Source organism: Pinus tabuliformis, chromosome 7 (assembly GCF_031772625.1).
Source record: "Pinus tabuliformis cultivar Carrire ecotype Pingquan chromosome 7, CPIR1, whole genome shotgun sequence".
In the NCBI taxonomy this organism is placed as follows: Eukaryota; Viridiplantae; Streptophyta; class Pinopsida; order Pinales; family Pinaceae; genus Pinus; species Pinus tabuliformis.
In genome coordinates this window covers 558,708,103-558,780,191 of record NC_142293.1, presented here as the reverse complement: position 1 = coordinate 558,780,191, position 72,089 = coordinate 558,708,103, and the positions used below count along the sequence as shown (strand labels likewise).

The 72,089-nt window shown below is 35.2% G+C and overlaps 1 protein-coding gene across 1 annotated transcript; it reads left to right on the top strand.

The window, feature by feature from the left end:
• Positions 1-48,001: 48,001 nt before the first annotated feature.
• On the top strand, positions 48,002-50,328 carry LOC149248608 (uncharacterized). Its single transcript, XM_089450596.1, has 4 exons — positions 48,002-48,296; positions 48,516-48,757; positions 48,881-49,475; positions 49,832-50,328. The coding sequence occupies exons 1-4, from the start codon at positions 48,002-48,004 to the stop codon at positions 50,326-50,328; spliced, it is 1,629 nt and encodes a 542-aa protein (XP_089306722.1).
• Positions 50,329-72,089: the final 21,761 nt, after the last annotated feature.

Here is a 72,089-nt window from a genome sequence, read left to right as displayed (position 1 = left end):
TTTGAAAAACCACTAAGAAAATTATATATATATATATATATATATATATATATATATATATATATCTATATATATATATATATATATATATATATATATATATATATATATATATATATATATATAATTGAAACATTTTATTTATGATTCACATTCTATACATGAAAAATGTTAATACATGCCTTAATCATATTTGGAAGTAGAATACATATATCTATATCACACACTCTCTCTATATAATTATTTTTGTTATGAATATTTTTTAAAATGCTACATGTTCATTTATTTGTCTCTCTCTCTATATTATTTTTTATTAATATTTAAAATGTTACAACTCAATTGCATATTAAAAAAATGAATTAATTAGAAATCTTCCCCCACAAAAAAACTATTTCCATATTAAACTTTTTTAACTAATAAAACTCTCTCTCTCTCTCTCTCTCTCTCTCTCTCTCTCTATATATATATATATATATATATATATATATAGATATATATATATATATATAAAGTTTTATTAGTTAAAAAAGTTTAATATGGAATTAATTTTTTTTTTGGGGGGGGGCAGATTTCTAATAGATAGATAGATAGATAGTTGACATTGAAATATTTCATTCATAATTAACATTTTACACATTAAAATATTAATACATGTCTCAATGGAAGTAGAAAACTTATAGCCATAGGACTCTCTCTGTATAAAAAAAATATTTTCGTTATAAATATATTTTAAAATGTTATATGTTCATTTATTTGTCTATCATTAATATTTAAAATGTTACATGTCAACTCCATAATAAAAAAATAAATTAATTACAAATGGAAACTATTTTATGGAATAAGAATTCTTATATATGTTAGATATGAGACTTTTGTGATCCATATTGTAGATAAATGTCTTTAGGATTAATCACATCATTAGGATTTGGTCGACGTTTCGAACCAATTAATGTGGTTCATTCTCAATCACATCATTAGAATTTGGTCGACGTTTTGAACCAACTAGTGTGGTTCATCCTGAGGATGAACCACATTAGTTGGTTTGAAATGTCAACCAAATCTTAATGATGTGATTAATCCGAAAGACATATATATATATATATATATATATATATATATAGATAGATATAATATACTAGCCTTTAAAGCTCATGTATTTACATATGGTAAAACATTATTAATTTATTAGATTGTTCCATCAAGAATTCTTGCAAAATTAATTAACATCTGTAAAACTGATATATATATATATATATATATATATATATGTGTGTGTGTGTAATATACTAACCTTTAAAGTTCATGTATTTACATATGGTAAAACATTATTAATTTATTAGATTGTTCCATCAAGAATTCATTGCAAAATTAGTTAACATCTGTAAAACTGAAATGGCTAAAGTACAAGATTTAGATGAGGCAAAGGGTCCACTTTTTCGTAGGAGAAATTTTCTTTGGGTTTTTTAGGAAATGAACAAAATACCCTTCCCACAAGTTGGCAAGAAAAACGCATGCGGGACTTGGAGGATCCACAAGCGTTGTACTGTTAAAATGAACAGAAGACTGCGACATGCAAAACAAAACTGTTAAAGATGAATGTAAATGAGAGAAAGTGCAAATGAATTTGCAAAGACACCATTGACATAGAACTGAATATGGAGGTAGAAGCTAAGGGGAGCAAGACTAGATTCTTCAAGGAAACGATAAGTGATATGTGATTTGAATTCTTGAAATATTTCATGGCTATATTAATGGTGTTAATTCCATGGTTTTGTGTATAAACATTAAGCTAACCTTATTATTGTTAAAAAAAAAATATTTGCCTAGTTCTTATGCATAACAATATGGATTAACTATGACATTTTCTTGAAAAAGAATGCATGGGAACATTGAACGTAAAAGATAAAGAAGCTATCATATTATTTGGGAAAAGAATGCATGTGAAGTATGCACATAAAGGATAGAAATACATGTCATATCTTAGAAAAAAAAATGTGTTTGTATAAATAAAAAGAATAGCTAATATGTAGTTGCATGCAATAATAATAATTATTATGTTAGTTTCTTTTAGAAATGATTATGTGTTCATATGCAGAAGAATAATCACTATGGTGTTAAATTCCTCAAAGAGGAATATGTGTTTATTTTTTGATAAATTTCTTGAGGAAGAATGAGGTATTGCATGGAAATAATAACTATTATGTTTAGTCTTTCCTTTTAAGAACAATAACATGTTTTGGCATGAATGAAAATAATAAGTATTGAGTTAGATTACTTCAAAAGCATATGTTATTATTTTTATAGTTTCTTGAAAATGACCATGTGCTTATACGCATATAGATAATAGTTATTTTGCTAATTTTCTTGGAAAATATATGTGTTTAGGTGCATAAAATCAATAACCATCATGTTAGTTTTCGTGAAGAGAATATGTATTTATGCACATAAAAATATTAGCTAATGTGTTAGTGTTCTTGGAAAAGAACATGTGTTTATGCATAGAAGTAACTGCTATTGTGTTAAATTTATTGAGAAAGAAATGTGTATTGTATGCACAAGAGAATCACTATTGAGAGATAAGTATTTATGTGCACAACGATAATGGTTGTGAGGCTAACATATCAAGAAAATAATATAAATTTACATGCATAAAGATCATAGTTAATGTGCTAGTTTCTTTTAAAATGCGACAGTTGCAATAGTTTTTCTTTTGAAAAAAATGTATTGTGCAAGAAATAATAGTTAATGTGGTGTTTAAGTTTCAAAATACTTCCCTCTTATTATGTGAAGAGGTGGTGATTACCATGGAAGTTCTTTTAAATATTACAATATTCTTGGATATAAAAGTAGAATGTAATTTTTTCCCTTTCTCAAGATACATGTGAAGTAGGGACGAGTGAGCATGTTTTGGTAATATTTATGTATTTTACCTTATGCACGTAAGATAATGGGCGGACATGTGTCATAATCATACATGCGTATAGATAAAAAAACATGTTTTTGGTAGTTATCTACTTTTAATTAATGCATTTTCAATGTTAATAAAGAGACATGTCTCAATACTTTGTATTCATTTTATTTATGCACATGAAAAGATGCTTGGAGAATAACTAGTAAAAGATTTATTATTTGGATGTGATAGTTTGCTAACACTAGTAATTGCTGGAAAGGATTGTAACTCTTGAGAAGGGTGAATTATATTTAACATTATGGAAGACAAAGATCTAGTAGTCCATGCAAATTGAAGGAATAACCACTATAGGATAATCCACTGATGGAAATAACCAAGCCACAAAGACATAATGTTTGAGGATTTGTGGGTAAATGATATCATAATCAATATAATAGCTTTTAGCTAGTTATGTTGTATTTAATATGATATTTATTTGTAATATTTTGTGATAATGGTCAAGGGATGGGCTCCCTTACATCCATTGAGTGTGGAGTGAACACCGTCATGAGATGTTTAATAAAATTGAATGTTTGTTATTTTTCCCCTACGAGGTTTCCATGGTATATCGGTGTCTAATGATGTGTTTTTCATTCTAATGATGTTGCTTCCTTGCTTGAAAACTGGCACTTACATCATCAAATATGTAAATAACTAGTCTATGTATATGAATGATGAAAATGATGTAAGATTACAATAGAGAGCTTTATATTAATATGTTGCCATAATGGATGTTTGTTATTTAACTTGCTATTCCATCTATAAACTTATTTTATGTAATGAAAATAATTTTATTTAAGGGTTAGTGAAGGACTATGGATTAAGTAATTCAGAATGTTACATGCTAGTAAATTATGTGAAACTTTTATAATCATATGTGTTTTTACACGAGATTTACCAGGGGATGTTACAAGTGGTATCATAGCAAAAGGTTGCAGCACTAGTGCCTTTTCGGAATCTATACGCGAAAACCAAGTAGAGGTATGATACTAATGAGCATTAGCTCAGGTATGATTCTAAGAAATTACATAACGATATATGCAGTAGACTATTTAACATGAGATGCATGATGCATGTTAATAACTGCATTGAAGAATAGTAAGTGATAATGATGGTTTAAAACTATGATCATGACATTTTAATCTTTATGTGAATAAAAGAAAATAAAAATTATGTTGCATTTATGGACAATATTGAGCACTCACTAGTGATAGTGTGGATTAACTACGCACCTTTGCAAGCATACTCCTATAATAATGCTTAATGGTGCATTTTGAGAAAAGTTACTAAAGGTACAATGAAATACTTATAAAGAATGAATGCATGTATCGTTCTGTGTGATAACGAAAAAATGAAAAGGTGGGGAGTTGCCCTTGAACGAGACAATAGAATGTTTTAAAAAACATCAAAAGAACAACTTTGGATGTTAAAAACAAACAACGAGTCGAGTGGTAGGACTTGAATTTAGTGACTAATTGATGATTGAGTCTTGTCATGGATTTGGATTGAATTACGATGGTTGGTTTGACTAATTATTAAACTTATATGCATGAATTAGTTTTGATTGAAGATTATTAGAAATTGTAAATAAGGTGAATATGGTAGTTCACTTCTTGTTATTGGTCTAATGGTGGCACTACACTATTGGACTTAAGGTTGATTGGATTGTTACCATAATTGTCATTTAAAATTACTTAATAATGATAAATCAATGTTTTTGTATGATTAAAGCTATGCAGAAGCTTTCACACATAATAGTATTGTATTTAATCAACTGGAATAATTACGAAAATTGATACTTGTTTAAAAATGTATACATATGACTACAAGTTCTTGAATGATACAAAGAACTTAGATCATGTTACAGTAGTGTTTTTAAAGTGGATGATTTAATGCATTTTTATTCCGTTAATAAAATAGAATGAAAAAATGGCATGGCTTTTCATATGAACATAATAAATAATAATTGGTAGGATGAGACAAGCCAAGATTATTTGATAGTATTATAATGTCTTGGGATGAATGAATTGAAATAGATTATGTATGTTCTACCAACTTAATGATATAACTAGAAGTAATCTGACGTTGATGATTACATTGCTTGTTCAAACTTCAAAATTTTACAAATTGATGATTCAATGATAATGTTAGTTGGTATTCATTCTACATCTAACAAATATGTTAATTTCATCCTTTACAAACTCACCCAATGTGTGTGAGTACTACAATGACATTAAATTAAATCTAATAAGCTAATTCTATTATGTTTTGAACATGTGGTGTCTTCGTTCTCATCACTAAACAAAAATCAGGATGACATTTCGAACCCATCAACATTATTGATTTGTTTAACCAAGAAAGGTATGTGTGATTGACTTGAATTTGATAATGTTGCATAATCACTATTGATTAGATACATATGCGTAAATGAAGTGTCATTTTAGTGGCTATGGTATTTTTGAAGGTCCTATTCCCTTAATTGTTGTTGGGAAAACAACTTCATGAAAACTTTGTTTTAAAGTTCCTTGGATGTAGCATCTAGAAGATGTATCCTTATTGTTATGGTTATTTTTAATGCATAAAAGTGGTTTATGAAATTTGGATAAGGCAACACCTTTCTACATTGTTGAAATATTGAATTGACAATATATTTTGTAAATAATAGTATTTTGTTGAAGGTATGCTTTTATCAAAAGAAATGATGACTAATGTTGCTAGTGTGATTAAGCTGGGGTAGCTTAATGATAGCATAACAATGTTCCAGTAACATGGAACATAAGAACTTGTGAAAGGTAAAACATTGCAATGTAATTTGCAACTATAATTGAGAAGGTATAATGTTATGATATGCAAGATATGGTAATGTTTTCTAAAATTCATGATGGTTATTATGTGAAAAATTTGGAATGAATATCACCTGTATGATATGATATGTTAGTTATGAATTTGTTGGGCCTCAAATATGCCCATTTTTCTACCGAACAATATCACCATTCATAACCTAAATTCTTATATTTTTAGAACTTTTCATACCATAATTTCATAACTTCCCGCCAATTCATATCTTACACTTCGTGGTTTATTACCATTAGTTTTCTTAAAATTTTAATGGTTAGATATAACTTTTCTATGATTTTCTAATGATGGTTTTGCCAAGTTTATTTACTGCAAGGATCTATTGTTGAAATTCTTCATAAGTTAATTAAAATAAATTCTACAAGATTAACTATAGAATGCAAAATTCCTGTAGGTGAAAATATAAAATTTGTAATCAAATGGGGAAGAATATCAGGATTCTAAGACGTAGGTTTTGTTCATATTACCCTCATTTAGGTAACCCAAAAATAGTTTGGAAAAATTCAACATCACGAAAAAGTTATGGTCAGGGGAGTATTAAGTATAGAATTAGTGCCGAAATTCTGGGTTAAGTAAAGAAAATCTAGGTTTGACGGTTTTGGATCAGCCACGTGTAGGACCATGATTGGGACAGTTTGTTGCACCTTCTAGAAATATTTTCATTCGATCCATTCTCCTTACTTGGCTTCAATTTGTTCCTTTACTCCATTTGCCAGCGAACATTTAGTCAAATCTTTGGCATTCCAGAGCTCATCTCCTTATGCCCAATAAGGAGTTGGTTTCATCAATCGTGTTATGAGCTTAACTGGGATTCATTTGAATTTGTTTGAGAAGATTGCATACAACTTAATTTTAGTCTTGGGTTATATGTTTACTTTTTTTAGTTAATTAGTTACATCTATTTTTCATCAGCTGAACCTTATATAAATCCTGATGTCTATTGTATGTAAGATAATAGGAAGTATCATTAAGTAATATTGTTGTAAGAAGCTATATGCTCAGGAAACATTGGAGACTGTGATGTATTTTTTATTTGAAATTATGGTCTGTTGAACCTTAATACATAATCTTTATTTGGCATCTAAATTCTTGTAAGTGTTATGATTTTCGGTTCTTAAAGCATTGGGTTAATTTAGACTTGCTCCTGGAAGTGGCAAAGGCTCACCACCACCTGGAAATAAGTCTTGTAATCATATAGATTGTAGGAAGTGTGTTTTACTTCGATTCATAAGTTTATATCTCGTTTTAGAGTTGCTTGCCAAATAGATCTTAGATTTACTATTTTCCATTCTGTACTTAAACCATTGCTCTATTTCTTTCTTGAATCTAGAAAAACGTATTGTCTTTAAGCCTTGGTGAACAGGACGACAATGTTAATTAGTATTTCTTGCTCATGAACGATTTCTAAATCATATTTTCACAATTAAGCATAATCGAAAAAATGCTCTCCAATTTCAAATGAATTACGAAAATGATAATTGTGTTATGAGCTCAACTTGTCGATTCAAATTGGATTTGGTCTTTATAATTTTAAATCATGTGCACTTATCAATGACACATAGTTCTATAGCATTTCATTTTATATAGAACACCAAGAAATATAAAAGGTGGAACGTTATTCATTAATGTATATCGTATGTTAATATATTAAGAGTGGTAGCATAGCTCTGAGATTCAACATAACTGTAGTGAAATCGTGTTTAGATCACATGTTACTTTTCTTTTCCATAGAATATTTTCTGAGTTTATTTAGATCGGTTTTGAATCAGAATATAATTTTTTATTTTTGAAGTCTTTCGAATCTAAATATGTTAAATTAAGTAGTATAAGAGCATTGATTGAAATTGTCATTTAATTCCCTTGAAGACTTTCAGAATTAAACTTGTGAATTAGGTATATTAGAAGGAATTCGTTTGAGTTATTATGAGTTTTCATTAGTTTACAAACCCCAAGGATTTCTTGAGCAAGTGATTGGTATTGTTCGTACAATAAACTTGTATCACCTGTGTACTAATTTGAATAGTGATTTGTATTTGTATCACTAGTATAGTGGTTTGTGTTACTAGTGCAGTGATGTATATTACCTATCCAATAATGTGGATACTGTGCATTAATTTTTTAGCAGCTCATGCAATAATTTTGAATTTGGATTACTGTTGGTTTGGTTTAGAAGCATTTGTAGTACTAGTTGTTTGTTTTATTTATAATGAGTTCTTGAGTTAAATAAATCATAGTTAAAATAGAATAGTGATTCAAATTTTGGAGATAGATTAGATTACAGTGAAATAGGTTTCTCCACTTCATCTTTTTTGGATGAGATAATTAGATATAGGAATTAGGTATTTTGTATTTCATGAAGTTATTTTAGGCTAGATGCTCTAATCCTGCGTTACCTGCGCTTGTGCCTCGAAGCTTATGAGTCTCAGAGTGATAATTTAACGTTGGAATTATAACACATATAATTTCCCTGACATTCTTCCAACAACATCTTGTCTATGAGAAATTTAGAGCTCAACAACTCACTCTTTGGGCCTCCTCCAACAAGCTCCAAAACTAATATATTTTCCTCAAGCTTTTTCCCCTCTCACTATCTTGGCCAACTCTTTTCCCTTACTGAGATCATGTATCTCTAGGGAGAGGAAATTCGAACAGGAAACCACCATTGGCCCATATCCTCCTTGGGTGTTTCACACTGTCCCATAAATTTCTAGCATGTGAAATTCTCTTTTAGCACCTTTTCCCACTATAATTTACATAACTAACCAAATGCACATGAACATTAAAATAGATGAACATTTATGTGCATCATGTATTCATAATTTACCATCAACATGGGTCCCATAATCTGTAAAAGTAAATTTGACAGGAATTCATAACTAACATATCATATCATACAGATGATATTCATTCCAATTTTTCCACATAATAAACATCATGCAATTTAGAAAAGCATTACCATATCTTGCATATCATAACATTATACCTTCTCATTTATAGTTACAAATCACATTGCAACATTTTACCTTTCACAAGTTCTTATGTTCGATGTTACTGGAAAGTCTTAAATTGTCTTAAAATTTGACTTCGTCCATGTCTTATTAGCTTTAGAAGACAAAACATTACACTGAATCATAATTATTATATCTAGTAGAAAAATTTCAATTATACAATGCCATATGCAAACATTATGAAGTGTTGGATCTTCTCAAAACAGATTATTAAATAGAATTGAAACAAGTATTTATCGTTGAAATAAAAAATTCCAAACTATAGCTAAGGATGCTTCAAGGATTGCATTTATTTTTAACTCAAATTTCTAATACTTCTCTTTTCACAAAAACTGTGATTTCCATAGAAAAGATTTCTAAATCCTACCCAAACACTAAGATTGAAATATTTTTGTCAGTACACATACAATCTCCCCAATGTATCCCTTTAACTCCATTCAAACAACTCAATTGCGAGAAGTAGTGCATACATATTGATCTTCCTCATTAATGAGCTTGACGATCACATCTAGACATACATCTACCACAACTAGTGCGTGGGTATATGGAATGATAGGGAGAATCATTAACCATAAGCATAATGAAAACAAGAGGCTCCACCAACTAAGGGCGATCATGTGAAATTAATATAGAACAACCTGACCAAGGATGAATTTAATGACTAACAACTTACTATAGATCTAAAAGACAAGAAAAGAAAGAAGTTAAATTGGAATATTACATAAAAATTTTGAAAACACTTCTCTAAACTTCGCAATGTATTAACTCATCAACTGAATAATGGACTCATGGGAAAAATGGGGTCAACTAATATAAATAATAGTTCTGGGTTTTTATAAAAAAATTCAGCTAACATGTTTTTTGTTGGATTCTTCTTCATCCTCAACAAATTCAGCTTTGAACTTCTCAGGATGCACATTCTTTAGAAGTGACAAACCCCTACTAAATTTTCTTCGCTGAAACCCCAATCCCTGAAAATTTCCCCCTAATGGATTTCCACCTCATCAGTCCTTGGTAGCAATGACATCCACCCTTGCAGAAAAGCCCATATGCATATGAGAAACCCTAACAACTTGTGAGAGCCTCTCTAAGAGTTCTTCCTTGGGCTGAGACTCCACTAGAAACCCCATATTGATGGTCACAAAAGTCACATACCCTAAATCCAAACTCATGTATGTGAAAAGTAGATAATGATTTTTTTGAACCTTGCTACCGCTAGCACTTGGAAACTATGCAAGCCATCAAGAAAATTTACAAAGTATGTTACACAATAAGTATAAAACAACTCACTGCCGCATGGGGATGATGTTCATCCTCGAAAATAGTAGTCGAGGATATGGAAACACACTGATGTCATGAGTTATAAAACTATAAAAACCCATGGTTAACTTCGAAAATTTGTAAAAATTTCATAATACGGTCTATATTAATAAGCAAGAAAAGATACTAGATGTCATTGCTGCCAACAGTGACATAACAATATTTTAAAATATTCTATACAAGTTGAATTTCTAAAATTCACTTAATAATTATTAATAATTAAATAAAACTCTAAAAACTTTATTTTGAAATAAACATACTATAGACGTAATCATCAATCTAATTATTAAATTTGATTTCAAAAATAAAATAAAATAAAATTTATTTTAAATATAATTATACCAACTAAAATTTCATCCTCTAATTTTAAAATTAATGCTGTGTAAAAATGAAAATTGTGGGCGTTGACTTGTTAGTTCTCTTTTACAAATGGATGACAACAATGGGGTTTGAAGGAATATGAGCATGGAGCCATGACATAAATTTTTTTAAAGGTATACACATGGAGCCACGACATAAAAATATTTTAAGAGTATAATCATTTCCATCCTTGCGGTGATCGTGCAAGGTGCTTCGATTATCGATTATCAAAATGGAATCAATTAATGTTTGTTCAGAGTATTTGGTGTAATGATACAATTTGCTTTTTAAACTTGCTAATTGGAAGAGATTTTTTTAAGGTGCTGAATATATACAATTAAAAAACCAGTTTAAATAATACAAATTAAAATTTTACTTTAAATTTTTCTATTAATTTTCGACACCATAAAATCTAAAATATCATACTAAAAACAACTCTGTAGAGAAAAATAAAAAACCACGGAATTAAATGCTTTTGACTGATTCACCAACACACGCTGTGAACTAATACATGTGTCACTCAAACAAACGGTCAAAATTGAACTTACCATAGATTTGGTTATAACCATATATTAAGTGCTAGGACGCATAAAAAAAACTTCGTGTTGTAAAAGGTGTAGATCCATGGGAATAAGATAACATAGTAAGGAATATATGGAATCTTATAATTTATCAAATTATCATTATTTATTATAAAAGTTGAAATTTTATTATTTTTGAGATGATAAAAATTGTTTGAGTTCAATATTTAAAAATTATTTGAATTATCTATTTAATGGTGAGATGTTGAAAGATATTTTCAAAAGATGTTTAAATTTATAAGAGTGATATAATGAAATAATAATGGATTTTTTTTCTTGGGTGATTATTTTACAATTAATATTGGAATAATTATTAGGTGTATTATGTCTCTATTTAAAGTAAATATAAGTTAATTAAGAAATGGAATCAAGTTAATTAAGAAATGGAATCATGGATGGAATTTAAGAAATGGATGTAAATGGAAATAATATTATTTTAATACTAAAATAATAATATTAATATTTTAATATTAAATAATACATTAATATATTAATTTAATCATTAATTTAGTTTATTGATATAATATTCACTTAATACATCATTAGTATATAACTATTTAGTGTTTAATATATTATTAATATTTAATTATGACATTAATATACTATTAAAAAACGGTAGAAAACACTATTAAAACATATAAATAGCTTTAATAATAGTTTAATATAATATCAATGCTACATTAATAATATATTACTCCACTCACTTAAAATGTCTTAAAACATTTTAATTATGTTTGATTATTGTTGAAATCGTTAACTATAGTCAACATGGTTATGGTTGACTATTGGTGGCATGGTCAATTATAGTCAATATGGGCATCATAGTCAATAATAGTTAACATGACCACTATGGTGAACTATACTTACCAAAGACACAATGACCTATCAGTCGCTGACCCATTGTCAACCATAGTTAACTATATTGAATTATGGTGGATGGACATTATTGACCATGGACACATATTGTGGATGGCTACGGTTAGCCATAGACAAACCATTGTTGAGCATCAACAACCACCATTTCAATGGTAACCATAATGAAATCATGGTCAACTATAGAGACACCATAGTTGAAATATGGTCAAGCACAATCAAACCATATTCAAATCATAGTCAACTATAGTCAATCATGTTTAAATCTAGTTGACAATAGTCAAACCTTGGTCAAATGATGGTGAGTCATATGCAAACCATGTTCAACCATAGTCGATCATGATCAATCATAGTCAACCATAGTAAAACCAAGGTCATGCATGGTCAACCATACTAAAAGCATGGTCAACCATAGTAAAAGCATGGCCAACCATGGTAATACATGATCTAATGTCACATTGTGACAAAGATTGTCTCAATATGAAAACCAATCATGGTCAACCATGGTCTAGCATCACATTTTCACAAAGATTGTCTCAATATGAATATCAATCATGGTCAAACATGGTCCAACGTCACATTATGACAAATATTGTCTCAATATGAAAATGCACCATGGTCAAATGGCCCAATGTTGCATTGTCACAATGATTGTATTAATATGAAAATCAACCATGATCAACCATATTTATTTTAGGGTTTATAATGCTAATCCCTTAGGTTTAATATTATTCCCTTGGGGTTTTAGTATTAATCCCTTGGGTTTATAATATCAATCCCTTTGGTTTTTTAATCTAAGTGATCATATTCTTAGGGTATAATATTATTCGTAAGGTTTATAATATTAATCCTCGGGTTTAATATAAATCCATTGGGTTTATAATGATGGTCAAGCATGGTCAAGCATGGTCAACCATCGTCAACCATCCTCAACCATGGTCAATCATGGTTAACCATGGTCTGATGTCACATTGTGACAAACATTGTCTCAATATGAAAACCAACCATGGGAAAGCATGGTCCAATGTTGCATTGTGATAAAGATTGTCTCAATATGAAATCAATCATGGTCAACCATGGTCCAACATCGCATTATGACAAAGATTGTCTCAATATGAAAATCAACCATGTTTATTTCACCGTTTATAATATTTATGAGAGGGTTTATCATAGGATTTTCTCAATATGAAAATCAATCATGGTCAAAATTGGTCAAACATGGTTGATCATGTTTAACCATAGTCAACAATGGTCCAATGTCACTTTGTGACAAATTTTGTCTCAATATGAAAATCAACCATGGTTAACCTTGGTCAACCTTGGTCAAGCATGGTTAATGTTGGTCAAGCATGGTCAAGCATGGTCCAACTTCACATTGTGACAAAGATAGTCTCAATATGGTTAACCTTGGTCAAGCATTGCCCAACATCGCATCGTGATAAAGATTGTCTCAATATGAAAATTAATCATGGTCAACCATGGTCCAATGTTACATTGTGACAAAGATTGTCTCAATACAAAAATCAACCGTGGTCAACCATGTTAATTTTACCATTAATAATATTCATCATAGGGTTTATCATAGGATTCTCTAAATATAAAAACCAATCATGGTCAACCATGGTCAACATTGGTCAAACATGGTTGACCTTGGTAGATTATGGTCAATCATGGTTAAACATGGTCAACAATAGTCCAACGTCACTTTGTGAGAAATATTGTCACAATATGAAAATCAACCATGGTTAACCATGGTCAACCATGGTTAACCATGGTCAACCATGGTCCAATGTTGCATTGTGACAAAGATTGTCTCAATATGATAGTCAACCATGGTCAATAATCATAGTCACATTGTAACAAAGATTGTCTCTTGGTCTAACACCACATTGTGACAACCATGGCCATCCATGGTCAACCATGGTCCAACGTTGCATTGTGACAAAGATTGCCTCAATATGAAAGTCAACCATGGTCCTATGTTGCATTGTGACAAATATTGTCTCAATTTGAAAATCAACCATTTTCAACCATGGTTGAATGTCGCGTTGTGACAAAGAACATGTCAATTTGAAAATCAACCATTTTCAACCATTGTGAAGCATGCTTATTTTAGGGCTTATAATAATTATCTTAGTGTTTATATAGCTTGGATCTATAATAGTATTCCCTTGGGTTTAATATTATTTCCTTGAATTTATAATCCCTTGGCATTTTAGTATTAATCCCTAGGGTTTATTAGTCCCTTAGGTTTATAATATCAATCCCTTGGTTTAATTAATCTAAGGGTTCATATTCCTAGGGTATAATATTATTCATAGCATTTATAATATTAATCCTAGGATTTAATATAAATTCCTTGGGTTTATAATCATGGTCTTCCATGATTTAATGTCACAATTTGACAAATATTTTATGAATATGAAAATCAACAATGTTCAACCATGTTCTACCATTGTCAACCATTGTCAACCATTGTAAATCATGGTCCAACACTACATTTTGACAAATGTTGTCTCAATATGAAAGCCAACCATAGTTAGTCATGCTCAATCATGGTCAACCATGGTCGACTATCGCATTGTGACAAAGATTGTCTCAATATGAAAATCAATCCTGGTCAACCATGGTTATCTCAATATGAAAATCAATCATGGTCAATATTAAAAGAAACCATGGTCAATCATGGTTAACCATGGTCCAAAATCACATTATGACAAAGATTATCTCAATATGAAAATCAACCATGATCAACCAAGGTCAACTATCGTTAATGTCGCTTTGTGACAAAGATTGTCTCAATACGAAAATGAATCATGGTCCAATGGTCCAATCTCACATTGTGACAAAGATTGTCTCAATATGAAACTCATTTATGGTCAACGATGGTCACCCGTGCTCCAACATCACATTGTGAAAATGATTGTCTCGATATGAAAATCAGTCATGGTAAACCATGGTCAACAATTTTTATTTTAGGGTTTATAGTATTAATCTTATGGTTTATAATATTAATACATTAGGTTTAATATTATTCCATTGGGTTTATAATCCCTTGAGTTTTTAGTATTAATATTTTGGGTTTATAAAATCAATATGTTGGGTTTATTAATCTAAGGGTTCATATTCCTAGGGTGTAATATTATTCATATGATTTATAGTATTAATCCATGGGTTTAATATAAATCCCTTGGGTTTATAATCATTGTCAACTATGGTCCAATGTCATATTAAGAAAAATATTTTCTCAATATGAAAATCAACCATGGTCCACCGTCACATTATGACATATATTCTCTTGATATGAAAATCAATCATGCTAAAACAAGGTCAATCATGGTTGAACGTCACACTATGACCAATATTATCTCAATATGAAAATGAACCATGGTTAACCATGTTTATTTTAGGGTTTATAATATTTATCTTAGGGTTATATACCTTGGGTTTATAATATTAATCCTTTGGGTTTAACATTATTTCCTTGGGTTTATAATACCATGAGGTTTTAGAATTAATCCCTTGGGTTTATTAATCTCAACATTCATTTTCCTAGGGTATAATATTATTCATAAGGTTAATAATATTAATCCTAGGGTTTAATATAAATCCCTTGGGTTTATAATCATGGTCAACCATGATCAACAATGGTCCAATGTCACATTGTGACAAATATTGTCTCAATATAAAATTAAACCATCATCAACCATGGTCCAATGTTACACTATGACAAATATTGCCTCAATATGAAAATCAACAATGGTTAGCCATGATAAACTATGGTCCAACGTCTCATTTTGACAAATATTGTCTTAATATGAAAATCAGCCATGGTCAACCATGTTTATTTTAGGGTTTATAATATTTATCTTAGGGTTTATAATATTTATCTTAGGGTTTATATACCTTGGGCTTATAATATTTATCCCTTGGGTTTAATATTATTCCCTTTGGTTTATAATCCCTTAGATTTTTAATATTTATCCCTTGGGTTTATTATTCCCTTTGGTTTATAATATCAATCTCTTGGGTTTATTAATCTAATGGTTCTTATTCCTAAGGTATAATATTATTCATATAGTTTATAATATTGATCCTTGGGTTTGATATAAATCCCTTAGGTTTATAATCATGGTCAACCATGGTCCAATGTCATATTGTGACAAAGATTTTCTCAATATGAAAATCAATGATGGTCCAACCTCGCATTGTGAAAATGATTGTCTCCATATGAAAATCAATCACGATCAACCATGGTCCAACATAACTTTGTGACAAATATTGTCACTATATGAAAATTAACCATGGTCAATCATGATTATTCTAGGGTTTATAGTATTTATCATAGGGTTTATATATCTTGGGCTTATAATATTTATCCCTTGGGTTTATTATTCCCTTTGGTTTATAATATCAATCCCTTAGGTTTATTAATCTCAGGGTTCTTATTCCCAGGGCATAATATTAATCATAACATTTATAATATTGATCCTGGGGTTTAATATAAATCCCTTAGGTTTATAATCATGGTCAACCATGGTCCAACGTCACATTATGACAAAGATTTTCTCAATATGAAAATCAACCATGGTCCAACATCGCATTGTGAAAAAGATTTTCTCCATATGAAAGTCAGTAACGGTCAACCATGGTCCAACGTCACTTTGTGACAAAGATTATATCTATATGAAACTTAACCATGGTAAACCATGGTCAATCATGATTTTTTTTTTTGCATGTGGTTCACGAGCACCCTGGTCAGTGAGTGATCGCTACGTCCACGGAAAAATATGGGCAATAGCTAGGCTAAATCGCCCCTCGGCCTATTGCAAGACCTGACCCCAAGGGCTTCAGGTGGATTCGACCCTGTGACCTCCCGATGGCGAGGCACGGTTTTTGACAACTGAGCTAACCCTTGGGGCTCCATGGTCAATCATGATTATTTTAGGGTTTATAATATTTATCATAGGGTTTACATACCTTGGGCTTATAATATTTATCCCTTGGGTTTAATGTTATTTCCTTGGGTTTATAATCCCTTGGGTTTATTATTCCCTTGGGTTTATAATATCAATCCCTTGGGTTTATTATCATGGTCGATTTTATGAACATAAATTATGTAAAAATAATGTAAATATAGATAATAACACTACATGAAAACAATGATTAATTAGTGATTAGTTTAGTGAAAAGGTGTGTCCCTAAAGGAAACAACCATTCATAAAGGGACACCCGCCTAGGAATATAAATCATGCCCTCATTGTAACATTAAAACATCACTTGTACATTTTATATATATAATAAATTATCATTAAAAATACCTCTTGTATATTTTTACGTTTAAGTCAACAAGCTACAGGTTTTGTTGCTTCAGTGGTATTAGAGCCATGGTGCACAATATAATCATGTGAGTCTTTGAACGTAGTTTGCTGCATAATATGCCACTACGTTTATGTCTTGAATGCGTTGAGGAATTTAGTAAAATTCAAGAAGCATTTCAATGATTAGAAATTTCATGTGCAGAAGTCACATCATGTCCAAAAAAAGGTTATGTAGAGGAAGAAAATAGTGATGGTGAAGAAACGAAACAAGGTGAAGTGGGAGAAGAATATTTTGATCAGAATGATGAGATGGATGCGGACTATCTTGAGAAATAAGAAGATGAAAAATATCATAACAATGAAGAAGAAAAAGAAGGACAAAATACTTTTGATGAAGAAACTAATATGAATATGGAAAATTTTGAAGAAGAGGTTACATCAAATATGGATTATGATAGTGAAGGTGAATATGTGGCCTTGCATGCTTTTTAGCATCTTAATACCTAGATGGAAAGATAAATTTTTTATCCTAGCCCGAAGAATTTTCTTAAGTATGAGGAGAAGCCTCCAGCAATGCTTGAATTTTTTACATCAAATTTTATAGAATATCGCCATAGGACATTTAATACTTCACCGCTTACAGCTATTCAATTGGTTGCTATGCATATTGTTGTTGTTACTAATGGAGTTGGGTTTGTTAGGAAGCACAAGCCTTGGCCTTTCACTTTGGTATCAAATGAACTAAGAGAGGAGAAATCCAGGTTAGACAAAAAGGTTGAAAGCTACTCTTTAAATTAAGAATTTGAGGAAAAAATGAAAATGAAAAAGTTCAAGATGATGCCTGAATCTAGGGCAACCCTTCCTATGACAGAATCAAAGACGTAATTGCTTGAATTGATGAGAAATAATGATGTTTTTTTGTTAGTGGCAATACTGAGTGTGGGAAAACTCAGGTTCCTTAGTATATATTAGATACCTAATTTTATTAGGGCAAGGGGGTTTTTGTAACATCATATGTACACAACCACAGATAATTGCAGAAAATTCTGTTGCAAAAAGAGTGGCAGATTAGCTATGTGAGCCGCCACCAAGATCTTATGGATATTTGGTTGGTGTAATGAAAATTATGACGGCTCCTCAAGTGAGGGTGCTGACAAATTTGGAAAACTTGGATGTTGAGTAGATGATGGGTGCAACGAAAGGAAAGTGTATTGTAGTCTTTCTAGATTGTGATGGGAAATGTTCTCCTATTGTAGAGGATCCTCAGCAGGCATATATGTTTGATACAATGCATTCCAGATTGCAGGAAGTTGCAAAATATTTTCCAATTGCAATAATTAGTGGGCGGTGTAGAGTTAAGGTATATGATTTTGTGCGACTCAGAATTTTTCGGGTTATCAATGGGCATTTGGGTTGGGTGATGTCTGTTGCTTTTGATCCTGGTAATGAGAGATTTTGTACTGGCTTTGCTGACTGGACAATAAATATTTGGGAAGCAGCCACAGGAAAAATCAATCTCACATTAATAGGGCATATTGAGTGAATACAAGGTTTGCCTATAAGTTCGCGGCATCCATATATGTTTTCTGCCGATGATGATAACTAGGTCAAATGTTAGTACCTGGAGTATAACAGGGCTATTTGCTCTTACCATGGACATTTAAGTGGAGTTTATTGTTTGGCACTTCATCTGACATTGGATATTCTTTGTACTGGTGGTCATGATTATGTCTGGCGAGTATGGGATATTTGCACCAAAGCTTAAATATTTGCACTCTCTGGCCATGAGAACATTGTGTGTTCAATTTTTACATAAGTAACATATCCTCAAGTGGTGATCGGGTCTCATGATACTACAATCAAGTTATGGGACCTTGCTGCAGGAAAAAAAATGTCTACTATCACGTATCCCAAGAGATTTGTTCGAGTAATAGAAAAACATCATTTCAAGCACAATCTTCTACACATTCTAACAAATATTTTCTCTTGACGATGAACCACACTAGTTGGTTCGAAACGCGTTGACAAAGGTCTTTCCTCATGTGATTTACACCGAAATTTTTCTTACAAATATTTTCTCAATATGAAAAGTAACCATGGTCCAACGTCGCATTGTGAAAAATATTGTCTCCATATGAAAATCAATCACAGTCAACCATGGTCCAACGTCACTTTGTGACAAAGATTGTCTCTATATGAAAATTAACCATGGTAGACCATGGTCATTGATGATTATTTTAGGGTTTATATACATTAGGTTTATAATATTAATCCCTTGCGTTTAATGTTATTTGCTTTGGTTTATAATTCCTTGGGTTTATTATTTCCTTGGGTTTATAATATCAATCCCTTGGGTTTATTATCATGGTCAACCGTGGTCAACCATAGTCCAATGTCACATTATGAAAAAGATTTTCTTAATGTGAAAATCAACCATTGTTAACCATGGTCCAACATTGCATTGTGACAAAGATTGCATGAATATGAAAATCAAACATGGTGAGCCATGGACCAACGTCACATTGTGACAAAGCTTGTCTCAATATGAAAATCAACCATGGTCAACCATTTTCAACCATCATCAACCATGGTTAATCATGTTCAACCATGGTCATCCATAGTCCAACGTTGCATTGTGACAAATATGATCTCAAAATGAAAATCAACCATAGTAAACCATAATCAACCATATTTATTTTAAGATTTATAGTATTTATCTTAAAATTTATATACTTAAATATTATGACTATCAGTGTAGAAACTTTACACAACCCTAAATTTACTCTAAAACTATTGGCTGAAATGTCACACTGGAAAGCCTACCATTGTCGCTCGGAGTGGCAAGGCATCACTTCTTATCTCAAGAAACGAAACTGCACGTAAATGACGCAGTTCAATGGTTAAAGATCTGGATTGAATTGGTCCAGCTAATTCTAGACATACAACAACATGAAAATATCTATTAAATTGATTGGATTTGACTAGTCCCAAAATTGTCCCTAATCTAAAGCAACCAGGTGCCTAAATTCATGCAAGAAAGATGATTTTAGGAATAATAATAGTAGTTAGTAAATAGAAAACTTACTATTTCGTCGACTTTAGGAATAATAGTAGTGAATAGTAAAGCTTTATTGAGAAATTTTGTATCAACACATCCGACAACAAGATTGTATCTAATTATAGTTTGGTACGACTGTATTTAATGTATTTGTTTTTAATAATTTTTATTTAAAAAATTTAGTAATCCATAAGACAATAGAAGAAAGTAATTAAGAGAGTCCTATTTAATTAAATAGTTAATAAATATTGATATCCATCCCATACACTTATGCACTATTTAATTTGTAGTTCCTTAATTATATTGAAAGTGTTTTTCTGAGGGCTTGGGGTTGGATAGATTTAGCCAATGAGATACTTCAATTTTCTTCTGCCTTAGTTTAATTATTTTTTACCACATTGCATTCTGGAATCTCGCGGCTCAGACCCACTGATACTCCCCAATCGCCTTACGCTTGAAACCAATGCCTTTCTCCTCGCCCTGCTCCTACTCCTTCGCTTCCGCTTCCATGGCTGCCGCTGCAACAGTAATTTTATTTGGGTGGATGGTTAAGGAGGTCATTGAAGTGTTGCCGATGAACACATTCCATGGTAGTAACCCCCAGAGAATAGTGATTCTGCATACATCAACAAAATGAACATTGGGGCTAGATGGTTGGGTGGAAAATCTTGTGGCAGGATTGATATACTTGATCCTGAGCATGAGATCGCAGGGTCTATACATATCGTACGAGCAGAAAACAAGCCTGGATCTGCAGAGAAGAAAACAATAATTTCTATGTCCTTACAGTCTGTGCAGATCAACCATTCATACATTTGTGCCAGTTTCATCCCATTGTTGATAGTGACCAGAAATCGACCAATAATTGTTTGCACCGAAGACAATAAATGTGCTTCTGGTTCTTGAGGTTGCTTGGTGTCTGAAACACCGTGTTGCACTTTAACATCTCTGTGTTGCTCATGAATTCTTTTAGGATGCAGGCCATAGAGATTGGTTTTGGGGTTTCACGCTACCCAGCAAATTGAATCAACCAGCGATTAAGCAATCAGATCTATCTATCCTCTCAGAGATTCAGATCCAAAGAGATGTGAGGCATGAGGTTGTCGCTTGCTGTGATAGTAGAGGTGAAGAGGATGACATATTTGGATATGCCATTTTTTTTGTAGCAAGAACATTTAGGTTCATTCCTGAAGTAGTGTGGACTAGACAGACCAGGAGAAGCACTACAAAGTCAATGATAACGCGTGGTGTAGAAAAATAGGACGAGAGAATCTTTGTGTGGCTATGTACTGCAATGTATACGCGCGGTCATGAACATAGAAAATCTGGAGCATGTTCCCTCACTCTCGGTTTTATTGGAACGGTAGGAAGAGTCGTCCGGATGATTTTTTCTTTGAAACAAGATTCGACCGATGACTGACGATTTCAAAAAGGTCAAGAAGCGCACGGAACGACTTTTATGGAAGGTCAAAATTCGTCGTTCACTGGGAAACCCACCACTGAATATGTATGAATCACTCTCATTCAATATGGTAACTCACGTTTATATACGGTAGCTGATTTTAACGGGATTGCAGATTTTAAGAATTTGAATGGTAATTCATGTTAATATTCATAACCTAACTAGGGAAACTCTCAACAGATGAGTGAATATTAATGACCAAAAATGTTACAATAGTGAATATTTATTTGAAGAATTTCGGCCTAAATTATATATACAAAGATTTTTGTTGACGCGTTTCGAATCAACTAGAGAGATCTCGCACATGACCAATATATATGCACAGATTACATTACACATTAACATCATCTTAAAAATATTTTATCTTTGGAATATCCCTCTCGTATAAAACCGTTGGTTTTTGTGGACCTAATTTTTATTTTTATTTTTTTTTATCTGGTAAATCTTTGTATGAATTGGTATTTTACATTAATATGAAATTATAAATAGAAAATTACTGAAGTTATCTAAATTATATGGATCTATCTATATAATCTATATATGTGCATTTTTCACCATTATATATATATATATATAGTTATTTGGTATTATATGGATCTATCTATATAATCTATATATGTTCATTTTTCACCTTTTTTATATAAATTAAATTCGCTATTATTTATTATTTATAATAAATAAATAAATAATATAATATAATGGAGAAAGGAAAAATAAATATATAAAAAATGATTTAGTTTTGAAAAACTAAAAAGCGATTATATATATATATATATATATATATATATATATATGAAAAATTATAAAATAGAAAATATTAAAATTTATAGCTTTTTGAGTAGTTATATAAGTTAAATGGTTGATAATGCACATAAGCATAAATCATGATAATAATTAAAACACTTTATGATATATCTAGCATTTTCTTAGATTAAAAAAACTATATGAAAATTACTAAATTATAATTTATTTTTATATTATTATCATTATTAACTATCAAAAAAATTAATATATGAATTAAATACACATATACACATATAATTAAAAATGTAACAAGTTTTTTCACTGTGGAAATTGACCCATTTAATTATAAATATTTTTAATTTGTAAACACGTTTTATTAGAATACCGTAAATTTATTCACATGATTTTTTTTAATTAATCAATTTTTTTTTTGTAAGCTAAGATGGTGCTCAATCTATAACTTATCAATCAGAACATTACAGCATTCATAAAACAGTTTCTGCCCGCCCTCTAGGGGAAACCGGGACATAGTTCCACCTATAGTTCTTAATAGCAGCCGAAAAAAAGTAGGTCCACAGTCTGATAGTCTTTGCTAGATAAACTATGCAATCCTATAATTTACTAAAACTATTGCTAAAACTACTGCTCTGTATTACATGCTTTTTCCTATCTTTGACAAATACAAAGCAATAACCAAAAAAATTGTTGCAAGTTCTAAACATATCTCGTATCAGTCATTGTCTCCCTCAGGTTGCTGGTTCGCTGCTTCCGCACGTTCTGGCTGGTCCCGAATCAGCATTTGCTGGATAGCATCCAGTTTCTCCTCCTGTTTCATCATGGCCTCCTCCTGTTTCATCATGGCTATACGAAGGAAGCTCAGTTCATGGCGAATGTCTAGATCCCCCTTAGCTAAATTAACCATTTCTTTCGCCACATGTGTCAACGCCTTAGCCATAATCCCCTTCATCACCCAGTAGATGTGAAGGGACTGTTTAAATAAGGACATACGCCCTCTGGTTTGTCCTGGGTCATGGAGGAGAAAAGTCCAATCTTCCATTTCCTCGTCGGATTGTTCCTGAAGCGCTTCCTCTTCAAGCCGCTGCATGACCTTGCGCACTGCCTGGTTGGAGTAACGGAGGAATGCCTGCTCGGCCCTTCGAACGCGGTGGTTAACCGTCTCCTTCAGTTTTCTGTTTTTCCCCTGACCACGCCTGGAAGTCTCCCCTTCCTCCTTCTCGTGCCCCTTCCGGCCTCTGACTCTCTTGCCATCCCGGTCCTTTTCCTTGTCAGGTGTAGCGCTGCGCTTCCTCAAACCGTAGCGACGGATCTTCATGTCCCGAGAACCAGAATGGTCCGCCTTCACCTGCTCGTTTCCTTCCTCAGCCAGGTGCTCATGGTGGCACCCACGATCCCTTACTGCGCCCGGGGTCACGTCTTCTTCCGAGTCATCCTCTACCTCCCACACTGAGAATGGAGGCTCCTTCTGCATAAGATTTTTGCCCTTTCGATTACTATTCTCCTCCCCTACACCCTGATGTTCCGTCGCTTGCCTCAGCTTCTGTCTGGTTTCCATAATGCCCGAGGGCCTGATACTCCTCGTTCTCTGATTGCCAAGACTGGTAGTTGTTCTCTTATGCCGTTCAATGGAACCCTCAACTCTTACCCAGATTATGAGCTCGCTCAATGCCCTCATAATCGACCCTCTTTGAATATATAGCAAATTCCTTGCCTCAGAGAAACAGCAGTGACCGGTTTTCGAATGCCGCCGGTCACTCTCCGGTGAACCACTCCTCCCAACCATCTTATCATTATTCATTCCCTCTGATGTGAAGTCAGGCGAACCGCCACCATCGCCATTCATAGTTCGGACATTAATAATCTTTCGTTGTGTGTACTTATGCCTAACCGCTCCTTCCGCCACCGCTGTACTGTCACCAAAATCCTGATCCTTCATCTTGTTGCCTGCTATGATGATTTTAACGAATCCTGATTGCACCATATTCTTACAACGGGGTCTCCACGACGCCCTGTTAATCCAACTCACTGGTCCGTGCATTGTCATTTGTGGCGTGATCATGATCAACCTTAATTAGGTCCGCCAACTCCTTCCACTCCCGGTTTCCTTCCACGGCTCTCCACTGGCTGTCAATTGAGCTGCCACGTCCACTGCAGCCCCAATTAGCCAACCAATCCGCTACCTGATTCCCTTTTCGATGAACATGGCTGATGATTCTGTAATCGATGCGTTTAATCAAGCCTGCAATTTCTTGAACAATGCTTGCAGTCCGCCAACTTTTGGTTACTTTCTCCCAACCCTGCCCATTATTGAGCCTCCTCAGCATGTCCACAGCAATCTTCGAGTCCCCTGTAATTTCCAGATTGGTATAGCCATTCCTGATGGCAATTCGTAATCCTTGATGCAGGGCCCAAAACTCGGCCTCGTTATTGGTCATCTGTCCCCCCCATTCTGCATAGATCCACCTTACTTGATTGTTGTTGTCTCTGAAAATCCCCCCAAAGCCAACTTCACCCGGGTTGCCCTTCGAGGCCCCATCGAAGTTAATTTTAACAAATTGATCTCTCGGGTAAGTGAACTTCTCTGGGCTCTGAGTTCTCATATCATGGCTGGCCGAACATTTAAAGTGAACCATCTCTAGTTTTAAATTTAGTTTGTTTAGGATTTCTTGTTCGTCTGGGGTAGTCTTCCAGTCATCACTCTCCCACTTATCGACTAGGATAGTCTCCCGCGTACTCTCAACCACCTGCTCCCAAATTACTTCTGGATCTTTAGCCGAATTCTGAAATATCCTCCTATTTCGCTCCTTCCAGACTATCCAAAGAATAAAGGTAGATATCAGATTCCAAGCCCTCTGGACAACCCTGCATTGAAAGGTTTCCTTGTTCCACTGGAAAACTACATCATTAAATTCTCTGATGTTAATTCCTGGTTTATTGAACAGTCGTTTGGTAATCATCCAGAGTTTCTCTGCATATGGACATCGGACCAACAAATGATCTCTAGTCTCATCATCATTGTTGCACAGGTAACATCGTGAAGGGCCGTTGAATCCCTTCTTTCGGATACGATCCCAGGTCATAATTTTGTTTTTTGAGGCTAGCCAAACAAAAATGGACACCTTTGGCCACCAGTTTCCTTCCCATATTGTTTTCCATTCCCAATTCCTGTCACCTTCGTTTTGAGACTCCATTAGAAAATAAGCCTCTTTGGTTGTAAATGTCCCCTTCATTGAGTTCCCCCACCGGTGGATGTCTTTCCCATGACGAACTCTGAGTTTCCTTGATCCCATTTCTTTCCGGTAAAGATCTTGGAGATCTGAGTTAAGTTCCCGATCCCATTCTGTCGGTTCCTCCCAGACTCTCCATCCCTCCGACAAGTCATTTACCTTCCAATAATCCTTTACCCTCGTTCTGTTACCTCTATCACGGACCTGGAGGAGGTTTTGAATGTTGTTCAGTCTTTCTCGTTGTTGCCAACTATCTTCCCAGAAGTTGGCCTCTGAGCCTCCCCAGATTTCCCAGAAAGTATGTTTGTCAATAAGATCTCTGTTTTGAGAGGCTAATTCCCAAATAGTGGAGCCTCTGGGGATTTCCTGTTGCCTTAAGATATCTACCGGAGAGTTTGGCATTCTGTATTTAGTCCTCCAAATAGATTTCCATAGATCATTTCCACCCCTGAGCCATCTCCACCACAGCTTGGCTCCCAGGACCTTGTTTAGAATTTCCGGGTCTCTCAAACCCAAACCTCCTTTCTCTTTTCTTTCGGTGAGCTGGCTCCACGAGACCAGCGCCCATTTTTTCTTTTTATCAGATCCACTCCATATGAATTTCCTTATGATTTCCCTGATTTTTGCACATACCCCTGTTGGGGCAGCCATAATCGATAATGGGTAGATAGGGATAGCCTGAAGGACCGACTTGGCAAGAACAACTCTGCCAGCAATGTTCAGAACTCTGAAGGCCCAATTTGCAACCTTGTTGTTAAGTTTATCCAGAACCCCTTGCCAGTTTTTCAGCTTTTTAGAAGTGAAGTCTAGAATATTACCCAGATATTTGGTAGGTAATTCCCCCCTTTTGAATCCTAAAATTCTGATTAGATGGGACTTAACCTGTTCCATTGTGTTGAAGATGAAGATGCAGGATTTATCTTTATTGATTTCTAACCCAGAGGCCTCTGTAAACAGATCAAGGATTCTCCTTAGATGTTGGACTTCTCTTACCGTTGGTTCCCCAAACAACATAATGTCATCAACAAATTGTTGATGAGTCAGGGGCAAGTTGTTTCCCCAAATTTGCAGTCCTTTGATTCTATTTGCTGCTCTTTCTTGTTTGATGAATCGCCCTAGTCCTTCAGCGGCAAGAATAAATAAAAATGGGGACAAAGGATCTCCTTGTCGAATCCCTCTAGAGGCGTTAAAAGTTTTTGAAGGGCTTCCATTAACCAAGATAGAGAAGTGAGGAGTGGAGATCAGGTTGTGGATCCATGCAATCCATCTTTGGTGAAAACCAAATCTTTCAAGGACAGTAGCTAAATACTTCCAGTTTAGTCTATCATATGCTTTGGATAAATCTAATTTTATCATCATTCCTTTTTGTTTTTTAACTTTTAAGGAGTGGATAACCTCCTGAGTTACAACAAGACCATCAAGAATCTGTCTGCCTTCCACAAAACCCGTTTGTTCAGCCGAGATTAAATTGTCCAAAAGGGGTTTTAATCTTTTGGCAATCAGGGAAGTGATCATTTTGTAAATGACATTACAAAGAGCTATAGGTCTGAAGCCACTAGCCTCTTCTAGGTTGTCTCCCTTAGGAATAAGAGCATAAAAGGTAGAATTAAGAGCTGGCCATACCTTTTGATTTATTCTTGATTCTTCCACAAGATCCAGAATCTCTCGACCCAAGAAGTGCCAGACTGCCTGGTAAAAGTCCACAGTGAAGCCGTCCGGCCCAGGAGCTGTCCCTTTCTTCATTGTCTTCACGACTTCCTCCAACTCTTCTAAGGTCACGGCCCTCATAAGCGCTTTATTTTGGTCCTCAGTGACCAGGCTGGGGATTGCAGAGCAAATCTCCTGTATGGCTCCTGTTCTATCGATTTGAGGTTCTGTTAATATCTCCCTGTGGTGATCCATCAAGACTTGTTCAATTTCGTTCTGCTCTACCACTCTTTCCCCGTTTTTGTCCTTGATCGATAGGATCCTGTTTCCCTGCCTGTGCTTGACCATAGCCTGGTGGAAGAATTTAGTGTTTCTTTCCCCCTCCCTAAGCCACTTTATCCTAGATTTTTGGCGCCATAGGATCTCCTCTTGCTTTCGTCTCTCTTCCAGTCTACCAAGGATTACCCCTTCCTTGTTGATGCTTTCCTTCGTTCTTCCTTCCAAAATTATCTTCTGTTGAAGATCTGCCATTTCCCCTTCTAGATTTTGTTTATCCTCCAGAATGTTGCCAAATTCCTCCTTGTTCCATTTTTTTATTTTTCCTTTCAGCTCTTTCAACTTTAGCTGGAACATGTGCATTCTACATCTGCCCTGACTAGTATTTTGTTTCCACCAGTTCTCAACTTTCTTGATGAACTCCGGGTCCCTTAACCAGAAGGCTTCAAATCGGAAAGGCCTTTTCCCCTGAATCCTCTTGATGTCAACCTCTAATTGGATCGGCCAGTGGTCAGATCCCAGAGATGGAATGATCTTGGCTTCCACAAAAACATCTTTGTTCATGATGGCTTCAGAAACTAAAAATCTATCCAATCTAGATGCAATTTGGTTTTTTCCTCCCCTTCTATTGTTCCACGTGTATGTCCCATTAATGGTCTGGATATCCACAAGCCTGAGCTCCTCTATCATCTCATTAAAACTGTCCATGAGGTGATCCCTCCTCCTAATCCCTCCTTTTTTCTCTGCCAAGGATCTAATCAAGTTGAAATCTCCACCAATAATCCAAGCAGCTTCAGGGTAAAGTTTACGGACTGATTTGAGACTGTGGATGAACTGCTCCTTTTTCCCAGGGGTAGGAGGACCATAAACCCCTGAAATAACCACCTGTTGCTTGGTTCCTACTATCCTCCCCAGCCCAGAAAGGATTCCACTCATACTGGCCCAGTTATCTATGATGATTTCATTTGGGTTCCACAGAACTGCAATTCCTCCTGCAAAGCCTATTGCATCTTGCCCAATCACTTGATATGGTAATCTGCTTTTTTCTATTATTTCTTCAAGCTGCTGAACCAAAATCTTTGTTTCCTGTAAGATCAGAATACTAGGTTTCTCTTTTTTCAACTTATCCTTCATATACCTTTGTTTACCTCTACTGTTCAAACCCCTAATATTCCAACTGATAACTATCATTTAAAACTTTTTGTATGAGGGGAAGAATACCTCCGACAGAGGTATCACCTTACCTGAGTTTATCAATATTTCTCCCACCGTCTGGATCGTTTCACTCATTGTTTTCCGGCCTCTTTTTCTGCTGTTTTTGCCAGAGCTGCCCATTCCTTTATCTTCATTCCCCTGCTCACTTTCTAACATTGCTGGTTTATCCGGGGGCTCTCCTTTTTTCTCTTTGTATTTCTGGAAAACTTCCTTATACAGCTGTTTTTGTTTTTCAGGTATGAACCTGCTATCCAAATACTTCCATTCCTGAAGTAGCCGTCTCATGATTTTCTCTTCTTCTGCTTCATTTTCAAGCGGGTTTTCCACTTCCATCTGAGATGCCAGTTCTGTTTCTGTTGACTTCTCCTCCGATTTTTCTCTATTGGTTTTGCTTATAGTTGTTCCTTTTCCTTTCTCCTCTCCAGCTATTTCCATTGGGGTATTTTCCGGATCCTCATCATCTTCCAGGTTTACTTCATATTCTTCATCTTCGCTCTGCAGTACCTGAAATTTGTTCTGATTTCTTGTTTGACTGGGTTGCTTTTGAGGTTGGGTCTTTGGTCCCTCTTTATTCTGTCTCCTCTTCCTCACTACCTGCTGAAATCCTCTCTCCGGATCCTCCATTCTCCCAGTGGTTCTTTGTTGATCCGCTTGACTTTTCTTGCTCTCTTCCTCTTTATTCAGTGGGCATTGCCTGTATAAGTGGCCATACTCATGACAGATTCGGCATCGGAAAGGGATGTGTTCGTAATCAATTGGCTGCTTCCAGATTTCATCATAATACTCTACCTCAACATTTTCCGGGAGGGGATCTGCCAGATTTATGTAAACACAGATTCTCGCATAAGCATTATATTTACCTCTTTTCGTAGCCTCTGCAATTTTGACAAAACTCCCAATCGTGTTGCCTATTCCCTCCAAAATTTCAGGGTCCCAGAACTCATCAGGAAGCCCAAACAATCTGACCCAGACTGGTGCATCAAGCATTTTTTCCTTTTCAGGGTTGTATCTCTCTTCCCAATATTTCATGAACAGGCCAGCATTGTTCAAGAAATATGGACCCTCCTCAAAGATCCTATTCTTGTCCTCCAGATTGGAAAAGATTGTTGTGAAGAAACCTTGAGCTCCAAGCTTGAGATCTACTTGCCCCTTAGGTCTCCATCTCTGGTCAATCCATCTGTAGAGTTCCCGCTCAGAAGGCCAATACCCAATGAATCGACATATTAGGGCATGGTCTCTCATGTAACAGTTGTATTCCTCCAATTTGTTGTGGGGAACAACATATCTTGGCTGTTTCTGAGCCCTCGGTAGGCATTTCCCTCTCATTCTTTTCTGCCACAGGTTGCCCATTACTGGGGCATGATTTTCCCTGTCAATGTGCTGCTCACCTCCCGTGCTTGTCTCTCCTATTACCACATTTTTGAAGGAGGGGATCTCTCCCCCCCCCTTGGCTCTCCCATTTCGCTCAGGGCGATATGAGATGTTTAGAATCTCTTTAGCCGTTGAGAACGTCTAAACCAACCCGTGCCTGCAATCTGGGATTCACTGTCCCAGCAGGTCTGCGCGCTCTAACCTCTGTCAATACCTGTCTGCACCTCTGTCACCGTTGCCTTTTTAATTAATCAATTTAATTAAAAAAGAAAATTTTAAATAATTGTTTTTCCAAAAAAATCTTAATCGGTTTCTAAAAATATTCTAAATTAAACACACTTATCTACTTAATTTAGATTAAAAAAAATCATACACTTTTATATATTAAAAAAATATCTTTATATATTAAAAAAATATCTTTATATATAAAAAACTTAATTACTTTTGCCTTTAGAACATCGTAGGAAATTAATAATTTTATACGTTAAAAGATTTATCCCTCATCAATATAAAACTTAATCCATCATAATAATAATAAAATATAGGAAGACATGACGATTAATAAAAAAATGTATGAAGAAATAACGATTTGAAAACAAAAGGACAAAGAAAAGCTCTATAGAATCAATGATAACTAGCTAGGCCGAGAATCTTTTTGGGTTTTGAATTGTAATTTTAAAAAAGGTTTGGTATTGGTTTTAGAGATAAGTTGTGGAGAGGCAGGGAAGAGATTGGAATCTTAACTGAATATTTATAAGTTTTTATAAGAAATTTAATGTTAAAATAAGTGAATATTTATAAGTTTTTATAAGAAATTTAATGTTAAAATCAAAATTAAAAAGGATTTTTCAAAATGTTTTGGTATTGCTATTGCGGTCAAGTAGGGGTGTTTCCTTTCTCTAATCTAATTGATCTATATATTGATAAGTTAGAATAATGGCTAAGCAACACCAGTGGAGAGGGTATTCAACTAGCTAGTTATGTGGTGAACTACTTTTGTATGTTGATGATTTTATCCTAATTGCAAAATCTATTCAAGGTTTCAGAGATCATTTGAAGGTTAGAGATCTTCTGTCAAGAGGTTGGGATGAAAGTGAACACTAGCAAAACCAAAGTCATGATCTTCTTATTAAAGCAGAAAAAGTAGCAGGTTAGCTTTATATTTGAGGAAAAATCCTTGGAGATAATGGAAGAATACAAGTAGCTAGGAATTGTTTTTCACAACAGGCTTAGTTGGGAGACATGCATAACTAAAAGGATACAAGGGGGATGGAGAGCTTCTTACCTCCTTCAGAATAGATGTAGGAAAGCAAAATTGTGGGACTGGAAAACCAAGAAAACTCTTTTTGGAGTGTTGGTTACCCCGGTTGTCCTCTATGGATGTGAAGTTTGGGGGATTAGCATGTCAAATCACAAGTAGAGACAACTAGAAAGAATTCAAAATCACTTAATCATTAGTAACTTCAAAGTCAAGTCAAGTGTCCCATATGAGATCTTGCTTACAGAAGGTGGAATATTTGCAATGGAGGCTTCAACAATTATTCGTTTGTTAAGTTATTTAAAAAATGTGGAAAGCATGGATGCACAGGGTTGGCCCAAGATGATTGCTGCAGAGGAGCTAAAGTTTAGGAAGAAAAATTGGAGGAAGCAAAATGACAAGTGGATGAGCAAATGGTGAATAAATTGGCAAAGACTATCTTAGTTCTAAAGTGGAGATAAAGAAGTGGGTACTTGAAAAATTCAGGATTGCCATGTGGGAGAAATAGGATGGCAGAAAAAAATCGATATATGCCAGAAATTTCAACCCATCATAGTCTCATGATGAAAAGACTTATTTGAGTGTCGTAATCAAGGGAAAGAATAAAATTGGGAAAGGCTAAAACTTTAGTAGTGCAGCTGAGGACTCGATCTCACCATTTTAGGTGTGAAATAGGTACATGGATAACTGCCAAGGCAGAGTTGGTAGCAAGAACTTGTATCTTTTGCAGGAAAAGAGCAATTGAAACTAAATGACACTTCATCATGAAAAATCCAGCTTATGAGGACATTAGTAATCAGTTTGAAAATAATCTAAAAATAGATAGTTTGAATACATTGTTTGAGGAAACATGAGTTTCACAAAAATGCTAATTTCTTTATTAAAATTCATGGGAAATAAGTTGTTTTAAAGAAAACTTGAGACGGTGTTGAGAGGGTGATGTTTTGTTTAGTTTAGAATATAGATCGCTTAGACAACTAGATCTCATAGATGTCATTAAAATTCATTCAATTTCATGCAAATCTGATATCTATGAAGGACTACGCTCCCTCATTGTTGATTTTATTAGAAGGCTAGAATGAGTCATTTGAATGTCTTTCTGTTTAAAACACTCAACACATAACCGCGGATATTCTGCAGATGAATGGTGATGGTTGACAATTTCAAAATGCACAAGATGCGAAACGAAACGAATTTACTTGACCTTCAAATGAAACCAAATTCATGTTTTCACATGTAACCTATAATTCACTGTCCGTTCAACATGGTACATTAGGCAATACATGACACTGCGGCTACCTAGAAACCAGAAGATTACATGGCAATTTATGACACTGCCATAATCCCCAAAACCCCACCGTTACAGGTTGGCCCGGAACAACGAGATAAGGCATTCACATTAATTACATTTTTTCCTCTGAAATTGCAGCTTTGACCTTCAATTTGAGGCCGTGCTCGCTCTTTCAGATTGTGATCTCTGCTTTATGAAAAGTCAATGCCATCATGCTTGGTCACCTAATTTTTCATATAAAAAGCTGCTTCAGTCGCGAATTGGTCAAACCGTGCTTGTTCTTCAAGATTAGAGTCTATTTATTCTGGGAAATCAACTCCGACACACGATCAATCTCCTCTTAAATTTCCCTCTGCTTAACTGAATCCCGTGCTCTAATCGGAAATATTCGCTCTCACCATGATTCAATCGGCGTACATTTCTTTATCTCACGCTCCAGCGTTTCATGCTAGAAATCCCAGACATATCTGGTTTTGGAATACAAGCGAAATTCCGGCTGCTGCTTCTGGTGACTGCACTCTTTTCCCTGTGAAATCGATAGTGCCCAAGACTCTCGTCTGTTAGTCATCTCTAAATCCATGGAACCCTTCCAAAAAACGTCCGTTCGCAAAACAGAAGCGGTGTTCGCCTATTCTCGTACGGGTGGTGGAGAAACCCTAACAGAACGTGTGCAACTCTGGTGTTTGTAAGACCGCCCAGCCACCTGATTTGTCTCAGCTGATAGGTTTTGGAGGGTAATAATAGTGAGATGAGGTGTTCGAGGGGTGCATGACAGTAGTAGAAGGTGTAGTGAAGGTAAACATCACCCAAGGCCAAAGTTAACACCTCAAGGAGGTCGGATTTGCCTAAGGTAGCTTGCTCATGGTGGCTAGAAAACAAAGGTTCAGACTATGCTCTAGTATGCCTTGATTGAAGGTGGAGAAGACTTAGGTGAAGCTGGTTGGAGGAGTCCCTTGCTGCAGATCAACAATCCCTGCAATAAAACCTATTTTTGTTTTCATTTATAAATCACTACATGTCCACATGGAAAAGATGAGTTGAATTTGAGGACGTTGATCTATCTACTGTTAAGGACTAGATCTATGAAATTGATTTCCTTTTAAGCTACATAAGCCTTAAGAAAACAAGATAACAAATTCATATTCTTCCAAGAAATCATAAACGATAATCTAGCTAAGAATGAAACTTAATATATGCAATAAACAAAAGACAAACTTTGCTTTTGGGGCTGTGAGAGTGGGGTACTCTAATCATGATCCCATGAGGGAGATGAGATAGGGACCACTGTCACAATTTTTTCTAGTATAATTTCCTTCACCAAAATGCAATACTAATTTACCTCCTTAAACTAATGGAAACAAGACGCAACAATTTAAGTAACTTGCTAAGCTAAAAAGAAAAACATAAACAAACTTCAATAGCTAAATATCATTCTAAGCTAAGAATACGGCTACAAAAGAGGAACTTCTGCTGCTAGGGTTGGTCCCTAACCCAAGGGCTTCAACCCTCTGAGTCAACTCAATGCTTGATCAAAACATAATTTCTCATTATGATAAAAATATCAAGTACATCATAACAATAACAATCATAATGTTTTATCTCAAAATGGCCTCTTGGCTACAACAAAAAATCGAATCCTAATGAGTCCCTTGGCTCTCTTATTTATACAAAATTGGAGCTACTAACAACTCCCTAGAAAATAGGGATACTTGGCTCCCTAACTCGAGAATAACTCTTCCTTGACTTTTACAGGCTTGGCTGCCAATGAACTCAGCTTGCTTGGCTGTTAGTGACACCGAGTTGATGAGATAGAGTGGAGGAATCATCGAATGATTTGAGGAGTTAAGGAGGGATACCAACTCCTAAAATCTCTCTTGTTTACCTACTCTGAATTCCTGCACTTAAGTCACCCCAAAACTGCTCCAATTCTTGCATTTAACACACATTAGGCCACATGACATAGTAGATCACCTTTACCCTTCTCACTAAGAAAAATATAACAAAATATGTAAATAAATGTGAGAAAAGTCAATTTAATAAGATGGAGAGGGGCATTGTGACCCATATAGCTTACTTATTGATAAGCCTCATCACTTACATCATTTTTCGTTGTTTATTTACTTAGGATGGTTATTCACATATTTGATTATGTAAGTGTCAATCGCCATGAAATAAAACAACATCATTAGAATGGAACATAAGAAAACATATAATTGGACATTGATATACCTTGGAAACCCCGTAGATAAAAACCACTAAATGTTTAATTTTATTAAACGTCTCGTGAGGGTGTTCACCCCGCACTCAATGGTTGTAAGGAAGTCCATCCATTGACCATTGTTACAAACTATTATAAGAAATATCATCTTAAATGCAACATAACTAGCTAGAAGCTATTACATTAATCATGATGTCATTTACTCGTAAATCCTCGAACATTATGTCTTTGTTGTCTGGATGTTTCCATAAGTGGATTATCCTGCAGTTGAAATTCCTTTAATCTAGATGGACCACTAGTTTTTTCCCTTCTATAATGTTAAATATAGCTCGTATTTTGCAAGAGTTACAATCCTTTCCCACAATTACTAGTGTCAGCAAACTATGACATCCAAATAATAAATATTTTACTTATGCTTCAAGCATATTTTCATGTGCATAATTAAAATGCATACAAAGTATTGAGACATGCCTCTTTATTAACACTGCACATGCATTAATTAAAAGTACATAACTACCAAAATATTTATGTTTATATTTACACATGTATGCTTATTACACATGCTCGTCCATTCATATCTTACCTGCATAAGGTAAAATACATAAATATTACCAAGGCATGCTCAACTATCCCTACTTCACATGTATCTTGAGAAAGGGAAATAATTACATTCTACTTCTATGTCCAAGAACACAGTAATATTTAAAAGAACTTCCATGGTTATCCCCATCTCTTCACACAAGAAAATGGAATTATTTTTAGAGTTAAATGCCACATTAACTATTATTTCTTGCACAGGACACATTCTTTTCAAAAGAGAAACCATTGCTACTATCGTATTTTAAAAGAAACTAGCACATTAACTATGAACTTTGTGCATGTAAATTCATATTCTTTTCAAAAGAGACTAGCCTCACAACCATTATCCTTATGCATATAAATACTTATCTCTCAATAGTGATTCTCTTGTGCATGCAATACACATTTCTTTCCTAGGAAATTTAACACAACAACCATTACTTCTATGCATAAGCACATGTTATTTTCCAAGAAATCTAACACATTAGCTAATCATTTTATATACATAAACACATATTCTCTTCAAGAACAACAAACATAATCACTATTGTTTATATGCACCTCAACACATATTATTTTCCAAGAAAATTAGCAAAATAAGTATTATTTATGCATATAAACACATGTTATTTTTCAAGAAACTATAAAAATAATCACATATTCTTTTCAAGAAATCAAACTCAATACTTATTATTTTCGTGCATGCAAAAGCATGTTCTTGTTCTTAAAAGGAAAAAACTAAACATAATAGTTATTGTTTCCATGTAATACCTATTTCTTCCTCAATAAGTCTATAAAAAGTAAATGCATATTCCACTTTGAGGTGTTTAACACCATAGCTATTATTCTTCTGCATATCAACAAATAATATTTTCCAAAAGAAACTAACATAATAGCTATTAATTTTGCATGCAACTACACATTTGATATTCTTTTTGTTTATACAATGACAATTTTTTTCCAAGATATGACACGAATTTTTGTCTTTTATGTGCATAGTTCACATGCATTATTTTTAAAAGGAATATGATGGCTTCTTTATATTTTACATGAAAGTTTCTCATAAATTCTCTTTTCAAGAAAATTTCATAATTAAGCCATCTTTTTATGCATAAGAACCAGGAAAACCCTTTTTTTAAACAATAATAAGGTTAACTTAACTTTCACACACAAAACCATGCAATTAACACCATTAATTTAGCCATGAAATATTTCAAGAATTCAAGTCACATATCGCTTATGTTTTCCTTGAAGAATACACCCTTTGTTCCCTTATCTTCCACTTCTATATTTAGTTATGTGTAGATGTTGTCTTTGTAAATTCATGTTATGCAATCAACTCACAAAACAAAAGAAAAGATAGGTCTATGACTTAAAAATTATCCTCTTCGAGGGGGAAACCTTTTTTACATTACACAAATGAAAAATCCTTGAATGATACAAATTATAAGACCTCCTTGGTATATATAGGAATCTAAAGGGTCACAATATAATTAGAGCCTGCATAGAAATAATAATGTAAGGGAAAAACAATAAAAATAGTGGGCTTCTATAGGGCACGACAATAACAATATGGGGGATACATGGGCATAACAATAACAATAGGGGCCTACACTAACAATAAAAATAAGGGGGATACACTAGTATTATAGGGACCTAACTTGCCCCTCTCCTTCAGTGTTGTCCTCAATGTTTGAGTAGTTCAGGATGCTTCTGTATAAAATTATCATCCTCCCATGTGAAACCTTCAATAGGTAAGCTTTTCCACTTAATGAGATACTCTGAAATTATTCTATTTAGTAGTTGTTGGGTTCTTGTTTTTGTGACTTCTTTATGCTCAAATATGATTTTTCCTTCTTTGTCAAGTTCTGGAAACATTGTTTGAATTGGGAGCTTGTCACCGATAACCTTTTTTAAGCATGAAACATGGAAAATAGGGTGTACTCAGGAAGATGCAGACAACTCCAATTTGTATGCCATAGTACCAATCTTTTTGCAACACCTTGTAAGGACCATAGGACTTGGGTGATAATTTATTATCCTTCTTAGCTTGCTTGAGGGAAATTGTTTGTATTGTTGTAGCTGTAAAAATACCTAGTTGCCTACATCAAAACTTATTTCAATGTGATGTTGATCTGCTTATTGTTTCATTCGATTATACACCAAAGTGAAGTTATCATTTAAGAGTTGGAGAACTTGTTGTGATGCTTGATGTGATCTTCCACTGCTTGAACCTTAGAATTTTCTCTTAAAGATGATGTGATGGATGGTGGATGATATCCAAAAAGTTCCGTTAAATGAGGTTATTTTTGTTGCAGTATGGAAGGAAGTGTTATAGCACCATTTAGCTAGAGGTAACCACTTGACCCTTTATGTTTGTTTATCAGATACAAAGTAACGAAGATATCCTTCCAAAAAATTTGTTCGCTATCTTAGTTTCCTAATCAGATTGAGGATGATAAGATGAGTTATGAGCTAATTGAGTACCAGGACAAGAAAATAATTTCATCCAAAAATTTCTAGTGAAAATGTTATCTTTGTTACTTACAATAATATTTGGGTTTCCAAGTAGCTTTTGAATTGTTTCCATAAATGCAGTAACAACTGTGCTGGATTTAAAAGGATGAGATAATGCACAAAAATGTGCATACTTGGTAAGTCTATCAACAACCACTATGATTACACTATTTCCTTCAGACTTGGGTAAATCCACAATAAAATCCATTGAGACCTCCTCCCAATGCTGACTTGGAATGGATAAAGGTTGTAATAGACCTAGGTCTTAATTGTCTCAACTTTATTTTTCTATAAAACAAAACATTCTGCCACAAACTTTTGAATATCAGATTTAAGGCCATCCCAACAAAAATTCCCTCTTGACCTTGTGGTAAGTTTCAAAAATCTTGAGTGCCCTCCTAACGAGGAGGTACGTAATTCCAAAATAACACTTTGCTTGAGTTGGGAATTATTACAAAGATATAAGCGATATTTGTACCACAATGAATCATTTTTCCAACTAAATGTATTAGATGTACAAGGATATTGCATCAACTTTTGAATGAGTGTCCACACCTCTTCATCATTCTTCCATTCATCCATTGCTTTGGTTATCCAATTAGGTTAGATAATAGAAATGTCACAAATCAATGCTTCCACATCATCATCCTTTCTTGATAATGCATCTGCAACAACATTTTACTTCCCTTTTTTGTAGATGATTTCAAAGTCATAACCCACCATCTTTGTGGCCCATTTTGGATGCACTTTTGAAGATAATCTTTGTTCCAAAAAGTATTTAAGACTATCATAATCTGTTTTTACCTTGAAGTGTCTTCCCATTAGGTAAGGCCATCCTTGCTTTAGTGCATGTATTGTTTCCAGCAATTCCTTCTCATAAATCAGTTTGTGTAAATACTTTCATTTCATTGGATGACTTTCAAAAGCAACGGGTCTTCCTTCTTGCATTAAAACAACACCAATTCCATTTCTTGAGACATCAAATTCCATAATAAAGGTTTTTTGAAGTCTCGTGTAGCTAAGCTCGGTATTTGACACATTTCCTCTTTAAGATGTTCAAAGGTTAGTTTCTTCTAGAGTCAAAGAAATTTCATTTTTATCCAGTAATATTGTTAGAGGTGTTTTTATTCTCCCATAATTTTTAACAAACATGTGATCCCTTTCAACCCGAGAAATCCTCGAAGATTCTTTATGGTTGTGGGGCTTTTTCATTCCTTAATGGCTTTAATTTTGTTAGGGTCTAACTTAATACAGTCATGAGATAAAATATGACCCAAATATTCCACCTCCTATACTCCAAAGAAACATTTGGAGGTTTTTTTCATATAATTATTTCTCTTGCAATAGTTTGAGCACCCTTTTAACATGTTGAACATGATCCTTCCAAGACTTGTTGTAGATTAGTATATCATCAAAAAATACTAACACAAATTTTCTAAGGAAGAGTTTGAAAATGGAATTCATCAAACCTTGAAATGTGGAAGGTGCATTAGTAAGACCAAAATGCATGACCAAAAATTCATACTAACCCTCATGAGTTTTGAATGTTGTTTTCAGAATGTATTCTGTCTTCATTCTAATTTGATGATATCCTAAATGAAGATCTAACTTTGTGAAGTAGATTGCTCCATGTAGTTCATCCAACAATTCATCAATGACAAGAATGAGAATTTTATCTTTAATAGTGAGCTTGTTAAGCTCCCTATAATCCAGACACATATACCATGATTCATCCTTATTGTGCACCAATACTACTGGAGTAGAGAAATAATTTTGACTAGGTTGAATTATACTGGCCTCTAGCATTTCTGCAACCATACATTCAATTTCACTCTTTTGGGCATAGGGATATATGTAAGGCCTGATGTTTGGAGGAAAAATTCCTGGAATCAAATGAATAGCATGATCATGATCATGAATACGTGGGAGACCTTTGGGAGTCTCAAATACCTTGGAATTATTGTCCAAGACTTTTTGGAGATATGGAGAAATATATTATTTCGATGTTTGAACCTCTAGTGAGCATAATTATGAAATTATGCTTCTTTGCTCTTTCTTCAAAAGATTTTTTATTCCATTAGAGATGATTAACTTTACCGGTTTTCCTGTGATATCCCTTAATTCAACTTCCTTTCCTTCACAAAAACATTTCAAGAAAAGTTCTTGAAAATTAAAAGTTATCATCCCCAAAGATTGTAACCATTATATTCCTAATACAACATCAAGACCACCCATTGGAATGGAAAGCATTGGAATATTAAGTACATATTCCCCCATGGTTAGCTTGATATTATGGCACTTTCCAAAGTAATTTATAGTTCCTTCATTCACAACCATCACTTGACATTTTGGTGCTAGATATAGGAAGCAATTCAATTTCTTGGCTATATTACAATGAATAAAATTATGGGTACTTCCCGAATCAATCAACACTATTACCTTTTTCTTCTTGATATATCCTTCTATCTTGAGAGTTTGAGCACTGGTAATTATTTCCAATGCATTACAAGATATGGTTGGATTAATTTCTTCTTTCTCTGGGGTTGGTTCCTGGTGTATATTATCCTCTTTTGATGTTTCTTGTTCCTTTTCTTCCTCCTCTTCACAATCTATGTAGAGTAATTTCTTCTCAACACACTTATGAATTTTGGTGGATTTTCTATCCCAATTGTAAGAAAGCCCTTTTGCTCTTTTTCCTCCAATTTTTGTAGTGTCAATCTTGTGGTTTGTGGAAAGCTAGGAGAAACAACACTTCCATCTTTATAGTTGTGAGTGGTAGACTTCCTTGTTGCCATACTTTTGCTTTCAACTTTTCTTGTCACCACGAATGACTTCTCCAATGAATCAGGTTCCCAAAGATGAATCTCATGTTGGATGTTATTATTTAAAGTCCCTATGAATACATCAATCCTATGCTATTTTGGAATATCAGTTACCCTGATATTAAATTTTTGGAAGTCCTCAATGTGCTCCACCATTGGTCCCTTTAGTATGATATTTATCAATTGGCTAAAGAAGGTGTTTCTCTTTGTAGATCCTCATAATGTGTTATCATTTAATATGTAAAAATAGACCAAGTGACAAGTGGTTTATGAGAACAAAGCCATCAATACCATAAAAACTGATCAGGTTCTAAATATAAAGATGCAATGCGTATATTTTTTGTGTGTTGCACATCATGGAGATCAAAATATTGCTCCATATGTAGTATCAATGTTACCAGATCCTTTCCATCAAACTTCCTCATATCGATATTTGGAATGTGGTGGTTCTTAAACCCAACATTGGAGTTTCTAAAATCATAATTCATATTCTTTTTTCCTTATCATGATTTTCATGGATTACCTTGTCACCATTGGGAAGCCTTCCTTCTAGCAATTTTGCCAAACTTTCCTTCAACCTTTCTATTTTGACATTCATCATTGCTTCCATGTATTATTTTAAACCTTCATTCAAAACTCCCATGTCCATTTTTATACTCTATCTTAACATTCGTCATGGCTTCTAATTCATTTTTTGTTACTTTTTGCGAGAGCGAAATTTGTTACACTTGGTCTCATAATTTTGATATATCATGCTACATTTCTTCCTCTTCTTCTTGTGTCATAGAATAGATTTATGGTTGCTTACTATGTGTGTCCATTTTTTTGTTTCATGGAATCAAACAATGATATCTATGTTTCACTATTCCCTTTGAATCACTTCAAACTAATTTTTCAAACAAAAGTTATGCAAAATTTAAAAAATACACACATTTTTCTTGCTCTTAAGGATCTCCTTATTGAAACTATTGTATATATGCAATTTCATATCTCCAAGGTCTGAAATTTCATCTTATGGTAGCCCTCTGAGTTTTCTTTCCAACCCCACAAGTTATACCAAGATTAGATTCTTTAATAAAGAGTTATGCCTAATATACCACGATGACCGGATTATAGACTAGTTGAGTAGAGTGAACTTGTATGGAGTCCCACGTGTCACTGTTTTGACTTTTGGCCCTAAAAATGATTCAAAGAAAAACATAGTTCATGCAATTTTAGGAAATTTTTATGAAATTTAAATTTGATTTTCAGAGAAGAAGTTATTTCAATTTTCCCTAGGTCACCTGATTGAGATTGAATTTTGGATCCTGTGGAAACCCTAACTAAAATATAGTGAACCAAGATTTGAAATTTTCACATAAAGTTCACTGAGATTTATACTCTACGTGGTTGAAATTTTATCTTCTCAAGTCGCATCAAAAAAAGGTTATAACGAAAATTCTAAGATGACTTGTTTGAATTAGTGAAACCCTAGAAATGAAGCTCTAAAACAAAATGTTATGCAACCAACTCACAAAACTGAAGAAAAGATAGATCAATGACTTAAAAATTATCCTCTCCGAGGGGGAAACCTCCTTTATATTACATAAATTAACAATTCTTGGATGATACAAATGATACGACCTCCTTGGTATATATAGGAGTCTAAGAGGTCGCAATATAATCAGAGCCTAAGGGAACAACAATAACAATATGGAGGATACATGGGCACAACAATAACAATAGGGGGCTACACTAGCAATAACAATAAGGGGTACACTCTAGTATTATAGGGACCTAACAATTCATTTTCACATTCTCTCCTTTACATTCATCATTAATTGAAGCGATTACACTCCACTTCATCTGTCATAGTTTTCTATTCATTTTAGCAGTGCAATGCATGTGGATCCTCTAGGTTCCACATGAATTTTTATTTCCAAGTTGTGAGAAGGGTCTTTTCTTCATTTCCTTCAAAAGCCAAAGAAAAGTTTTCCTACCAAAAAGTGGACCCCTTTCCTCCTCTAAATCTTTTTCTTTAGTCATTCCAGTTACACGTATGTTAAAATTAGTTTCACAACGAATTCTTGATGGAAAAATGAAATAAATTATTAATATTTTACCATATGTAAATACATGAGATTTATGGGTTGGTATATTACATACTTTTCACCCTTAAAGATAACATCGTCCTTGATGTTCATTATTAAATTTTACTCATGTCATAACAATCAAAACAACCAAAAGGGAATCCTTCCCCTTCAAAATGAATGGTTTAATTTCTAGGAAAGACCAATAAGAAAAAACAATAATGTTTTATCAATAATCATAAGCACTTACATCTACAAAAATATTCAATTTTTACTTACAATCACTTAGCCATAATTTAGTTTCATAGAAACAAAAAATTTCTCTATACCTAATTGCTGTTACATGCACATTATTTTTGGAAATCATGGTCACTTTATGTAATTTTTTTAGCTATAGGTGGTTTCTTAGCTTTGGCAAGCACTATAAGGTTTGATAGCCCAATAGTAAGCACCATGTAATGTATGATCAACAAATTCAATATAACCATAATGATCACAACATTTTCAATCATTCATTGTTTAGGCAATGTCAGGTGATATTTTAATCATAGTACTTCTACAAGTACTTAGAAATCACATAGCTCTCTAATCATCAAATGATCAATAATTGCACCAACTGCATAATGTTTTCACCCCTACTAAAGACATTTACAAGATTGGTAATACAATAGAGGAACTACACTTCCCGTAATTCATTTCCAAGCACTAGGCTCCTTTCTTGCCAATATGTACATAAAATTCTTACACAATCATATAGAAAAGTAATTTTTAACACATCACTTATATGATTAATTAACTTGTTCAACTATGATAACCATAGTGGGAAAAATAATGCTCCTCCCAACCAATGGGAAATAGTTTCCATGGCTAGGTTGAGCCCATTTCACATCTAGAACAGTTCTTTGACACAAAGCATACCAGGTCGACCTAGGGCTCTCCGACCACACCAAGTCTAGCCTAGGATTTCACTGACCACATAGGGTTCAGTCTGGAATTCCATTGACCATAATAGGTTTAGCTTGGAAATTCCACATACCACACAGGGTCTAATACAGGTTCCTCTTGGCAGTGTCCTACCTATTCCTCCAACAATGTCATCTCTATGAGGAATTTAAAGCTCAAGAACTCACTCTATGGGCCTCCTCCAACAGGCTGCAAAACTAATAGATTTTCCTCAAGATTTTTTCCCTCTCACCATATTGGCCAACTCTTTTCCCATACTGATATCATCTATCTAGAGAGGAAATCTTGACAAGACACTTCCATCAACCCATAGCCTCCTTGGGGCTTTCACAACCGTCCCATCACTTTCTAGCATGTCAAATTCTCTTTTAGCACCTTTTCCCATTGTAATTTATATAACTTGCCATATGCACATTAACATTAAAACATAGGAACATTTATGTACATCATGCATTCATTGTTGACCCTCAACATGGGTCCCCTAATCTGTAAAAGTAAATTTGACAGGAATTCATAACTGACATATCATATCATACAGGTGATATTCATTCCAAATTTTCCACATAATAACCATCTGCAATTTAGAAAAGCATTACCATATCTTGCATATCATAACATTATACCTTCTCATTTACAGTTGTAAATCACATTGTAATTTTTTACCTTTCACTGTTTCTTATGTTCCATGTTATTGAAATATCAATATGCTACCATTAAGTTACCCCTGCTTAATCACACTAGCAACATTAGTCATTACTGCTTTTGATAAAAGCATACCTTCTACAAAATACTATTATTTACAAAATATATTGTGAATTCAATATTTCAACAATCTAGAAAGGTATTGTCCTATCAACATTTCATAAACCAGTTTTATGCATTAAAAATAAGCATAACAATCAGGATACATCTTCTAGATGCTACATCCAAGGAACTTTAAGACAAAATTTTCATGAAGTTGTTTTTCCAACAACAATTAATAGTCACTAAAATGACACTTCATTTACGCATATGTATCTAATTAGTAGCCATTATGCAACATTACCAAATTCAAGTCAATCACACAAACCTTTCTTGGTTAAACAAATCAATAATGTTGATAGGTTCAAAATGCCATCCCTATTTTTGTTTAGTGATTACAACTAAGGCACCACATGTCCACAACACACTAGACTTAAAACTGATTAGATTTAATGTAATGTCACTGCAGTATTCACACACATTTGATGAGTTTCTAAAGGATGAAATTAACATATTTGTTAGATGTAGAATGCATACCAACTAACATCATCATTGAATCATCAATTTGTAAAGTTTTGAAGTTTGAACAAGAAATGTAATCATCGAAATCATATTACTACTAGTTCTATCATTAAGTTGGTAGACCATAAAGAATCTATTTCATCTCATGCATTTCAGTTCATTATAATACTATCAAATAATCTTAGCTGCTCTCATCCTACCAATTATTATTTATGTATTTTCATTTGAAAAGACACGACCCTTTTTCGTTTCCATTTTATTAATGGCATAACAATACATTAAATAAATCAGTTTAACGACACTACTGTATCATGATCTAAGTTCTTTGTATCATACAAGAAATTACAATCATGTGTATGCATTGTTAAACAAGTATCAATTTTTGCAATAATTGCAGTTTATTGCATATGATACTATTATGTGTAAAAGCTTCTACAAAGCTTTGATCATACAAAAACATTGATTTATCATTAGTAAGTAATTTTCAATAACAATTATGGTAACAATTCAATCAAACTCAAATCCAACAATGTAGTGTCACCAATAGACCAATAACAAGAAGTGAAATACCATAAGCACCTTGTTTACAATTTGTAATAATATTCAATCAAAATGGATTCATGCATATAATTTTAATAATTATTCAAACCAACAATCTTAATTCAATCCAAATCCAAGGCAAGACTCAATCATCAATTAGTCATTAATGTCAAGTCCTACCACTTGACTCGTTGTTTATTTTAAACATCCAAAGGGGTTCTTTCAATATCTTTTCAAACATTTGATTTTCTTCTTCAAGAACAACTCCCCACCTTTTCATTCTTTCATTATCACATTGAATGATACGTGGCATTCATTCTTTATAAGCAGTGCATTGTAACTTTACTAACTTTTATCTAAATGCACCATTAAACATTATTATAGGAGTATACATGCAAAGGTTGGTAGTTAAGCTACACGATCACTAGTGAGTGCTCAGAATTGTCCATAAATGCAACATAATCTTTTTATTATCTTTTATTCACATAAAGATTCGAATGCCATGAGCACAATTTTAAAGTAGACATTATCACTTACTATTCTTCAATGCGGTTATTAAAATGCATCATGCATTTAATGTCAAATGTAGTCTACTGCATATATCATTATGTAATTTCTTAGAATCATACTTGAGTCGATGCTCATTAGTATCATACCTCTACTTCTTTTTCCCTTACGAATTTCCAAAAGGCACCAATGTTGCAATCTTTTGCTCTAATACCACTTGTAACATCCCTCAGTAAACCTCGTGTAAAAACACATAAGATTAGAAAATTTTCACATAATTTACTAGCATGTAATGCTATGAATTACTTAATCCATACTCCTTCACTGACCATTAGATAAGATTATTGTCATTACATAAATTAACTTTATAAATGGAATAGAAAGTTACATAACGAACAACCATTGTAGCAACATATTAACATAAAGCTCTCTGTTGTAATCTTATATCATTTTCATAATTCATTTACATAGGATAGTTATTCACATATTTGATGATGTAAATGTTAATTGCCATGCAAGGAAGCAACATCATTAGAATGACACAAAAGGAAAACACATCATTAAACTCTGATATACCCTGGAAACCTTGTAGGGAAAAACCAAAAATCATTTAATTTTATTAAACGTCTCATGAGGGTGTTCACCCCTCACTCAATGGATGTAAGGGAGTCCATCCCTTGACCATTGTCAAAAAATATTACAAAGAAATATCATCTTAAATACAACATAACTAGCTAGAAGTTATTACATTAATCATGATATCATTTACCCACAAATCCTTGAACATTATGTCTTTGTGGTCTGGTTGTTTCCATCAGTGGATTATCATGCAGTTGGCATTCCTTCAATCTGCATGGACCACTAGTTTTTTGTTTGACATAATGTTAAATATAATCCGTCCTTCGCAAGAGTTATAATCTTTTTGTGCAATTACTAGTGTTAGAAAACTATGACATCCAACTAATAAATCTTTTACTAGTTATGCTCCAAGTATCTTTTCATGTGCATAATTAAAACACATACAAAGTATTGAGACATGTCTCTTTATTAACATTGCACATGCATTAATTAAAAGTAGATAACTACCAAAACATGTTTGTTTATCTTTACACATGCATGATTATGACACAGGTTCGTCCATTCATATCTTACGTGCATAAGGTAATATACATGAATATTACCAAAGCATGCTCACTTGTCCCTACTTCACATGTATCGTGAGAAAGGGAAACAATTACATTTTGCTTTTATATCCATGAATACGGTAATATTTAAAAGAACCTCCATGGTTATCCCCATCTCTTCAGACAATATGAGGGAAGTATTTTCAAAGTTAAACACCACACTAACTACTATTTCTTGCACAAGGCATATTATTTTCAAAAGAAAAACTATTGCAACTCTCATATTTTAAAAGAAACTAGCACATTAACTATGATCTTTGTGCATGTAAATTCATATTCTTTTCAAAATATGTTAGCCTCACAACCATTATCCTTGTGCATATAAATACTTATTTCTCAATAGTGATTCTCTTTTGCATGCAACACACATGTTATTTTTGGATAGTAAAACTAGAGACAAAGATGCAGAGATCATCCTGCCTGCAAAACTTCTGAGAACCCTAATCACAGATCTCCTCTGACGGTTCAAGCTCGCGCCGCCGGACTCCTTATGACAGCCTTCAATGGCTAAGACTGTAGGAGGGGAGGGCTCCTCCCCCCCTCCTCTCGTCCCTCCAGCCTCTGACACGAATCAGCACGCGACTCCTCTGACCCCTTCTGGCGCTGTCCCTGAATCTGAGCAGGGAGGACAAAGGACGAATGGAAAAGAGATACCCGCAGCTCAGAGCGATGCGGTGGACATGGAAAAAGATGCGCACCAGAAAGCCTCTTCGTCACGACCAAAGGTGACCTCGGCCACCTGTATCCCGAAGGCTGCAGAGCGCATTAAGGTTGATCTTCCAAGCCATCGCATTAACGGTGAGATCCAATACATGCAGGATCATGCACTAATAGGAAAGTTTCTTGGATTCTGGCCTACTGAAAAGGCATTGCAGGGTTGGATAGCTTCAAAATGGAAGCCCAAAGGACAGGTCACCCTGTAGCTTGGACCGAAAGGCTTCTTCACAACCATCTTCCATTGTGTTGAGGACAAATTGCGGGTATTCGAAGGCGGGCCATATTTCTTTAACTCCTCAGGACTTTATCTCACGGAGTGGAAGCCAAGATTTAACCCTGATAAAGAAGATTTCAGCTGGGCTCCAGTATGGATACGAATGTATTCCCTCCCAGTGGAATACTGGAAGGAAGAAACGCTAGCAGATATTGGCAACAAACTAGGGACCTTCATCAAAGTTGCGGTGGAAACAAAAACCCCCAAATACACCTCGTACGCCAGGATCTATGTTCAGATGCACCTGACCAAGGCTTTAGCTGACTCGGTAAGTCTCTTTCATGATGACTTTGAATGGACATAGCCTTTAGATTATGAGCATATCCCCTTTCGCTGTCGTAAATGCCATGAGCATGGCCACCTCTTCCGAGACTGTCCTCTGAACTCGCAGTCAAAAACTGCCTCCAATGAAGCCAATAAAGACTCGGATGGATTCACCAAAGTTCCTAACCGTCGTAGGCATGCCAAGAAAACCCAGGTAGCCCCTGATAACGCCATCAAATCAGATACCCAGAACAGATTCACTCTGCTTGCTACTCAAGATCCGCAGGATATACCAAGCTCTGAACCCAAGGAGAATATTTCTTTGCCTTCTTCTTCCCTTAACCCCTTAGCCCCCATGCAGTCCTCAGATCTAGTCTCTTCTCGCCCCTCTCCTAATCCTCTTTTGGATAAAAATAAGATGGTTTCAGATCTCAGCCCTTTCCCCTCTTCCCAGGGGAAATCTGTTCTAGATTTCAAACAGCAGGCCTCGGCCATGGACCTAGATGCAGCTCTTGCACTCAGTCTACAGGAAGACGCAGATGAGGAAGACCAGAGCTCCCCTATCATCATGGAGGAAGATCCGGAGCATGTCAGCCTAGATGGTCTTGATATCTTCAAACTTGAAACGGCCTGCAAACAAAAAGAATATAACTCAATTCCCCCTTGGCAAATCGACAGGCTTGAAGGTGTCTTGACCAAAGTGCAGCACAACAAAAGTCTTGGTATACAAGGAGGAAGCCCCTGGGACGTAAAAAAAACTCTCAAAGAAACCAAGAAAAGGGGACGCAAGACAGACCTTCAGCGGACCATAATAGTAGGAGAAATACTTATGGAATCGGGGCGATTCCCTAAGTTGACAAAGTTCTATAAACCCAAACCTCAGTATCCATGAAGCTCATCTCATGGAATGTGAGAGGACTCAATAGCCCCTCAAAACACCGGATGATAAAAAACCTGATTCAACAAGAAAAACCATCCATAGTTTTTCTGCAAGAGACAAAAAGCAGCAACACAGCTATAGAAAGAATTCGAAACAAGATCTCGGCAGGTAGCTGCTAAATTTTAGTTGACGCCTCAGGGGCTTCAGGCGGACTTGCCATTCTATGGAATCTGCAGACTCTTTCACTATATGATTTCCATGCTACCCATCACCTCATCCAAGCGTCCTTCCACCTCATTGGTACCAACATCCATGGGCATCTCTCAAATGTGTATTTTCCGCAGTCTATTCAGCAAAAACTAGATCTTTTGGAAACAATCTCTATTCTAAATGAGAACAGGCAGTTCCCCCTCTGGATCGGCGGAGGAGACTTCAACATCATAAAATCAATGGAGGAGAAAAAAGGAGGCAGAATCAGGTTAGACAGTGACAGCAATGGCCTCAGAGAATTCATTCAGAACAATCAACTCATGGATATTCCAACCTCCAATGGAATCTTTACTTGGACCAATAAGCGTAGGGGAATTCATAACATAGCCTCTAGGCTCGACAGGTTCCTCATTTCGGACAATGCAATACATCTGGGAGGGGACTTCCACGCTTCCATCATACCCCAAGGAGGATCTGACCACTAGCCAATTATGTTACAATGGTCTCGGCCAGGCACTCGTAGCAATAGACCCTTCCGATTCGAAGCCTTCTGACTCACAAGTCCAAACTTCAAGACAGTGGTAAGTAAGGCATGGAAATCTTTTATACCACCAAAGGGTGCCAAAATGTATCAATTCCAACAAAAGTTGAAAATCTTAAAACAAGTACTCAAAGTCTGGAATCGCACACATTTTGGCAACATACAGGAGAATCGCAAGAGGCTGGAATAGCAAATGAAAGCGCTTTAACAAAATTTCATCCTAGAAGGTAGAACAGATGAACAGACACATCAGGAGCAGATCCTTTGGAATCAAATTGAAGAACGCAGGCAACAAGAGGAAATTCTCTAGCGTCAAAAATCCAGAATCAGGTGGCTAAAAGAGGGGGGAAAGAATACCAAATTCTTCCATAAAACCGCCATCCAAAGGCGAATGCACAATAACATTGCATTTATCAACAATCAACATGGGGAAAGAGTAGAAGCACATGAAGATATGGAGAAGGAGTTCACAGGCTACTTTCAGGATATTCTTAGGGAGCGCACAGGTAACAGAGATGAGGCAATTAGAACTATCACGCAACACATTCCTCGAATCATAACGGAGGACCACAACAACAAACTGCTCCAGCCGACGTCACTGAGGGAAGTTGAAGAAGCTATGGCCCAACTCAAAGATGGCAAGGCTCCTGGGCCTGATGGCTTCACAGCCAATTTCTTTCATGAATTTTGGGAGCTCATCAAGGCAGAAGTATGGGAACTTGTGGAGGAATCAAGAATTATGCACTGGATTCTTCCTGCCCTCAATTCAACCTTCCTAGCGTTGGTTCCCAAAGGTGAAGAACCAAATAAGCCTGAAAAATATAGACCAATAGCGCTATGCAATGTTATCTATAAGCTCATCTCAAAGGTAATAGCGAATAGGCTCAAACCTCTCCTTCCACTTCTCATTTCTCCAGAACAGACGGGATATGTAGAAGGACGACAGATCATGGATGGTATAATTCTATCAAACGAGGTGATTCACTCATTAAAGCTTCTTAGAAGACCAGGTATGATTCTAAAACTGGATCTCTCTAAAGCCTTTGATAAACTCAGTTGGAATTACATTCACAAAATGTTACTGGCTTTCGGTTTCAGTTCAACTTGGACCAGATGGATCATGAACCTAATTTCCTCTCCCAGCATCTCTGTCTTGCTGAATGGTTCTCCTTCTTCTCCCTTCCGTCCCTCACGTGGCATCAGGCAGGGGGATCCCCTTTCACCTTTCCTCTTTGTCCTAATGGCAGAAGGGCTTAGTAGGCTACTCAAATCCGTTGTTTCCTCCCATACTTTAAAAGGAATCTCCCTCCATGGTCTCAATCCCCAGTCCCATCAGCAGTTTGTAGACGACACTATGTTATTTGGTCATCCATCCTCTCAAGAGGCCTCTGTCTTCAAATCCCTGCTCTCCCTCTTCTCCGACGCCTCTGGCACCTCCATCAATGCCTCGAAATCTCAGCTCTTCTTTTTCAACACCCCCCCCCCCTCCACGCAAAGGAATATTGCTAGAATTCTGGGGTTCACCATATCCAAGCTTCCTTCAAAATGCCTAGGAGCACCCCTAGCTGACTCTACCATCAAGCATGCTTCTTGGAGGTCTCTCCTAGATAAATTAGAATCCAAGCTTTCTTCATGGACTTTTCATGCTCTAAACATGGCTGGCAGACTTGTCTTAATTAAATCGGTCTTACAGGCAATGCATTTGTATCTTTTTTCCATCATGGCAGCGCCAAAATGGGTCCTTAAAGTCATACGCAACCTTCAGCACAACTTCCTATGGGGCTCCTCCGGCCTGAACAGAAAATGGGCTCTTGTCAATTGGAAAGAAGTCTGCAAACTCAAATCTGAAGGAGGTCTAGGCTTGAGAGATCCTCTACAAAGCAACAATACAATGGGAGCACGAATGTGGTGGAATTGGATCTCCAAGCCACACTCACCATAAGCCAGACTCTGGCAAGCCAAATATGCCCCGGGCAGTCAATGGAGCGATCTTATCAGAATCAACTCCACAACCCAAGGATCTCTAATATGGAATACTACAAAGCTTCACAGCAATTTCATTCAAGAGCATAGCTTCTAGGAAATTCACTCAGGCACGACGGCAAGGTTCTGGGAGGATTCATGGCAACAACTCCCAAAACTGGCAACTTTATTCCAAAAGCCACTTTGGCAAATTCACATGCAGCAGACGAACCTCACCTGTGTTCATCAATTCTGGCAACAACCCACACATCATGACTTCCAAATCTGGAAACCCGCTAGCCTCTGGCAGATGGACTGGCAGGGAGAAACGCATTCTGACATAGATCAAGAACTCACCTACAGAAGGATTCGTTACTCCAACCAGCAGGACAAACTCAGATGGGGTCATATGGCCAAAGGAACATTCACCACTAAAGAAGCACACCGACTGTGCTATTCAGATATCCAGACAGACAAGGACCAAATATGGGAAAACGTTTGGCAACTAGGAATATGGCCCAAAATCTCAACTTTCTTATGGCTTCTAAGTAAAAGGCGCATACTCACATGGGACAACTTGTTAAAGCGTGGATTCATTGGGCCCTCAAGATGCACAAACTGTAATCTCCACTCTGAGACCATCAGTCATTTAATGGAAACATGTCCACTAGCTACGCAACTCTGGAAGAGAGTTGAAAAATGTAACATGAGATCGGAAGCAAGAATGGAGGATGTAACAAAAACTATAAGGAAATGGACTAAGAACCCTTTTAAAAGTCAGCTTCTTAACTCTCTGTGGAGTCTAATACCAGGCTTTCTATATTGGATTCTCTGGAAGGAAAGAAACTACAGAATCTTCAATAATTCCTACTGGTCAATAGATGCTCTGTGGCTCCTCTTCAAAAAAAATTTACAAGAAACTCTAGCCATCAGAACCTGGTATGATACAGATCTGCCAGAATCTCAGCAGGAATGCAACATATTGAAAGAATGGAATTTCGACCTCTCCTTCTTAGCAAAGGTCAGTACCCGTCCCACAACTAGCACTGCCTCTCAGCTATTCTGGTCCCCACCGGCAATCAACTCCTACAAGCTAAATTTTGATGGGGCTGCCAAAGGTAATCCTGGGCCTACGAGATTTGGAGGAATCTTCAGAAGCCACACGGGAGAAATATTGCATATATTCTATGGATCGATTGGCAAAGACACTAACAATGCAGCAGAATTGGAAGGACTTTGGGAAGGGATCTGCATTGCAGAAAAAAAACACTTCTTCCCTCTTGAGGTCGAAGGAGACTCTCTCATTCTTATAGCCGCTGCTAAAAGAATACAAGCAGGTTCCACAGCAGTCAAGATTGCATCAAGCTGGAGATTGCTCAGTAGATTGGAATCACTGGAGGAAAAGCTCAAAAATCCCCAAAGCATAACCTTCCAGCATGTTCGAAGAACAGCAAATCAAGTAGCAGACAAACTAGCTAACCAGGGCGTAACTCAGCTACTTCCCCACTTCTCAGGATCTCTTGACATGGTAGATGATGACCAACTCAAAAAGGATTGCATTTCTTTGGTGCAGAAAGATCTCTCCCTCCCGGATGCGGGTGATCAATGAGTTTGGCAGTTCCAAGGTGGCGCTTCACATGGGCAGGTGTCAGCCCATGCACGCCACCCAGTACCCCACAGCATGTTTTAGCTGGTCGCATGCAGGATCTTTAATGCAGGTTCTAACTCCGGTCTTGTCCTCCCTAATACACCTCCTGGTAACTTGTGCGATGGAGCTACATAACCCTAGAGCTCCTGCCATTCCTTTGCAGTCGTTTTGCATACCACTGCAACACTAGCGCACTCCTCTGTGGTGTGGGGCATTGCTCAGGGGAATTCATTCTCTGCGCCCAATTTAGACATTGTTCCAAGCCTGCGAATGGTTTATAAGCATTGCACGCCAAATTTTGCGGCCTCCGTCCTGGTTAATTTCTCCTCTCCGGGTATCTGCACGCTGGTTCATCCTCTGAATCCGGCAATGTGGTGAGAGCGGCTTAGAATGAGCAGCAGACGAGGAGGCTCTCGCGGTCGGGGAACCACTCAGAGGTCTGCCCCCATTTCCCCTTCTTCCTCCGTCGAATTAGCACCTGAGCAGCACCGCCTCCATGGCAACAGAGCTGGCCGTGGCAGAGGGCATGGGAGAGGAAGCATTACAGAATGTGGACATGAGGCGCATCCTACGGTCAGGTATCGGATACCCTGCACACTCGCCAACTCCACTTTCATTGTCTCTGTTACTGTAGAGAATTGTGATAATCTCAAAGGTCAGGCAGAAGTAAATCTGGAAAATCCACCAGTTCAAGGGACAGTGCCCACAATTGATCTGCAACGCCTAGTTAGTTCCTCCTTAGCTACTCAAGCAGGCCTGGCGGGTCCAAGCGAGCCTACTCAGGGAGTCCCAACCAGCTCGGTGGTCCCACTCTCAGATTCGGAAGACTCCCTACAATTTGGGTGTAGGGTAGAGGAAAAACCATACACCACGGACGATGATTGATCCGGTCAGGCATTTCGCTCTCGGCAACCTTGGAAGTAGGCGTTTTACTCTGTCTTCGAATCTTGTTTTTCTGTATGTGTTCGGCTCTAGTCTGGGTCTCAAAGTCTTTGTGTCAGCAATATGGGTCAATATGTTTGTAAGTCCATGTTTAAGCATTGTTCATCATCGTTATGATTGTCTACCTCAGCATGTCTCTGTTATGCACTGTTTAGAGTCTTAGGAGAAGACGCAACAGAAGGAAGTCACCCAATTTTTGACTGTGTTCAATTTTGGCATGTGTAATTCTGGGCAATCTGTCAATCTCATGGCAAGATTTACAAGGCCACGGCCTTGTTGTAACTCTGATGTAACTTTTGACTTTTTTGTACTATAATAGAAATAGACTGATTCAGAAAAAAAAAAAAAAATAAATAAATACACATGTTATTTTCCAAGAACACGAACACATTAGCTAACCTTTTTATGTACATAAATACATATTCTCTCCAAGAAAAACTAACATGACGACTGTTGTTTTTGTGCACCTAAACACATATTTTTTCCAAGAAAATTAGAAAAATAACTATTATCTATATGCGTATAAGTACATGGTCATTTTCAAAAATCTATAAAAATAATCACATATTCTTTTCAAGTAATCTAACTCAAGGGTTATTATTTCACATGCAAAAACATGTTCTTGTTCTTAAAAGGAAAGATCATCCAATACCTGTTTGTTCCTCAAAGCGTCTATAAAAAATAAACACATATTCCTCTTTGAGGAGTTTAAAACCATAGCAACAATTATTCTGCATATGAACACATAGTCTTTTCCAAAGGAAACTAACATAATTGTTATTTTTGCATGCAACTACATATTAGCTATTATTTTTGTTTATAAAAACACATTCTTTCTCTAACATATGACATGTATTTCTATCTTTTATGTGAACGGTTCGCACGAATTTTTTCCAAGAGAATATGATAGCTTCTTTATCTTTTACGTGCAAGGTTCTCATGCATTCGTTTTTCAAGAAAATATCATAGTTAACCCATCTTGTTATGCATAAGAAAAAGACAAACTTTTTTTAAAACAATAATAAGGTTAACTTAACTTTTATACACAAAACCATGGAATTAACACCATTAATCTAGCCATGTAATATTTCAAGAATTCAACACACATATCACTTATCTTTTCCTTGAAGAATCTACCCTTTGTTCTCTTAGCTTCTGCTTCCATATTCAGTTCTATGTCAGTGGTGTCTTTGCAAATCCATTTGCACCTTCTCTCCTTTACATTCATATTTAATTAAGGCCATCACACTCCACAGTTTTGTTTTGTCTATCGTAGTTTTTTGTTTTTTTTTAGTAGTAGAATGCTTGTGGATCCTCTAGGTACTGCAGGAATTTTTCTGGCCAAGTTGTGCGAAGGGTATTTTTTTCATTTCCTTCAAAAGCTGAAGAAAAGTTCACCTACCAAAAAATGGACCCCTTACCTCCTCTAAATCTTATTCTTTAGTCATTTCAGTTCATAGATGTTAAAATTAGTTTTGCAATGAATTCTTAATGTAACGGTTAAATAAATTAATAATATTTTACCATATGTAAATACATGAGCTTTAAAGGTTGTGATATTACACATAAATAAAATATTTCAATGTCAACTGTGTATATATATATATATATATATATATATATATATATATATATATATATATATATATATATATATATATATATATATATATTCAAGTCTTATTCCATAAATAGGTTCCATTTGTAATTCATTTATTTTTTTATTATGGAGTTAGCATGCAACATTTTGAATATTAATAACAAAACTTATATACAGATAGACAAATAAGTGAACATATAACATTTTAAAACATATTTATAACAAAAATATTTACTTATATAGAGAAAGTCCTATGGATATATGTTTTCTACTTCCATTGGGACATGTATTAATATTTTAATGTGTAAAATGTGAATCATAAATAAAATATTTCAATGTCAACTATGTATATACTATATAAGAAAAAAATAAAAGTATATATATATATATATATATATATATATAGATAGATATACACACACACACATACACACACACACACACACACACACACACATATAACATTTTATTAGTGAAAAAAGTTTAATATGGATTTAGTTTTTTTTTGCCGGGGGGGAGGGGATTTCTAATTAATTCATTTTTTAATATGCAATTGAGTTGTAAGATTTTAAATATTAATAACAAAAAATATATAGAGAGAGACAGATAAATAAACATGTAACATTTTAAAAAATATTGATAACAAAAATGATTATATATAAAGAGAGAGTGTCATATAGATGTATGTATTCTACTTCCAAATATGATTGAGGCAGTATTAACATTTTAATGTGTAGAATGTGAATCATAAATAAAATATTTCAATGTCATATATATATATATATATATATATATATATATATATATATATAATATATATATAGTGTGTGTGTGTGTGTGTGTGTGTGTGTGTTGTTCAAAATCAACATAGATCCATCTTAGCTTCAAATCTACCAATAACTAAGAGGAAACAAATATGTCAACATGCAAAACATTCCTTAAGTTTTGCATTCAAAAAAAACTTTGCATCTTGAGAGATTTGATCCCTTGGTGATTGGTAAATCTAGAATTAAGATTGATCTATGCTAATTTAAAAAAAAATCATTTCCTGAAGAGGTGCTCTCCAGCCAGTATGATAGAGATGTTATAATTTAGCGTAATGTAATGTAAACATTTTCACTTGATAAAAAAAATAACCCTATTAAAATCAAATAAAAATAAAAATGACCCACAATATTCATGTAGAATATAGTCTGTTTAAGGGTGGAAATTAAACAAGCCTAGATCCATCTTAACTCTGGATATACCAAGCACTCAGAGGGATCAAATTCCTTGACATGCAAACCTCTTTTAAAGTCAAAATACATTTGATCTCTCTTAGCACTCGGTAGATTCTTAGTGTTATAGATGATTTTGTCACGTCCAATCAAATGGCCTAGGAACCAGATTAATCATCATCCTTGAACACTTTTCATTCATCCCTTGCAAAGCCTAAAGCATCCTCTCTCCAAAAGTTCCAAGAATTCTGGGTTAAATAGCTCAAAATCCTAAGTTTTAGCCTCGTCGCACTTTTCCTTCATTCAACCTGCACTATTGCAAGTTGTACACAGAGCACTACATTGACCAAAGCATGTTGCCTTTGTTGTAGGTGCTATGGCATCTAGAATTTGGTAAAAATTAAAAATAATTTTGAATCTTCTCTTTCCAGAAGATTCTCGAGTGGTTTTAACTATTTACTGTTAAATCAAGATCTCAAAATCCTATAATTGAGGTCTTATCTCTTATCCTTAGAGCTTATCCTCCCTTATATGTGGATCTTAGACTTAGATTGGTAATTCCCAGATCACCTCATTTACCCTATAATTTTTTTGCCTTCCATGGAGTTTAGGTTGCCTTTTGGAGACTCTCAGTTATGCCCTCATGTTGTTGCTTTGTGCTTAGGGACCCATTATCCATCCATGCACTTGAGTTGTGATTGAAGGCTTGCTTTGTGGCAAATAAAATACAAGATAGTTGGGAGACATCTACAAGGTCAATATATGTAAAGGGTTGCAATTTTTCCTACATTCATTCATACAAAAAGTGCTTTGTTTTCCTATACATATGTGTCATTAATGCATATTTATTACGATGCCCTCTTGACTTATTCTTTAGAGATGTTGGTACATGATATTTGTATGTTGTAGTGTTCTTGCTTATTTTTGTTTTGCAAGTTTCATTTATAGCATTTGTATTTGGAGCTAATGCTTACAAGCAAGGAGAAGTGGATAAATTGCGTTGGGTTCCAAGTAAGTCTTTCATACATGTTCTAATTTCTCTAAGGAAAGCATAAGAATTTTTGTCTCTATTGTTTCTAGATCCATCCACTCAATCTAGGGAGTTTTCCTCTGTCCACAGAAAGGGAATTATCCGTTAAACAACTTGGCGACCATATTGGGGAACGAGAGGTTCCTTTAGTGGTTTCATTTTTCTAATCATTTTAGACCTTTGAAAGCAACTCAATTTTACTTTTTTCAGATAGTAATCAGTATTAGGAAAGTATAATTCTAAGCTTGGTAGGGTTTTTGTTTCGTCTTTTGAACAAAATCAACTTTAGTGCACTTTCTGGTATGAGATAGAGTGACCCTGTGCACTTGTCTCTCTTTGTGGGTGTGATGACTCACACTGGTTATCATATGTATTCTGCAATAGTCCCCGTAGGATGCAAAATTTTCTTTTTTATTCCTTTATCTGAGATTTGTTATGACCCAGTGTATTTTCCCAAGTCTTTGAACTGGTCTATGTCTCTGTAAAGCCATTAGTGTGTTTAAATTTAAGTGCGTTTTCCTTTTGATGAGATTTTGTTTGTTTTTGTTTCTCCTTTTAAATTAGGGTTTTTAATCACTTGTCTTGATTGTTGATTTGATAAAAGACTTTCATTTTATTTCTAGTCTATATGAATTCTTTTGATTCAATAATCTAGTGATATTTCATTTTCATTACATTTGAAAATTGAAAAGGAAAAGAAAAGAAAAGATTTCATTTTCTTAATGCATTAGGATTTGAATTGAATTGGAATAGTAAATTTGGAGATATTAGGTTAGGAATTTTTGGTTTGTTGCATCATTATTTTTTTCATTATTGTTTGAAGCATCTTCCTTCCCGTAGATAGATCTTCATTGAACAATTTTTTTTTTAATCATGCTAGTTGCATTATAGGAAGTTTAGGTGAATTTGTTTCACGAACCTTGAAATTGAAACTTAAATCAAGATCATCTTTAAAATTTATTCAATTAACCTAAGGATCATTTGGAAAATTAATGACACACATAGTGGTCTATGCTAGAAGATGATTTCCTGTGTCATTAAATGTAGGAGTTTTGGTTACTTCTCAATGTTACATCACGAGGACGGTTGTTTTTTCATGCACATCGAAGTATATCAAAATGTTCTTCCATGTACCTTTGGGTATATAGGATGACGCTCCACATACATATGAGTATATAGGAACGCTACCATCGAACGGTTACACATTAGACATCACTACTACAGAGTGCGCTTACACATACCTCTGGATATATTTTGGAAGTCCCCACCAGGTTGCAATCCTGCCATAGGTAATCAAGTCAGACGCCTTGTTAACTATGATACGCCAAGCATAACATTCGGGGAGATTACCTGCATGTACTAGCAAAGATATATTTTAGTTCATGGTGACTTGGTAAACCCTTTTTCCTAGCTACCCCCATTTTATTTGTATTTGTGCCTTTAATTTCTAAAATCAATTAATTACCCATGGAACAACATGCTCATCATGGAACAATTCCTTTGTGGAACTTAGGTTAAACCTGATGGCAACAATTACTGAGTCTACTAGTCAAGGAAACCCCTTTGACGGGAATCTTGGTCCTTTTCCTTCTTTTGGAAATATCAGTGCTCCTTATATGGCTACGTTGTCTCTTCCCAAATTCACCATAGGTTTTGTTGTTTAATTGTTTTCAACTTCTTTGGTTATGAATGTCCAAACTACTTCACAATCAAGTCCACTTGAAAAACATCGACCTCAAGTTGACCCTTTGCCTTCTTCCCATGTTGTATCTTATTCCCTTTCTTCTTCCTCGCCTGGTGAAATTATCAGTGTTAGTAACCAGGAGGTTAAGAAAAATAAGAAAAGGAAGAAGATGAAGAAGCCAAATAAGCAAGGGGGAAAATAAGCAACCATTTTTGTTGATTTATCTAGTCCTTCAAAGCCATATAAAGTCAAATTCCCTTACATTCTTTGTAAGGGTGACCACCTCCTAGTATTCCTTGGGTATTATAAGTGTGGTCTACAAGCTCGTATCATCCCTTGTCGCTAGCCTCTGGAGATCATGTTGGTGACCAACCGTCGACTAGTGCTAATAAGGCTCACAGAAATAATGGTAAAGTTAAGTTTACCTATAATTTATGTGAATGGAATCATCCAATTCACATTTTGCCTTGTTTAGATGAAGCACCCAAAGTGTTGGAAACCTTTACTGCTTCACAACAACAACTTCCAGCTGGTTACCGAAAACTTTCCCTGAATCCTTCACTAGTTGATGAAATAATTGACTCGAATCCATCTTTAGTCAATCGAACTCTCTCTAAATGTGAATCCCATGAGTCTGTTCCCAACCAACCATTGGTTGATAAAGTGGTTGACTCAATTCCACCTTTAGTCGATCACACTTTTCCATAGAAAGTGACATTCATACTGCTTAGTTTCTTCTTATTTCTTCAGATTCCATCAAACAAGGGGACATTTGCCCCATTGTCATAGAAACCTCTCCAAGTAATGATGTCATTTCCTTGGATTGGAATCAATTGACAAACCGTCATATCCCTTCTTACATGCCTTTTTAGATCATGGTGAAGGCTTGTGATAAAAATATTTGTCGCACTGTTATAGATGACGGAGCTTTCTTTAGCATTATATCCTCGACTACTTAGAAATATTTGGGTTCCCCTCAGCTTTTGTCCGCTGCTCTGAATCTATTGGCTTTTAATAAGAGAACCAGTCAACTGTTAGGGATCCTTCCTCAACTACCTGTAAACTTGGAAGGAAAAACTATATATGTTGATGTTATGGTAGTCATGGGCCCCATGGATTTCAATTTACTCCTTGGGTGAAATTGAATTTATGATATGAACGTTGTCGTGTCCACACTCTTTCGAGTGATGTTTTTCCCGCATAATGGAAAAATTGTGATTATCAACTAGCTTTCAATTGTTGGACCTAATTTGACTTTCATTCATTCGACTTCCCTAAATGTTCCAAATATGAAAATGGTATCTCCCCCACCACAGGTTAATTATGTGGCAACATGTCCCATGCCTGCACCTTCAAATGAAGAAGAGCCTTTCATTTTTTGCTCGATTTCTTTTGACCTGGATCAAATAAGTGATATGGTGAATCATTTATTGGAGGCATTGGAGCCTAATCTTTCCATTGGATACCTTGATATGTATCCCTTCTAGAGTGTTATTCTCTCATCTGATGAAAACCTCTTGGAGACCATAGCCTCTTGGGGGCCATGATCAAGATAAATAGTTATAAGAAAATTTCCTTTTCTTGTGTCAAGCTTGTTAAAAATGAAACAAGGTGCCCATAGCATAGTTCTTTTACTGTGTCAAGCTCATTAAAAAAATGAAACAGGTCACCATGAGTGTAGTTTCTTCTATGTTTCAATCTCACATAAAAATGAAACAAACTTTTGAGCATAGTTATTTTCCTATGTCAAGCTCATTAAAAAATCAAATAGATCCCCCTCCAACTCGAGCCTTTAATTAGATCTCGTAAATGTTAACTCGAGTCTTTCACTTGATCTCGTAAATGAACCTTCATTCCGTCCACCTATTAGTGATCGATAGTCTACTTAGGTGAATGAAATGAAGCTTGGGGGGAATGTGCCTAGAATTGAGTCATTATGTTGGGGACATGCAACTTATCTCAAGCATATTTTTCCTTTTGTTTCAAGCTTGTGTAAAAATGAAAATACTCTCAAGTATAGTTCTCTTTTGTTTCAAGTTTGTGTAAAGTGAAACCTATTTCGAGTCCATTTCGGTTATTATTTTAAAGACTCGTTAAACTCATGAAAATACCAATATTCTTTTGTTATCTTTTCATGCTCATAAAACACACATGAAAATGTCAAGTTATTTATATCTTTTTCTCTTCATTTATTAAATTGAAAGTCGGCGATATGAGTACTATCACTTTTTCAAGCTCGTTAAACTGTTACGAAAAGGATTCCACACTTTATCTCCCATGATTTCCATTTTTTATCATCCTATTTCTGCAAGATGAGCCTTAGTTTTCTCATTCCATCTTCACCTTCTACTTTGCCGATCATTCACTTTCACTTGGTTTTTACCCTTTCTTGAGGAACCACTATGATGAGTTGTCCTATAAGCCTACCTCTTGACCTGTACATGTTTTTAGCAGTTCCATCATGAATGGAACTAGTTACTACCCTTTATACCACTCATTCCTTTAGGAAGAGTCCTCTTTAAGCTCTTTTCAGACTCCTAGAACATGAAAATATTACCGAGCACTTGTCTTTTCGAACTTGTTAAAGTAAAGGAAAATATGTCTACCCAATATAAGTTTAACCCTTTTCCTGACTTGATAGACTATTTCTGAAAAATGAATAATTTAGTTGAGCATGGATAAAAGGTTCTCCTAGGTATTTTTTATTCCTTCTCGAGCGTGGCAAGGGAAAAATTTATGAAAATGACATCTTGGAGTTTTATTTTTCGCCTCTTTTTCGAACTCTCTAAACATGAAAAAGAAGTCAAGTTATGCCTTTGCTGGAATGGTAAAATTATTGAACAACATTGGACTCATAAAATATGACGAGACCAAACCACTCCGTCTAAAGGTTCGTTAAAATTACTCAGAAGGATTCATTCGAAGAATGAACTTATTGATCAAGCATATATTATCCTCCTCAAGCTTTTCAAAAATAAAGAGGTATTGGCCAGGAATGGTTGAGAAATTGAGAAAATAGGGTGCCAAACCTATTAATGGAAGTGAGTCACTCTTGAACATGAAACTCTTTCACTTCATCTCCATGACTTCTTTGGGTTGGAGAATCTTCTTTCCTCTCTGTTAATCACACCTTAATGAAAGCCTTGATGAAGGGTCTTTGAGTTCATGTTTCCAACTCCATATCAGTGTCGCTGATATGTTCAAGAGAAAGTCCACCCTCAATCGACATCTACTATGATAATTAAGCCTTACTTCATGTATTTCGCTCCTGAACTAAATTTGTATCATCATTAGCATTCTATCTCAAATGTTGATACATGTTTCGTGTCGTTAATGGGGGATACATCAAGGCCCTCCTGCAATGGGTTGCTTCCTGTCGACATCAACAAATTATCCATAAAGTTGACTTAGAAACTCCCTTTAGTGCCTTGGAACTTACATACCTCAATGGCAAGCTTCCTCGCTTTCGGCGACATGTTCTCATCATTGACCTTTGACTGAAAGATTCTCTGTGGTTTTCAACTTCAGCTCATTTATTCGCACTGCATAGATTGTATTATAGTACCTTGAGATCCATTATCATTATGAGTGGTTCCTGTCACATCTGTTAACAACTTACATCATTGGCCGGTAATAAGATGGTGTCTACCATATTCGACCCCAACACATTTATTCACATGGTTAGACTCATACTATCGAGTGACAAGGTAGAAGACCCCATATCTATTTTCATCCATTCGGGCTATGATTTCAGGATTCATACAAGATCACAAAGTATGATGGCTATTATCATTCAAAAAGTCATCCAAGCACAGGTCCACCATCTATCATCAGTGAACATGACTTTGATTATTGTACATGTAATTTGGCTTATATGATGAGTATGGGTATTCCTACCTCAAGAATGATATCATGATGATTAAGTATTGTAATAGATAATCGATGATCTCAACCAATATATTCTTGATATGGACTTGTCAATGGTAAAGCACTTCAGTCCTCAGCCACTGCTTCTAACTTTGTACTTTATGGGGGAATTTGTTACAAGTCATTTTGTCACATCCAATCAAATGGATTGCAAACTAGATCAATCATCATCCTTTAACAATTTGCATTCATCCCTTGCAAATCCTAGAGAATCCTCTCTCTAAAAGTTCCAAGAATTCGGGGTTAAATGGCTAAAACTCCTAATTTTTAGCCCCATCATACTTTCCCTTCATACAACCTTCATTGTTGCAAGTTTTACACAGAGAAACTGCACTCACCAATGCATGTTTCCTTTGCTGTAGGTGTGATGGCTTCTAGAATTATGTAAAAATTAAAAACAATTTCAAATATTCTCTTTCCAGAAGCTTCCAGAGTGGTTTTAACTATTTATTGTTAGATCAAGATCTCGAACTCCTATACTTGAGGTATTATTTGTTATCCCTAGAGCTTATCCTCCCTCATATGTGGATCTAATTCCTATATTGGTAAATCCAAAACCACCCAATTTACCCTATAAATTTACAGCATCCCATGGCATCTTTGTTGGATTTTGGAGACTCTTATTTATGCCCTCATGTTGCTGCTTTATGCTTAGGGATCCATTATCCATCCATGCCCTTGAGTTGTGATTGAAGGCTTGCTTTGTGGCAAAGGAAGGACAATATAGTTGGGAGACATCTACAAGGTCATGATTTGTAATTTCTCCTACATTCATTAATACAAAAAGTGATTTATTTTCCTATACTTATGTCTCATTAATGCATATGTATTACAATGCCTTCTTGACTCATTGTTTAGAGATGTTAGTACATGCTATTTGTATGTTGTAGTGTTCTTGCTTGTTTTAGTTGTTTTGCAGGTTCCATTTATAGCATTTGGATTTGGAGCTAAAGCTTACAAGTAAGGAGAAGAGGAGAACTTGTGTTGGATTCCAGGTAGGTATTTCCTCCATGTTCTAATTTCTCTAAGGAAAGAATAAGTCTTTTTGTCTTTGTTGTTTCTAGATCAAACCACTAGATCTAGGGAGTTCACTTTTGTCCATAAAAGAGAATTCTCCGTCAAACATTGAGTTAGGATGAATTTATGTTGTTTATAATATCTATTATTTATTATAATGATTTCAATTAATTAGAGTTCTTGAACATTGATAAAGTTTTTGTGTGGAGTGAAATTAAATTTATTATTAAGTAATATATAATTAATTTTAAGAAAATATGTGACATGAAATTCATTGAAATTATTTTGTTTAAAAGGAAATATAAAATATTAATTAATATAAAAGGTGTTTTCTTCTTTCAAAATTTTATAAATTTAAATTGTTTCGTCAAACCATTTAAAATCATTATTTAATTATATCATGCAATTAAAAAACGAAAACTCAAAAGTAATATTTTCCTTTTTCCCCTTCCCCCCCCCCCCCCCCCCCCCCCTTTTTTTTTTCTATTGAGGTAAGATATGTGTGTGTGTGTGTGTGACTATTTTTTCTTTATTATCAGTTAGGAAACTAAATTAATAGTATAAATTTAAAATTTCTACAAAAATTCACAGTACTTATAGATAAGGCAATTTGTCACATAAATTGAAAATATAACTAATCAAAATACAGTATCAATACTAAGATTATAAATTAAAATATAAACTAGTAAGTTGGTTTTCTTGATTATTACATGTTGTAGAAGAGCCCACTTGGATTGGTGGAGGTGATTCAAGGAGAGGGTGAAGGCGATGTTTGTTTGCTTTAGCCAAGTCGAAGACATTCATGACTAGCCTTTCAATTTTCTCCATCACTTTTTCTATGTCGACCAAGATATCATGTTCTATGTCAAATTTCTTAATGAAAATTCTTCCAGTAAGCATTTTAATGTGCCAATATAAATTGACCAATTGTATGTAGGAGGTTTCTTGAGAACTAGCAGAGGTGCCTATTTAGAGAATTCTTCCTTGACACACACATCATTTCTTTTTATTCTTCATCACTATTTACTTTTATTATTTTATGTTTTTTATCTTTTTTTATTATTATTTTTTAAAACTTTAAATATATTGTAATTATAAACTCCATACTTATATAATATAATAATAAAGGTAACAAAAGTTTTAAATAAGAGTTTCCTCTTATTTTAAAGTCAAAGGTTTGTCAATTTTTAAAAAATTTCAAGTCCTTTCCACCTTTTCCTTGTCATTTTTTCAATGCTATAGTTTCACTTAAGTTTTTAATAAAAAATGGTATTTAGATATTTGCATAAAGTTATTTCCTCCACGCTACTATTGTTATACATGAAATTAATATAAGTGATCATTTTGTAATTATTTCCATAACCTTTGATTTAACACTGTTAAATACTCGTACCCATATTAGAGAAAAAATAATTGAAACATTTTAGTTTCTTATTGAGATCATAGGATCTTCTCATTGTAAGATAAAAAATGTCCCTATATAAAAGAAAAATGATGAATATTTCAATTCAATATGCCAGGCACATCCTTCTCCTCTCCTTATCCTTTTTTCAATGTTATAGTTTCACTTAAGTTTTTGATATAAATTGGTTCTAAAATATTGGCATAGAGTCATTTCCTCCAAGTTATTATTGTTATACATGAAATTAGTATAAGTGATTATTTTGTAATTATTTCCATAACCTTTTTTTTAACAATGTTAAATAATCATATCCATACTAGAGATAAAATAATTGAAACTTTTTAGTTGCTTATTGAGATTATAGGAGCTCCTCACTCTAAGAACAAAATTGTCATTATAAAAAAGAAAAATTACGAATATTTCAACTAAATATGTTAGACACATCCTAATTCTTTTAAACAACCCTTTAACTTATTCATATATATGTGAAACATGGTGGGTATAGGGGGAACCTTGCCTAACTCATTCATTATAGTTAACTTCTTTCAACCACCGCTCAATTTATTAATTTTTTAGGAATGAGTAGGTATTTATATATTAACAAGAGTTAGGGTATGGGACACAACCCTTACACAGAGATTCATATACAAAATTGGAGGTATCATCTATCTATTCAAAATGGCTGACAACTCTAGAGCTACATATCCTTCTTGTGCCAACAACATGGAAACTATAAACTCCACATTAGGACCCTAGAATAAAGCATCATCTACATAATATCATAGATAACCAATGTTATGAGGAAATAATAGATGTTAATCTGAAAAAATTATTCAACAAGTACTGAGACAAATAGTGTCACCCCACCCCCCCCCCCCGAATGATGAGATATCTTATTTTCCACAATGTCAAAGCCTACTCTACCCACCTTTTGAAGCACGTCACCGCCCTTGGTGGAATCAAACATTGTAACTTGAGCGCTTAATGAGTGGACCTCCTCACACAGAACTTCAATCAATTCCTCCATATCAGATTGATGTCTAATCAACTTTGGTTCCATGAATAATTGAAAGGAACACCTTTGCCTTTCGACCATGTCCTCCAAATTTTTAATAAAGGGCAAGAGTGCTTAAGATGCTTGCAACACCCTATCTAAAAAATGTTGGTGGTGATATTCTCTTGAGATGCAAAAGGATTAACCATCTAGAAATAGAGACACAACATCCAATAAACAATATTTCTAATAAAATTTCTCCACACTCCAATGATCACATGAGAAAATGACACATAATTGATCTAAGGGGTTAAATAAATTTATAATAGGCAAAATTAGAGCCATGGCACAAGCCACACTGCAAGAAGATTTCAGGAGGCATCACAAAATTCTCAACTAGTTAGAGAATTGATGGCAAATAATTACCAAAAAACATCTGAATTAAATCCTTCCCACTACTCCAAAAACTGAAATTTGCAGCTGAGGAAAACCACATCAGCTCCCACAAGGGGAAAATTAAATAGACAAGACACTCAAGACTAGGGATTAATGAAGAATGCCACTTGTATAAATTGATACAAAACTAGTACCAAGTTGAAGGAATCTGTGGCTAAAAAAGGAGTACCCATCAGATCCCGAGATCCATGCCTATCTGAAAACGAGCCATCTAACAGAAATAGAGGACAGGTGATGACCACAAAACAAAATGAATGATTGTCCCACTAATGAAAAAATTAATGAAGGAATTACTTATTCTTGGGACTCCAAACATGGATAAGGAGATGATAAGGATAAGGATTGCCTCCAAACAACCTTGATTACACCATAATATTCCAAACATAACTAAAGTATGTGAATATTAACAAAACTATGATCCAAAGCCAACCTTGACCCAGAGTTGATCCTTTATTAGCAAGGGCGTTTGCCACTATATTTGATTTCCTATACACATGGAAGGGATCCAACTACTCAAACTAAGAGGCAGAAACAATAGTCATATGGATCAAGTGTGATAGCCCCACCCAAGGTTCTTGTATCAATTATGTAATAGATGTATTGTAAATTTCATGCAAGGTTGAAATTCAAGAAAGAGGGGACTAATTCAAGGGACACAGATTCTAGAGCTGTAGTGGAGAATTGTTGCTTAAGATGTTATGGTTTCTTGTGCCAAGGAGAAACCTGGATTTCCAAGGCATCCATTGATGGCTAGCTAGTGCAAGGAGTTAATGAAATGGCTCTTGAAATTAAATGCGTTGAGGGAAAGTGACTCAGGCCCATGCTTTCTTGAGAAAACACTATAAGAAAGGAGGGCAATAATTTACGAAGGAGATGTAAAAATGAAAACAGAAAGGACGCAACAATAAATAAGGTGGACAAAAGTGTTCACTAGGGGCATTAGAAAAATAAAATAAAAAGGAGAGGACATGTGGGAGGAGGATACGAGTAGGGGAAGCCTTCAAACAATAAAAGGAAGGCATTTAAACAAGTGGAACAAGGAACAAAGGCCCATTCGAGTTATTGGAAGAGGAGAACAAAGAATTTTGCGTAGAAGGAGACTGAGAAGATGAATGGGAACCAAGCCTTCAACAGAAGCTTGCAACATATAGTTTTAAGAGAAGAGAAGAGAAGGGAAGAGAAGGGGATTAGTTCTTTGTCCCTCAAGGCTATGGGTTGAGTGATAGTCTTTGGAGCCTTGGAACAGCTTGGGGTCCCTGGAGGGTGTGGGTTGAGATAGGATCCTTGGAACCCTATGACAAATTGGGTCCCTAGAGGCTATGGGTTGAGAAAAGAGATCTCTGGAGCCCTATAACAACTTGGGTCCTTGGAGGTTGTGGATGGGATGAAACCTATGGAGCCCTATAACAGCTTGGGTCCCCTAAAGGCTATGGGTTGAGATAACCACTCTAGATCCTTGTAACATCTTAGGAAGACATCATCCTGAAGTCAAAACAAGGAGAGGCTTGATCACAGTCTTTGGTTACTGCCCTGATTGATATAATGGATTTTGGACTCCCTATGAGGGGGTGAATCACTGTACGTGAACTTGGGGGTGAGGTTGGGAAACTCTAGACTCCTTGTGCAGGAAATAAAGAAGAAAAAAACTATTGGGATTGAGGCAGGAGGTCCTTTGGAGTCCTTGACTTAACTGGAAGCTTGTGTGTGGTTCCCAAAACAAACATTTCCCCGTCAGACTCTGGAATATGGCGGGGGGGTGGAAGTTGCAAGTAACAATGGCTGCAACTATCTATGGTTGGGTGGAGAGTCATCGTCCTAGACTTAGTTTCCCTGTAGACTTAAAGATAAGTATTTGTAAATTTTTTGTGCATTTAAATAGATTATGTTGTATTTTTGTTTATAATGGTTCTAGAAAACAGGGAATTCTTTTGCGTTGTTTGTGCGTATACCTATGGTGCAAATTGGACAGGATATTCTCCCTATATATATGTTGAATATATGTGTGTGTATGTATGTATGCTAGTGCTTGAACCTGAAAGAAAATGTGTTCAATAGCCTAAGTGATGGCAACCACATAGTATCTGATGTTAAGATGTGAAATGAACCTCATAACAGTAATGCTTAAGCTATGGGACCAAAGATGACCCTTACTCTGAATAAAACACTTGTCTGTGCTTAGAATGGAATAGTAATGGAAGAGAAAGAAATTCATGATATGTTTATCTGTGCTAAAAAAAATACATTAGCGAAATTGAATGATCTTAATGATATGTTTCAAGCCCTAATCAAGCATGATCGTCTACATCACCATGCGAGGAATTCTCTACCTAAGGGCAGGGAAGGCCCGTGGGCTAGAAATCGCTCAGTGCATCTAACACCCAAGCTCAAGAGGGGTAAAACCATGAAGTGTATTAATTCGTTATTAGCAAAGTGCCAAAGTTTCGACAAAGAATATACAGAGGTCTACTCGACCTCTGAGGCAGAGTCACAACCAGGTAGATTAATTGGAGAAGGATTTTGCATCGATAGTGTTTGTTTGTGGAGTGATTGTTTAGATCCTCTTTTAATTTGTTACATAATGCAGGACCGAGGTCCTCTAGCTAAGCCATGGTCGAGATCAAAATGAGACTGGTCGCAGCGCGAAGGGACCGAGTCATGTTCTTAAGAGGGAGGACCATGAAATCTTATCCCTTCGTTGATATGAACCCTAAACATGGAGACACCTCATTGATGCACCATACTTTTCCCTCAAACGTGATTGGATGAAGAAGTGAGGACGTGGCCATAAGAAAACCTGGAAGGGATGGTTGCTTGATAATATGAACAGTCAAGATGACATCAGTAGGATGTGTTGGCTGACACACCATCCCGGACTTCCTGTGATTGATCGAAAGGTAATCTGACGTGGTCTGGAGGTGGGAGCCTTAAAGCTCAGTCTCGATTTTTTTTTAAAAGCACAAGCTAAGGAGCGCTGAGATAGAGATGTAGGGATGATGCGACACATGATGTGCACCTGACCATGTTGTTATTGGTGGGTGGGTTGGCCCATAACCCACGTAAGCCCGGATGCATAACCTATAAAAATGAGAATAGGATGTAATGGAAAATGTCGGGCAAGGCCAAGCGGGATGATATTAGAGGTGTACATGGTAGGGCTTGTTTCGGTGTGGTAATGCCATTGGTCAAGGACTAGCCCATATACCACGTTGGTCTGCTAAGGTTCACCCGAAGGATTGTTAGTGCAGAAGATTTCAAGGCATCGAGTAAGGCCGAACGGGATGACACAAGAGGCTACATGGTAGGACCCACCTTAATGTTGCGATGTTATTGATCAGGATTTGGCCCACATGTCAAGTCATCATGACGGGTTCATCCTAGAAGAATAAAGAGAGAAGTTATTTGCAAGTGCCCGGAAGGTAAGCTAGCAGGATGACATTGGTTACACCATGCAACAATACACTCGTGGAATTGGCTACGGTGGCAGACACAAGCGGAAGACAGGCCAATGGGAAGGGAAGTCATATGGCCCCACATTTCATGCAAGCCTGGTGGAAGAGTCCCGACAGTTGGTAAGTGGTGCTCTTTAGAGTGCATTGGGAGGGAGTTTGCAGGATGACATGGGCCGACCATGTAGGCCATCCATGCAAGCTTGATAATGATACTATTGGATGAAATTTCTCCCACAACTAGATCAGCCTGAATCTATCGCTCAAAAAAATAAAGTGGGGTTGTGAGTGAAGTTGTCGGGATCTCGTGGACCAACGGTGGTGGAAGCAAACGACGGAAAAGTGTTAGTCCAATGAGTAGATGGAATAGGGGCCTGCTG

Bases quoted from the DNA above. Each gene is read 5' to 3' on its own strand.
- LOC149248608 (XM_089450596.1), top strand. From the start codon at position 48,002: ATGGCTAAGACTGTAGGAGGGGAGGGCTCCTCCCCCCCTCCTCTCGTC. The intron at 48,297-48,515 runs GTGAGATCCAAT...TTAACTCCTCAG, and splicing joins TCCAAGCCATCGCATTAACG to GACTTTATCTCACGGAGTGG. The intron at 49,476-49,831 runs GTATACAAGGAG...TTGACGCCTCAG, and splicing joins GCAGCACAACAAAAGTCTTG to GGGCTTCAGGCGGACTTGCC.